Below are 50,515 nucleotides of genomic sequence, written 5' to 3'. Positions count from 1 at the left end.
GATAGATGAAAATCAGCATTCATTTAGATAGTGCTGCCAGATTGTCTTTGATCCAGATATTTCTTGTAACAGCTTTAGCAGGAGTTGACTGAGCAGGGAGAAATGCTTTCAAAAAAAAAAAAAAAAAAAAACTTGTTAAGTAAATGAAGGTTTTTGAGATGTCCATGAGGTTTTAAGCAATAGCAAAATAAAAAGCCCACAAAGAAAAGTAAGTACACAAATGTTGCGCCTTATGATAGTCTTTCGCAGTATACCTTTTTAGAATGATTTAACTTGTGGGCTTAGAGCCAGTATACAAAAAGGAGTTTTATCTGTTGGGCTTAGAGAACCTAGGGGTGGGTGCCAATTAGGGGAAGAACTCTGGGTGACACTTACTTGGCCATCTTATTTCAGGTTGCGGGACAAAGGCAAAGGGAAATCCCTTCCTCCCAAAAAGCCAAAGCCCCAGATAAACCAGTGGAAGCAGGAGAAACAGCAGTTATCTTCCAGGCAGGTGAGTTCTGCAGGTACATGGCTTTGGTATTGCGAGGCTCTGCTGGGCTGGCGGCCACTTTGGTACGTTGGTTAGTGGAGCAAAAAGAAAGGGCTTCTGGATTACAACTCCATGCAGAACTGCAGCTTTTTAGAGGATGTTGAGGTCCACAGTCATAAAAGTAGAGAAAAAAGTAAAATGAGCCCCACATATATCTGCTACTCTCTTCAATAGTTACCATGTTTTACCTATCCCCATGCATGCTTTCCCCTACCAGAGCATATTAAAGCAGACCCCACTCCACATATAAAAATGCACCTGACGTGAAAATGAGGTATATTGCTCAGAGAAACCTCAGAATGCATCTCTGATTGGGCCTTAAATATACACACTCACATTATGCCATTATCATAGCTAATGAAATTAGTAAGAAGCCCTTAATATCATTTACTACATAGCCCTTACTAAAATCTCCCCAATTGCCTCAAAAAAATTTTTTTATAGTCAGTGTGAATCAGGATCCAACATCCACACTTTATATTTCTTAAATCTTTTTTCTATAATTTCCATACTCTCTTACTACCCCTCTTTTTCCCATGCTGTTAATTTATTGGAGAAACCAGGTCATTTGCCTTTTAGAATGTATTACATTTTGAATTTAGGTGCTTGCTTCCTTGTGATATCATTTAACTTATTCCTATGACATCCCATATTGCCTGTCAACCAGTAGTTAGATCTAGAGTCTTGGTCAAGTTCAGTTTTCTTGACAAGAGTATTTCAGAAGTGGTACTGTGTGTCTCCTTGCATCACACGAGGCACATGCTACCTGGTTGCCCATTTTTAGTGATGGTAAGATTGATCAGATGTGGGGTTGTCTGCCTTATCCCTCCATTGATAAAGTTCCCTATCAGCCTTTCACCTAATGGCTTTAGCAACCATTGATGAGTGTTATCTAGATTCATTATTTCATTATGGGTTACAGAATGGTGATTTTCTAATTCTGTCCTTTTGTACTTTTTAGTAGAATTCTAGAAAGAAAAATCTTCCCTTGTCAACCACAAAATATCATTTGTATAGGAAAGACAGGATAAATACTTGATTTTTTTTTCCCTCTGTATCAGTTTCCAGAGTAATGGGCTATTGCCCTATTAACCGCCTATGGTGACTGATAAAATTTTTTTAGTGGTATGAAATCATGAGGTTTTTATATACTTGATGTGCATCAAATGCAGTCATTATTCTTACCCTGTCTTAGGCCAGCAGAAGCCCATTCAGGTTGGCTCCTGAGTCCTGACATGACCTCTTTGGTAGTGTCCTTGCTTTCTAGTACAATAAGATGTCCCAGGCCCATCTCATATATACTTTTCCTCCAGTTCTGGCATTAGCCAGTTTTCCAAGGAGCCCTAACTCCTTTTAGTAGAAAATCGTGGTCCTACATTCTTGAACGTTTGAAGTTCAACCTTTCTTCTCCCCTTCCCTGGTCCCTTTCCTTTAAGGGTAAAAGAAGCATTAGCTTCCCATCTTACTCAAGAAATCTGTCTGTGGGAAGTTCCTGACCTATACTGTACTATAGTACAGAGATATCTGAAATCCCATAAGCAGCATTCTTGGTGAGGGGATGGGCAAGCGAGAATGTCCAAACTCTGGGCTAGCTCATCTGTGTTAATCTGAGATTAAAGTGAGCATTTGGGATGTAGAGTGGGAGAGGCCTCCTCATCACCCACACAGCATGTTAGGCAGGCCCTGCTCCTATGCATTCTTGATCCGATTTCTTACCAATGGATGATTCTTTTTGAGCTCTTCTCTATAAGGGTCTCTCTCTAGAAGCCTACCTCTTCCTGGTGGACATGATCCCTATACCTAATTATTTTCTGTCTTGAGGGTGGCTTAAGGGTAAGGTGATATGTAGTGTTTGAAATTGATTATCTTATGTTTCTTTTCCTTCCATTCGTAGGTACCTAAGAAAAAAGCTAAGGGAAATAAGACAGAAACCCGCTTCAACCAGCTGGTCGAACAATATAAGCAGAAATTATTGGGACCTTCTAAAGGGGCACCTCTTGCAAAGAGGAGCAAATGGTTTGATAGTTGATAATGCCAGCAGACTGGATAAGAAACTGGGTTGTGTACTTTTTGGTGAAGCTTCCAGGTTCCTCCCTAGCCCCCATGTCTTTTCCTGAAGGAAAGAAAACCCCTGAGGGCTCGGTTACTCTCTTGGGAGGCTCCCTGGGCTGTGCACATCTGAACTTTCCCTCCTCCGGCGTGTGGTTGGTTACTCACAAAGAGAGATACCCAGAAAAATCATGATGTTTTCATATTATCCAGATTATTATGTGAAGTTGTATCTATAATTATGACCCATTTTTCTTTGTTTCTCAAATGGAAACAAATGTAAAAAGCATTTTAGAGTGCTGAATTTTTAAGATGTATGTTTTGTTAAGCATCTTCTCTAAATGAAATATTGTGTGGATTTTTAATAACAGACTCTCATTTCTAATGTATGTGAATCCTTTATTATTTATGAACGTTCCTGACATTCCTAACTAATTTGGTTACATAGTCCCACACACTGCAGGAGTTGACTGAGCAGGGAGAAATGCTTTCTAAACCTAATCTGTGTGGGTGGGAGACACTTGGAAAGTAATGGAGGATGGTGAGGCCTGGCAGAGAGTGTTGCCTGGCACCCGATAAGTGTTTGCAGAATGAGGGGGTGATTATTGATAGTTGACCAGAAATCAGTTTGCAGTGCCAAAAGATACTAGCCTGGCAAATGATGACCTGCATTTCTCAGAGAGCTAGTGGGTGTGGCAGGACAAGCAGTAAGCATGTGGCCCAGGCTGTAGCCTAACCTGCCATCACCCAGTGGGTGGCCTTAGGCCACATGCTGTTTCTTCGAGTCTTGGTTTTCTCATCTATAGAATAAGGAGTTTAACTAAATGTTTTCTTTGATTCATCCCAGCTCTAAACTCTTTTTCTAATTCATTCCCATCCATATAAAAATTATTTCCCTTTTCTAAAGTTTAGAGGTGTCACAAAAGGTGGGAGGGGTGGTAAATATTAGAGAGTCATGGTCCATTAGGATCCTGATGGCACGAAGGAAAGGACTGAGTCTGATAAGATGAAATCACTGAGACAAACATAAATCCCCGAGCTTGGGTCTAAAAACCCACCTGCACAACTTCTGATGGGAGAGTTTGAGTTGACTGAATTCATACTGCGAAGCACCAGCCTGGCCACCACGTATGTAATAGGACTGCCAAGCTGTGTTAGTAGACGTGATATCTCAGGTAAGTGAGCTGCTAGTACCCTGAGCTGGCAGCCAACCTGTAAGACAATGTAATGACTGTGTTGGTGAAGGAAATCAAACTGTCAGATGGAAGCAAAATTGGTCATGAGTTGATTGTTGTCAAAGTTGGTCATGGGTTAGTGAAGATTTGTTGTGCTATTCTCTGCTTTTGTGCACATTTGGAATTTTCCATAATGAAAAGTTAGAAAAGTCAGATGAGTAACTAAAGAAATCTGATACTGACCTGCCTGAGAAGGGAATTCTTGGGGTATAATAGCTGATGGTAAAGCCCAGAAGGGCACATGGAGGCAGATGCATAAAAGCCACAAGGAATCAGATTTTGGCTCCAGTAGAAGGAAGAACTTTTTAGTGTCATTGTCGGAGGGATGTGAGTTTGTCGCTGAAACAATCCAAGTGTAGATCTGCTAAGTCCATGATACTGTCTGGGAGACTCCAATACCAGAGGGTTGGGCTGGAGGAGATGGTAAGGATTGATCAGCTCATGAATGTTTGGCCCCAGAGTGACCTGGAGATGAGCCTCATGTCTCACGCTGGTCCCTGAGGCCCCTTTCTGGAGAATATCTGGCCGTCGTTCTCTGTGTAGTAGACTTCATGCGCTTGATCCTCATTAGGGCTGCCCCTAGTTGGTTTAGCCCCTGCCTAAAACCCTCCAGTGGTTTCTCATCTCACCTTGATTGAAATTGCAGCATCTTCCCTGGACATGCAGTGCCCTAGGTTCTGCAGCCCCTGTCACCTCTCTAGCCCTGTCTTCATCACTCTCCTCTTCATCCACTTTTGGCCACTTTGCCTCTTCACTCTTTGCCCCTCAGAGCCTTGGTATCTATTCCCTCTGCCTGGAGAGCTTTTCCCTCACATCTTTTGCTTATCGCTCAGATCTCCCCTGAGCTGTCACCTCCTCCTGGAGCTCTTCCCAGACTATCTAAAGTAGGCCTTTTCTTCTCCTCTTCTCTGTCCTGGCCCCTCACTGAATTCTTTCACCTCCTCTGTTTTCTTTCTAGTACTAATCTCTACCTGAAGTCCTTCATCTCCCCAGTTAGAATGTATGCTCTGTGAAAGGGACTTCACTCTCTTGTTCCCTCCTGTAGACAGCACCTAGTACTGACCCTGGCACATAAGTGTTGAATACATATTTGTTGAATGAAAAAAGTAAAGGAGGAAAGAAAGAGACAGTACTCAGTAGACAAGAGAAAAAGTTGGGAACATAGCCCAAAGTTCTTGACTCCCCAGTCCAGTCCAGTGCTATAAATCTGCTGTCCCCAAGCCCCGGGGCCACGGACTAGTACAGGGCGTTACATCACCGCCTGAGCTCTACACCCGCACCCTACTCCATCTGTGGAAAAATTGTCTTCCGTGAAACTTAGGAACCAGGCACACAGCAGGAGGTAAGCAAAGCTTCATCAGTATTTACAGCCACTCCCCATTGCTCACATCACCGCCTGAGCTCTGCCTGCCCACCCTCCCATCTGTGGAAAAATTGTCTTGGATGCAACCGGTCCCTGGTACCAAAAAGGTTGGGGACTGCTACTATAATTGATGCTTTCACAGAACCACTGCCGAGCTAGGGATATGACTATTTCATCGCAGTATCTTGGGAAACCAGCGAATGCTCCCAAATGCCCTTATTTGGTTTATTGGTACATGAAGAAGAGGCCATGATAATATTTAAACATTTTGGAGAGATCAAAAGGACAAGTGCTTTATCTTCAGGGTCACCCTGAGACAGTGTGACTTGGGGATTTTCACAGGTTCTTAAATCTCCTGGCAACACATCTGTCCTAGCGTGGTCTGTACAGTGTAGAGGAAGTAAGGGACTTTATTAATGGTGATCTGTTTTCCTTTGGCCAACTCAGTGTCTGCTTACCAGATACCTTTTTTTTTTTGAGAATATAAATATCTTTAACATTGAAAAATATATAATGTATCTTAACATTTACGATAGATGAAAATCAGCATTCATTTAGATAGTGCTGCCAGATTGTCTTTGATCCAGATATTTCTTGTAACAGCTTTAGTAACCTAGTGTGTTAAAACCTCATTCAATTGCTTGGAAAGTTATTGCGCAGTTTTTTTAAGAGAGTAATGTGAGGAGAAATCATCTGCTTTCTCAACAAGCACATTCCACCTGTGGTGTCTTCCTTTGGGACACCTCACCAGGGGTTATTTGGTCAGCTCCATTCCCTTGAGAGTGTGAATGCTTCACTACAGAGCCTCGGGTGTCAAGAAATGGAGTTTTCTGAATTAATATGAAGGTTGGGGTACAGACTGCTTGGTTAAACAATAAGGACAAACATTTTTGTTAACTCCCAAGACTGAAGGCCACCAGTCAGAACTATCAAGTTTTGGTAGTGTTTCCCCTCTTACTTACTAGCCTGACTCAGTGACAAGACCTTTAAATAAAGAATCATAAGATGGTGTGTGGCTGTTTCTTTGCCTTTTTACTTATTTATTTATGTTGTTTAGTTTGTAGTTTTGAAGAATCTGCTCTGCTCCAGCTGTACAGTTCCTTCTAGAGTGGCAAGGATTGTGCTTCAGCTGTCACAGAAATAGTATCTATGGTTCCCTCTATTATAAAGTTAGAGCATACGATCCATTCTTCGAAATACTTCCAAATGTTCTTTGGCATGTTTTTATCTTGAAAAGAGGTTTTCCAACTAGAAATTCAGAGCCCAGAACCTCAAGGCTCCAGAGATCCCCTTTGCATCATGCATTGGCCTTCAGTTCTCTGAGGAGGCAGTGGGTCAAATGTGTCACAATGCATGCTCACCCCCCAGAGTCTGCTGTCCTAGCTCTCCAGCTGACCCAAGTAGCCAGTTCTCTGCCTGGTATCCTTGTGACTCACTGTTTGTAAAGTGACTGACAGGCGGCAGCCAATTCTGTCATATGAGAAGCAGCTCTGCCCATGCAACTTTGAAAATTCCTACACTTTTCCAGACTGTTCCTTCGTGAAAATAGCCACATTGTCAATTTTGAGGATGCCAGAGGTAAGTTTGTTTTCATTTTGTCTTGGGCAGCACTTACCTCCTGCCTTCAGCTCAGCTCTAACTGGGGCTTTAAGGGCCAGGATGAGGTTTCTCTCAGGCTGAGTAAAGATTTCCAAATTTCCCTTTGCCCAAGGTTAACTAATTTAGAAGTTATCCACATGCATTGCCTCACTTGGTTCTTTTGTTCTTGCCCTGGTACCTCTTCCTTGCAGAATTATTTGCAGAGTCTGAGACCACTCATTGGTGGGGGTGTCATTCAGTGGCCCAGACATGGGGTGAGTTACCAGTATAATCTGCAATGACTTTGGCTTCTGATTCTGAGCTGGTGACTGGCTACACACAGCTTCCACGTGAAGGAATATACCAGAAAGACTGGAGGACACAGCCTGGGAACTAATTCTGAGAAGAAAACTGCAGAGTCAGTGAAAGAGCTTTTGGACCACCCCCAAATGGAGCATCCTGATAAACAGCAAACCCAGTTTTCCTTAGACCTGTTCTCGCTGCCCAGGCTTCACTGCCAGCATCTTCACCAAACATTTGATAGGACAAAAATCCTTTACGTCCTTGAGGGCAGGAGCTATATGTCATACTTTCCCACATACCCTGCAACACCCAACATTGATTTACTCATAGTAGGAGTTCATGTAATACTGTGGAACTCTCTGAAGGCCATCTGTTCCCATGCTTAGCTGGGCTTGTGACGGACAACAGTCGTTTGCTCAGGTGGTGTGTGTGAAAGGGCCCTGGAGCACAGTGATAGGAAAATGCTAATGAACTGCTGTTTGCAGTGCCTTGACTACCACCTAGTGCTTTCTGCTGTTTCTTGTCCACACCAACCTGGACAATTTCTCTTGTCCTTCTCCACTCAAGTACCATCCAGCATTCAGGTTTGGGCTCAAGGCCCGACTTCTCCCTGGGGACCTCAACCATCCCAGGGCATTGTGATCTCTGCCCCTAGGTCCCTGGCACACTTCCTGGTTAGCATCCTCTCACTCGACAAAGCATGTACTGCTGTGGCTTGCTTGTCATTTCTGTAGGTCTTTCCTGCCCAAGTGTGAGACCCCCGATGACTAGCTCCCTGTAGTCCCAGCTCCGGCCTGGCTCATGGCTGTCCTTAGTGATTGGCTACTGAGGATGATAAAGGTGAAGGTCATACCAGCCCGTCCTTATTTTGTGTATTTTCCCTTTCCTTTTCTTGCTCAGCCTTATTCTTAGTAAGTGCTCAAAAAATGTCAGTTCCTCCCACTGTTCCACTCCTTTTCTTTTCCTCTTCTCCCCTGCGCTGTTGTCTTGGCTTCAGTTCACCAGCAACTCCCCTCAGATGTTGCTTAATCTGCCTTGTGACCAGAGCCAAACCCATTCCTGTCTCCTTGCTTCCCGAGGGACTCCCAGCCCTTGTGCAAAGGGCTGGATGGCCAAGGCTGGAAGTGCAAGAAACCCAGCTTCCAGAAACGGGTTCTCCAGTGTCCCCGCCTCACTCTCAACCTGTCTCCCCAGTTCCTCCTCCTTTTCCTCTCCCCTGGGTCTGACACTCCATTGTCTGCATGGACGTTTCAACTGAAAGTTACTTACATGCTGTACTTCTGAAGTTTTCCCTTTGGATGCTACCACAGAAAAGATGCTTTGTATTTTGGTCCACGTGGGAAAGACCCTATGGTAGCACTTGGTACCACAAGTAGAGGAAGAGGCCCAGGACATTATTCCTGTGCTATTTACAATAAGATGATGGGACTAAGGCATACCTTGTTAATAATGCTCCTAAAAACACACCAACAGACATCCCTCCTACAGTAGCACAGGGGCCATTGGTTGCCAGAGAACGTGAAGTTGTCCAACTCTCAGAACACCACCAGCTCTGCAGCAGGGTTCTGGGCAGCAGAGCAGGCCTGTGCTATTTCAGAGGTGGGTAACGCCACAAATAAAATGAAAAACAATTCTTGGTGGCAGAGCCCTTTGCCTCCTTCCAGGCCAGCAGTGCCCACTTGCAGTCCAAAAGCAGCCTCCTGCGCCAGATCAGCACGAGGTTGGCAAGTGCCCCTGGGAAGTGCATGTTCTACCTCTCAGGAGGGCTGCAGAGAGGTCCAGTGCCAACTCTGCTCACCTGGGTGGTACGCCTGATTCTGACCGTGTCAATGGGATGGAAACATTCTGGCGTTTTTCTCTTAGAAGGATGAATTAGCACCACGTGTCCTCCCACTGACCAACAGTCCATATCCATTCAATGACACGAGTGACTTCTTTGCTGAGTCAGGTAGCAATCGAACATTTATCTGTGGTCTGATTGCATCAAATCATGGTTGAGTTGCAACCACAGATTCCCTACCAATACAGGAGTCTGCAAAAATCAAAAGTATTCTGTAAAAATCAGTTATATAGCATTATAAATGGCATTGTGTATTTTATTATTATTTGTAAATTATGTGCTGCACATCCTTTTTTATCGATGAAATTTATAATAAACATGCAATATACATACATTTTTATATCAGAGAACCAGTTGCTAAGCAGTTACCAGCACACCACTGCCATAAACCCTCTTTGTCTCCTGCTTACCCCGGTTCTAGGTGTGGCCAGCACACTACTTTGAGTGTCCCATTCCCTTTTTCAGTTGTCCAGGTAGTGTTCTGTCCAACCTTCTATACTCTTTTTCTTACCCTCCCCTCAAAACCATTCTGTTCCTTGTGCTTAGATATTAGCCAGTCCTGGGAACTCCACATTAGGCCTTGGCCTTCCGTGAGTAGCTCCTGACGTGTGCATGGGTGTTAATAAGAGGGAGCTGGCCCTGCCTGGTAAAGTAGTGACCTGTGGAGACCCGGCGCTTTCTCTTATAGTCTCCTTTAAGTGACAAGTGTTATGGGAAGTTCAGGTCAGACAGGTCTCCACATAGAAAGATACTGTTGGTAGGAAAGAGTTTTGAACCCCTTTCGAACCACACCTGGGGCAGCTGCCTTTGGGTGGGGCTTTGCACGGTCTTCCCTGGCAAGGGGAGGACCCGCCAAGGACCAGTTTTGCAGAGTTGTCAGCACGAGGCCCTGTGATGTGTGCCGGGCTTGGGCATTGCCCCTTTGCCAGGAAGACAGGCTGGGCAGGGCTGCCTGGCTTCGGCTTTGGCTTCTTCAAAGCCCTTTCATATCCCTTATCTCAGGTGACCTTCACAACAAGCCTGGGCAAGTCAGCAGTTTGCTGCAGCGCAGGAATCACCACCCACCTGGATGAAAGCAGGATGCGGGCAAGTCCAGACCCTCTGCTAAGATCCCTTGGCCGCCTGAGGTAGAACGGACCCCACCCGGTCTGAGATGAGTCTCCAGGGCGTATTGAAGGCACTGTTTTGTATCTGAAAACACTTTGCCAGGTACGCCAAATATTTTTAGGGTAAAAAATGGTCTCCCCTTTTCAAATTAAGTGGTAAGAAAAGGGTATTTTCATGCTCACATTCTTTGGATGGTGAAACCTTTTAAAATTTGCTTTGTATTATCAGCAATGCCAAGTTTTTGTGATATGTTATTAACTTAAAGCCCTTTGCTTGACCAGGTCCTTTCCCCCCAGCCCAGGGCAAAAGAAATGAGTCATTGCATATTTTTGTAGTTGTTTTGTTTTTTCTCTTTTTCTCTCCTGTGCTACCAGAAGCCAAGTGTACTCATAACATACAAATAGGTGTAAAGAGAGTTTGAGCAGTGAACACATTTATTTTGCGATTTCCTTGGCAGTAGCAAGGATTCCTGTCGGGGCTGCTAATGTGGAAAGGGTAGGTTGGCTCTGCCCGCTTTTCTGACTGCCTTTCCCCGAATTCTGCAGACATCTCCATTCCCCTGGAGGTCAGATAATGGCTATTTATTTTCCACAGTCATGGAAATCTCTGGGGAGATCCGTGGCAATTTGACGAGGGCTATTAAAGGGACATTAGGATTGAAGTGGCTGCTCGGGATATCATGTTTCCTGAGCAGCCACTGTCTGCAGGGACAGCTGCCAGCACGAAAGAGCCCAGCCCGGCTGAGCCTGCCCAGTGGCCAGCTGCATGTGGGTGTGGCTGGTGACCAGCCGTGGGAGTGAGTCCCCGGGAAGGGGACAGGTTCTTAGAATAACCGTTTATCTCTGCTCTCTCACTCTCTGCAAGAGGATGGGCGCTCTAAACTCAAACAATAGTTAATAATAGCAGCTAACAATTGCCGTTCCTACTATGTGTCAAACATGTGCTAAGAATGGCCTCACTAAGTAAAATGGCTATCCCATCCCCATCCCGATACCCTGAGGCCCAGATGGAGACGACAGAAGAGAAATCTCTGTGTGGGAAGGCAAGGGGTCGCTCGTCCCAGGACATTCACTGCCCGTCCTAAGCACCTCTTGCGTTTTCCCACATTTTGGAACACACATTCTGGGAACTAGGCTGATTGACAGAGTGAGTTTCCTCTGGGACCCCAGAACACCTCAGGACCCCTCAGCAGAGCCATAGAAAGTCTATTTCTGGGCCCATCCTTCCTGCATGAGTGTCTTTCCTTCTCTCACCTGTCTCCCAGAGCATCCTTGGTGGACAGCAGGCACTCAATAGGGAATGTAGTGAGAGTGGTCTCCAGGGGTGGTCCCACAGGGAGCTGGGGCAGTCATTCAGGAAGCATAAGTGTCCGTGGGCCGAGGGCTGCCTGTCTGGGCCAGGGCAGGAAATGCGTGGGCTCCCAGGGACGTGCTACAGAACCGCTGGGTCTTGACAATGGATTGATGTCCTTTCCTGGGGCAGTGGGGTGCCAAGGGTGGGAGGAACAGTGAGCAGGTCTGAGCTGCTCTGGGAGGGTGAGGGACAAAAGGGGGAAAACCAGAGAAAGGCAGAGAGGCTCCTCCCAAGAGAGTCGAAGTCCTGAGGGCAAGAAGCACAGCGAGAATCCTGGCAGCAAAGGGAGGGGCTATGATGCTGAAGCCCCTATGGGGGTTTTAGGGTTCTCCTTACATTATTAAAAATAGTGGCCATGTGTCATTTTGTGGCAATTATATTTCCCAGTTTACTGTTTACCTTTTAGTTTTGGTAAAGCTATTTTAAAAATCTTTTTTTTATATGTCAAAAGTATTGATTTTCCCTTTGGAGTTTTTCGTTTGCTTTTATGCTTATAATGTTCTTACTGCTTTTGAAAGTACAATATATATATTTTTCACCTATATTTTCTTTGAATTTTTAAAATGCTTCCAGAGTCATATATTTGTATTAGTTTCCCAGGGCTGTTGTAACAAAGTGCCACAAATCTGGTGGCTGAGGACAACAGAAATGTATTGTCTCACAGTTCAGGAGGCCAGAAGTCTGAAATCAAGGTGTGAGCAGAGGCAAACTCCCTCTGAAGCCTGGAGGGGAAGAATTCTTCCCTGCCTCTTCCAGCTTCTGGTAGCCCCAGATTTCCTCGGCTTGCAGCAGTGTAGAACCCCGATCTCTGCCCCTGTCTTCACATGCCGTCTTTTTATACCAGCACCAGTTGTATTGGATTAGGGGCCTACCCTGCTTTAGTTTGACCTCGTCTTAGCTCAATTGATTACATCTTCAATGGACCTATTTCCAAATAAGGTCACATTCTGAGGTGCTGGGGCGAGGACTTCAACATATCTTCTTTGCGGGGGACACAATTCAACCCATAACAACATTTAACTCTTTTATCCACCTGAAATTTATTAACTTGAACATGTGTGTGTGTGAACAAGGTATAACTTTTTCCCCAAAATTTTAACCAATTTTCTCTACACTGTGTATCAAATAACGCCACCTCTCCTCACAGGATTGTGAGTCTGCCTTTATAGGACACTAAACCCTTGCTCACTCACTTCTGCGTGGAGTAAGTCCCATGGATGTGTCTGCCGATTCTTGCATCGTGGTACACCATTTTCATTATTTTAGCTTTATTGTATATTTAATATCTGATAAGGCAAAATTCCTCATCATTCCTCTTGAACTTTTTTCTCAGCTATTCTTGCCTGTGTATTTCTTTTGAGTAAACTTTAGAATAACTGTGGCGTGCTTAACAGCAACAAAACAACAAATCTTCCTAGACTTTTAATTGGACTATGTTCAATCTATAAGTTAACCGTACAGCACATTCAGTCTTCCCATTTGGGAACATGGCATGCTTTTCCATCTAATTAATTATTTAATGGATTTTCAAAAAGTTAAAAAATATTTAAGATATAGGATTTCATTTGCAAAACTTATTGGTACAGTGAATCCTAGGTATTTTTGTTATTGTTGCTGTCTCTGCCCCCCCATCCACCCACACCCGTTATATTTTCTAATTGGTTATTGCTAGTTGACGAGGAAGCTATTGAATTTTGCATCCAGCCACTTTATTAAATTCGCCTGTTAGTTCTAATAGCTTTTCAATTTATTCTTGTGGGCTCTCTGGGGCTTTTTGCACAAACCAATTCAAATGAATAATTAACTCTCCAGCTGAATCAGTGACCTTACCTAAATCAGGCCTCTTGTAAATTTAGGGAAATTTGGCTGAAGGAGAATGCTGTGTAAATGCAGAGTAAAAAGGTGCCTTGGAAAATTCTGGTGGCTTCCAGAATGTTCATATTCTTTAGTGCATCATTTTGCTGCTCAAACTCTGTGATCAGAACTGTGGATAAAAGAGTTTAGGTATCAAGACATGTATGGCATTTATTTTTATTTATGGCAATAAAAATTGGAGACAAGCTAATGATTAACATTAGATCGGTTAAATGAATGTCCACTTGGTTTTCACTTAAACCTTGTGACCCCTTACCCTGCCTACTCCCTCACGGGCCCAGACTTCTCTCCTCAGACCCCAGCCTCCCAAACCTGCTGTTGCAGAAGGCTCCAATTGCATCTCAGAGACCACCTTAACTGCCACGTTCAGAGCTCCGCCTCTCAGGGTCAGACTCCTGCGAAATGCTCTGAGACAGATTTTTTTTTTTTGAGACAGAGTCTCACTGTGTTGCCTGGGCTAGAGTGCCATGGCGTCAGCCTAGCTCACAGCAACCTCAAACTCCTGGGCTCCAGCAATCCTTCTGCCTCAGCCTCCTGAGTAGCTGGGACTACAGGCATGTGCCACCATGCCCAGCTAATTTTTTTTTTCTATATATTTTTAGCTGTCCAATTAATTTCTTTCTATTTTTGGTAGAGACGGGGTCTCGCTCTTGCTCAGGCTGGTTTCGAACTCCTGAGCTCAAACGATCCGCCCGCCTCAGCCTCCCAGAGTGCTAGGATTACAGGCGTGAGCCACCACGCCGGGCCCCATCTCTGAGACAGATTTAAGTGCAGGAGGTGACTGGAGAGGACGCGAGGGAGCAGCTTCTGCAAGGGAGTGAGGAAAGGGGGATCAGGCAGCAGGCGAGCCTGAGCTGTGGTGCAGCTGCAACAGAGCCACCATCCGGTCCCTTGGGCAGCTCTAGAGCTGGGGTGACCCTTCAGAGTTGTCCCAGATAGAAGTCAGGGCACTGGGCAGATGCCATGGTTTCCAGACTGGCCATCTCCAGCTCCACCTTGGCTGGGGTCATCTCCCTAACGTGCTTGTCACCCTCTCCCTTGCTTACGCCCTCGTAACTTCAGGGTAAGGGTTCGGCGTGGCCCTGAGGCACTAAGAGCTCTTCCTGGTTAGGTCCATGCTTGCTCGACCAAACTCTTCCTGCTCTTCTAACGCGATACTTCAGACCTCAGCAACATAGAACTCTCGTAGTTCTTGCCATGCATGTGCTGTTTCTCCCTTCTCTCCAGAATTCCCACTTTCTCCCTCCTCCTCCCAGCTGATTCTCAGCTTAGAAATCACCTCTTTCTGGAAGCCTTTCTCCCTTCAACCCCCAACATCTACCACCCACGCTGGACTGGGCGCCCTTTCTGGACATTCATTGCTATTAGGTTTGTGTGCCAAAGGAGCAACAATGAACAACCCCTGGAGAGAAATTTCATGTCCCCTCTCTGAGCTAGATTAGGGGAGGTCCTGGGGAACTGTGAGCTGGCTGCCAAGCCCAGAGGACTCATGCTCAGAGGAGGCATCACAGAGCCTGCCTTAGGCTCCAGGGGGAGAGGGAGGCTTCTGACCTTGCCTGAAAGTGAATTAATACCTTTCTCCTTCCCCCTCCCTCCAGCCCCAACTGACACTGTGGCCACCAGGTAAATTCAGGGACCCACGGCTGTTATTGTTTTAATAAACATTGATTTTCCTTAGGCCCGAGCTATTGGAGTAATAACACTAGTATTTAACATCTGAGGTATAGGGCTCAGTGGCTACAGTAGTAGTGGCTGTAGTATTTAGAATATGTCATGTCTGTATTTAGTGGCCCTGGTACTTAGTTTCAGTGGTATTTAGCGGCCATAGTACTCGGCAGCTGTCCTATTTGGAATCTATCACACTGTGTAGTGGCTGTAGAATTTAGCAGCCTCCTGGAATTCAGTGATTAAGAGTGTGCTCTGAGCTCCCTTTGCTGCCTCTGAACAAACTGTCGTCCCAGCAGTTCTGTCTGCCCCGTCAGTTCAACTGCTCCCTGAGCCGATGTCCTCTGCTCATAAGCAATTTTTCAGTCCCTTGGCACAACTTCATTTATAAATGCACTTCTCTGCAGTGCCTGGAGATTTTTCTTCTGTTTTTCAAAGTTCAGCTGTTTCTGAATCATTTTCTATACTACTGTCCTCCTTCCACCCCTCCCTTCCCCCCAAATTGAAGGTCTTTTCAAAGTGGGATCTGTGGATTTTTCCACGGCCTGCCTCTACCTGCAGAGCAAGAGAGTGGTTCGCACTAGCTTTGTGACCAGACAGTGCAGGTGTTTGTCCAAAGGGACCGTGGGTGCCAGCTCCGAGCAGGTGAGAGGAAGAGGGTGACTGGCTGTGACTCCAGTCCAGGGTCTGCGGCGGGCAGCTGCGAGGTGGGAGGCACAGGCTCTGAGAGCGGAAAGAGAGTTTGTAGCCCAGGCCCACCCCAGCCAGTGGTGTCACCCTAGCGCCCCTCTGACCCCAAGTGTGCTGATTTGTACTCTGAACACAACACTAGTCTCCTGCTCCGAGGGCTGTGTGAGGTTGAAACGGCACTGGCTACTTGGAAAGTGCTCAGCACAGTGGCCTGCACCCTCGGCAGCTAACGAGCAGTGGCTGCGCCCAGGCCCCTGCTGACCTACACAGCCGGGGGTGGGCGGGGGCCATTTGAGAAGCAAAGGAAGACTCTTCCCACCGATTCTCCACCAAGGGAACAGGAAACGATCCACTGAGAGCTGGGAGTCCACTATTAGAGAGTTAATTAAGCTGATACCTTCTTGCTTCTCCATTTTAAATTGGAGACTATAATTTTCTCATTTCAAGTGTGCTATATAAATGGGATCATACAGTATAAAACCTCTTTTGAATGTATTTTTAAATTAAACTTTTAATTTTAAGATAATTGTAGATTCACATCGAGTTGTAAGAAACGATACAGAAATACCTTATACTCTACCCAGTTCCTCCCCATAGTAACATCATGTATAACTAGAACACAATATTGCAACCAGGATATTGATGTTGGTACCATCAAGATACAGAACACTTCTGTCACCACAGGGATCCCTCCTGTGGCCCTTTCAAAGCCACACCTTCCTTCCATCCCTAATACTTGGCAATTCCTAGTCTGTTCTCTGTTTCTATAATTGAGTCATTTTGAGACTGTCAAGTGAATGAAATCATGCAGTATGTGATCTCTGGGGACTGGCTTTTTCCACTCAGCATAGTGCCCCGGAGAGTCTCCCAGGTCGGTGCATGCATCAGTAGTTCATCTCTTGTTGATGCTCTGTGGTATGGACGTACTGCCCTTGGTTTACTGTTCATCCACTGAGGGACATCTGCGTTGTTTTCAGTGTTTGGCTCTTACAAGTAAAGCTTCTGTGAACATTCATATACAGGCCTTGGTGTGAACATTAAGTTTTCATTCTCTGGGATAAATTTCCGAGAGGGCAATTGCTGGGTCATATGGTTAAGCACTTTTAACTTCGTAAGAAAGTGTCGTATTCTTTTCCAGAGTGGCTGTACCATTTTGCATTCTCAATAGCAGTAGGTGAGTGATCCAATTGTCCATATCCTCAACAATGTTTGGTGGTATCATGATTTTTTATTTTAGTTATTCTGGGAGGTGTGCAGTGATATCTCATGCAGCATTTCCCTGATGTCTAAGGATGCTGAGCATCTGCCGTCTGCACATCCTCTTCCAGTGAAAAGTCTGTTCCTGTCTTTTGCTTGTTTTCTAATTGGATTGTTTGGTTTTTCATGGTTGAGTTTTGAGAGTTCTTTACGTAGTCTAGGTACTAGTCCTTTGTCAGATACGTAGTTTGCATATATTTTCTCCCAGTCTGTAGCTTGGCTTCTCATCCTCTCAACAAAGTCTTTCACTGAGCAAAAGTTACTAATTTCGATGAGTTTCAATTGCTTCACTATTCTCTACTGAATTGTTTTTGTACCTTTGTCAAAAATCAATTAGGCATACTTGTTTAGACCTATTATAATTTTTACTTGTTTATTTTTAAATGTAACCTCAAGATCTTACTGTCTTTTTTTTTTTTTTTTTTTTTTTCTTTCAAAGAGACTGGGTCTTGCTCAATCACCCAGGCTGGAACGCAGTGGCACAATCATAGTTCACTGCAGCCTGGAACTTCTGGCTTAAGTGATCCTTCTGCCTCAGCCTCCCAGGTAGCTGGAACTATGGGAATGTGCCATCATGCTTAGCTAATTTTTTTTTTGAAATTTTTCATAGACACAGAGTCTTACTATGTTGCCCGAACTGGTCTTTTTAATAATAGCTGGTGCACAAAATTCTGGGAAATTTAACAATTGGCTCTCTGAGCAGATTCTGACATTAGCTTGGTCGGCCCCTCCAGTTTTGCGTATAGCCTCAGTATTTGACCTTGTTCCCTGCTTCAGTGAGAAAATAGAAGCCACATGAGAATTCCCTTTCCCCATTTCTGGGTCTACAAACCCCTACCCCCCGATAGCCTCAGCCCTGTCCCTGCCTCCACCCTGCTGCTATAAAGAAAGACCCCCATCCCTGCTGCCACCTGAGGCCAGAGCACCTGCTGCTCTGAATTCTGGCTGATGCACCCACTTCCTTAGAGACACCTCAGCTCAACTTTTGTCCCTCCTCCTCTCCAGGCACTCAGAATTTGAAAAGATGTGCTTCCTGCCCATGCTCAGCCCTGCCTCCCTGAGAGCTCCTAGCATCATGCATCCTTCCATAGACTTGTTCCAAGAACCAGTTTCTGCTGCTTCCTCCTCCACTTGCCCTCCTCAATCTACCCTGGGCTCCCTTCAGTCCAGCCCTAGTGCCAAACCTATCTTCAGGGTCTCCAGCGACTGACCTGTGCCCATATCCTCCTGCGTGATGGCCAGTGGCAGTCTACCTAGCTTGCCCTGCTGTGTTCTCATGACATTCCCTCCCTGGGCCCCCATGTGCCCCTCTCTTCTGGTTGGCTCCTGGTTACTGCGTCCTCTTTCCTCGTCCTTCACCAACTGGGCCTCCCAGTAGGTCCCCAGTGCTCTGCCTGGCCCTCTACACTTTCCCAGGGCGGAGTGACCATACAGCTGCTTCCTCCTGGACCCACCTGCCTACCTAGGCTGTCTGCTGGCACTGTCCCTGGTGCAGACTGTCTCCTCCTCAAGTCCCCCTGGGTCTCTTAAAGGCACCTCAAACTCAACCTGGCCAAGCAGACAGAGCCCAGCCCTCCTTCCCCCTCCTCCCCCAGCCTTCCCCATCCCAACCAATAGTCCCCTGTCAGGTCCCATTTGCCTCAGTCATCTCAACTCCTCCCTCCTCTCACTCCTTCCCCGAACCCAGCACTCCCCTGACGCCATCCACTCTGTCTGCCCTCTCCCTTGAATCCTACTTTTCCCCTTCCCTGCTGCCACTGGTTCTGGTCACCACACTCCGTCATCTGGACCACGGCAGCAGTCTCCTAACTGGTCTGTCTGCTCAGTGCCTCCTCCATGCTGTCGCTGGTCTTCCTGTAGTGCAAGATGATCACGTCCTTCCACTGGTTTCCACAGTCCTCATGGTCAATTCCACTTGAAGGTGGTCCTGCGTGATCCAGCCGGGCCCTACTCTCCCTTTCATCCAAGGGAGCTGAGCTTTGTTGCTCAGTGGGCCTCAGGCCTCTCTTTTTTAAAAAATTGAGATATAATTCACATATCACGTAATTCATCATTTTAAAGTGTAAAATTCCGTGGGTTTAAGTGTATTCACAGGACTGTGCAATCATTACCACTAATTCCACAGATTTTTATCACCCCAGAAAGAAACCCGTACTCACCAGCAGTCATTGCCAATTCTCCCCTCCCAATCCTGGCAACCACTAATCTACCTTCTGTCTCTATGGATTTACTGATCCTGAACATGTCATGTACGTGGAATCCTACATGCTTCCCTTTACGCCTGCCTTCTGTCACTGCACGTTCCAGGGCCTCTCTCTTGCCCTGGGGACTTCAAAAACACTGTTACTCTGCCCTGAGTGACATTCCCCCACCCCAACCCTCCACCTGGAGAGCTCTTGCTCATCCCTCAGGTCTTGGCTTACCCCTTGGGGAGCCCTTTTCTGACCCAGACCCCTGACCCCAGGCTTGGCTGGGACCCCTGCCCCAGGCCATAGCAGCCTCACTTCTCCCAGCGTAACGCTCATCACATCATATTGTTGTTACTGATCTTATTTGTTCTCCTGCTACACCGTAAACTCCATCAGGGCAGGGACCCGATGTCCTGTTTCCTCCTGTATCCTAGGGCCTCGCCCAGGCCTAGCACATAAAAGGCCCTCAATAACCAGGTGCTGCATGAAAAAAGTAATCAAGAGCTACTGGATCTTGGGCAGAGTCCACTGGGGATTCAGCAGAGGTACTGTGAGGCCTCACTGCAGCCTCTCATTCTTTCCCTTTCTCCTCCCTGACATCAGGGTGGAATTGGGGGTATAGAGGGAAGGGCTTTGGGCAAGACCCTGCATCTCAGAGAATGTGGGATAGTGGGGGGGCAGGAAGGGAGAGCTGCCAGCCCAGAGCCTTGCAGAGTTTTTGCAGCGAGGGACCAGGCTCCGAGCTCCTGAAGGCCACGCAGGCCATGTTTGTCCTTGTCACCCCCCGCCCCCCGTCCCCAGTGCTAGAGGGGAAGGAAGTGTCAGATATGTGCCTGGTGAAGGAGTCAGTGCAGACAGTCTGGCCTTGGCTCTGGGACTTTCGGTAAGAGCACCCTGACTCCACCTGTGCTCCTGCAGTGCCAGGGCGAGGTGCCCCCTAGGGCCTGGCATACTACAGCACAGAGTTTCTGTCCTTCCTGTCCTGCTGGCACCTCTAGGGCCTCATGGTGGTGTCCCAGGGAGAGCTGTGCCCCAAGAGAGACATACGCTGGGGCCCAAGGAGGAGAGGATGGAATCCTTGAGTCTGGGCTAAGGGCTTCCCAAGTCTTCTGCCAAAGAGGCAGCTGCCTCCTTGGGGAGGTTTGCAGGGTGTAGTCAACCCTAAAACCTCCCACGGAGGCTGAGGCCTCTGCTCTCTGAGTCAGCAGTGGGTCAGAAAGTAAAACTGGGGGTCTAATTTCCAGAAGGTTCTGTCTGTAGCCCACTTGGACCCTGACTATTGTCATCCAAGGCTCTATCAAATGGTCAGTGGGGGATGTTTCTAACAAAGATGTACCTGCCGCCCAAGCAGACCCTGAATTGGATGGTAGTGGGGAGGGGGCAGGAATGTTGAAGATTTGCATGTTTTGTCCATAATTCGCCCTCAAGGCATTTACATTCTCTCACCTAGCTCTGCTGTGATGGGGTGAGCTGGGCATTATTTTTCCTGTTTTACAGGTGAGGAAAGGGAGGCCCAAATATTTGGCACCGCCTGAGAACCCCAGGAGCAGTATTCAGCCGGGGCAGACCTGAGGTCTCTAGATTCCAAGTCCCTCTCTCTGCCCCCTACCCCACTGCCCATGCCGGCTGTGAGGGGGCTGGACACACACTTCAAGCAGGACTCTCATCTTCCTGGTGGGGCAAGAGAGGGGGCCTTGGAAAGACGCTCAAGCTGCATGAGTCTGAGCTAGAGGGATTGTCCCACTCAGCCCTACACCAAGGGGGCTCCAGACAGCCACTGTGGGGTGAGCTGCTCACCCGGGCAGGGGTGGGGAGCAGGGGTGGGTGCTTGTGAACTTGGGACCAGGCTGGAGCATGGGGAGGAGGACGGAGAAGAGACCCTGGGTGAGGGTGCCCAGAAGAACAAAGCAGAAACAGGGCCACCTGGGGCTCCCGCACAGCTGGGGGTTCTCAGGAGTTCTGGAGAGGGAATTTCCAGGTAGGGGAGGGCCCTCTGCAGTCTGGCCATCCAGCCTCAGGCTGTTGGCCCTGTGAGACTCAGGGCAGGGCCCACAGGAATAGGACAGCCTGCGTTAGCAAACAAAAAGACAGGACACCCAGTTAAATTTGAATTTCAGATAAATGATGGATTTTTTTTTTTTTTGGTATAAGTATGCCCCATATAAACAACAGATAAATTTTTAGTATAAATATATTCCCAATATTGCATGGAACATGCTTATACTCACGTAAAGTCCAGGCAGCTAGACTTGTCTGTCCAAGCCTGACGGAGCACAGCAGTGAATTCAAAGGAAGGAATCGTGACTGGTAGATTTTTAGGCCTGAGCGTAGCGTAGTATTTTTGTGGGCAGGGACCTTCCAAATATTCCCTTTACATCTTAATGCTCAGCTGAAAAATGACTGGTTTGCGCTGCTTTGTTATGTTATTATTATTGCCTGGTTTGGCTGCTGACAATAACAGTGTGGGATAATAATAGCAGCTGCTCACAGAATTGTAGTGAGGATGAAATGAGTTAAATGGGAAGCCCTTGTTAAAGGGGCGGAAGTCATCCTGGTACAATTAGCAGGGGGAAGGGAGCTGCAGGCAGGCAGAGCGCCCGCGGCCACAGGTGACCCTAGGGGCGGGCATTCAGGCAGAAAAGAGGCCCAGAAGCGCGGGTCCGCTGCGGGAGGCTGGCTGGGGGACACCAGGGCGCCCTGGGGACGTCTCTCCCCCTTCGCCCCATCTGCTGCGCTGGGCTTGGCATTGCTTACTCAGGGGAAGGAGGAAAAAGAGAAAGGGCGGAAAAGCCAACAGACAAAACCAACAACAATAAAAGGAGATTTGCTGAGCGGGTGGAATTGTCTCCCCAGCCCCAGGCAGGCAGCCGGCTCGGGGTGGGCTCCGGGATGTGTAGCCGGCGCGGTCGTAAAGGCTTTTGCTGTCACGATAAATGCCCCCCAGGGCAAAAAGAAAGGCACAGGCACATCTCTGCGGTTTCATGATGATCTCCTCAGACTCTGTCCTTGGGAGATTCCTGGTCCCCTTCCTGGGAGGAAGCGGGTGGGGGGGTGCGCCTTGGTCAGAGGAGCCAGGCAGTGTGGAGGGAGCCCCCGCGCGCACCGGGCAGGGCCCTGCACGCTTCACTTCCTTCCGTTCCCACGGCCGAGCGGAGGGCAGGCACCGCCGTCCCCTGGGCCCGGAGATCGAGTGACTCGCCCCAGATCGCACAGCCGAGTTGGCGCTTGAACTCGGGCGGGTCTGCCTCCGAGCCCAGCTTTTAACCCTATGTTATCCAGTCTCCTGCTGGACCCAGACTCCTCAACGCGGCACTCGACGGCCACTGCCAATATGCCTGAGTTGACACATGCAGTACAACTTGTTTTCCAAACTCGTTACATTGGCGTGTTGGTTCAGAGGCAAACGACTGCGGCCGCCGGATGAACTGACTGGGCGTCGTCCCACCCGATGCAGAATCTCCGTCTATGGAACCAGAGAACAGCAGATCCAGGACGGACCCACGCGAGGGAGTCCGCGTCCGTTTTCTGCTGCGGAAACTGAGGGCCAGAAAAGTGAGCGCGTTTGCCCAGGGCCACACAGCGTTCGGAGTAGGATCGGTGTCTGGCATCCCGGAGGGTCCCTGGTTAGCTCCCTGCACGGCTGCGCTCCTCACCCCAGCCCAGCCTGGGAAGCCTTGACCCAGGACGCCGTCCCTGGGCCCCTGACCTTGTTTTTAGCCGCCTCTTCCCTCCGCGCTGGAACGCAGGGCCTGGCGGGGCAGAGGAGCAGCCGACAAGGGGACGCTCCGTCTGAGCGCCACGGGAGGATGAGCCTGGGCCTCTCCGCCGAGCGTCGCCTGGCGGTGGAAGCCGACGGAGGGCACGAGGCGCAGTGACCCGGACGCATGTCGGAGCTGAATTTGGGGAGAGGAGGACGGCCAACGTTTTCTGTGTAGCCACGAGGCGCTGGGCGCAAATCCGGGTTAAATCAGCTTAAAGGACTGGCAACCGCTCATGGGAGACCCACGGCCTGCCCTGTCCAGGTCCTGGGGAGACCTGGTTCCCATCTAGCCTATTTTAGATGTTCCGGAAGCTGCCTTTGCAGATGCCCAGGGCCACGAAATGTGAGAGTCACAAAGAAGCCCCGCCCCCCGTAGAGACACCTTTTCTGTTTAGCCCCATAGCCCCCTGAACTATTGTATTATTTTCTTTTTCCTTTCCTTTCCTTTTCTTTTCTTTTCTTTCTTTTCTTTTTTCTTTTTTTGAGACAGTCCTGTTGCCTGGACTGGAGTGCAGTGGTGTCATCACAGGTCACTACAACCTCAAACTTCTGGGCCCAAGGGATCCTCCTGCCTCAGTCTCCTGTGTAGCTGGGACTACAGGCACGCGCCACCACGCCTAGCTAATTTTTCTATTTTTTGAAGAGATGGGGCCTTACTGTGTTGCTCAGGTTGGTCTTGAACTCAGGTTGGCCTCTAGCAATCCTCCTGCTTTGGCCTCCCAAAGTGCTGGAATTACAGATGTGAGCCACCATGCCTGGCCTATTTTCAACAACTATTTACACACACATGAATATGAACAGTGAGCCATATAAAACTCGCAGCAAGCACACATCAGGTATGCGAGGAGAGGGCCATGTGCCACTGCAGGAGGAAGACAGGAAGGCTCCCACAAGTGCATAGGGCCAGGGTCTGCCTACTCCCCTTTCCTGCCATAAACATCTTCTGCTCTAAGCCGCACAGAATCCTGGGAAGGAGGCTTAAAGAGCTTAGTGACTTACCCCAGCTCACCCAGCTCTAGTGACAGGGCATAGAGCAGACCCCAGATATCCTGACCTCAGGACAGCAAGTGGTTTATTGGATACCATCTTCCAAATCCTCCCCCTCCCCCAGATCTGTCAGGATGCCTAAAACTTTGCTATTATAATCCTCCACCCCCTGTGACTACTGGAGGGTTTGAGGGCTTCAAGAATTTCCTCTTTAAACAAATTATCCTGGAAGTAACTCTTCATTAACCACTAATATCATAAAAGGACTATGCACCTGCAGAGACGAAGAGGGCGGGGAGTGACCCCAGAGATGACCTCCATGTGTTTCCCACAGCCCAGGAAGCCTCTTCTCCCCACTGCACTGTTGTCTGCCCACTAGGCCATGGGCTCCTCTATGTGCTCCTTTTCAGTTTTCTTTCTCCAGAGCCTGGCACAGTACCTGGCACATAGTAGGCACACACATTTGCCCGGCTCCTCACATACCATGATTTAATCTGCCTGACCCAGGACGTGCCAGGATTGGCTGGAGGGCTGCCATTTGCTCTCCTCCCACCAAAACCCCCACCCTCTGGGCAGCCCAAAGATGAGCATGGTGGCGGGGGAGGCCACAGGATTCCTCTAGAATCCTGTTTTTCATAATCTAGGCTCTAGCAAGGGATTTGGGAATTCCTCAAACAGCCAGTGTGCATTTGGCATAAACACTTGGCCTGCCAGCTTCCCAGCATGTCTATGGAAAGCATTCACCAAGCAGCCCTCCTGGCCAGGTTGGGCTGGGCAGCTCCAGACCTCCGGGATGCTATCCGGAACCCCTTGGGGCTGCCCGATCTGTGCCAACACTTCATTCCTCTCCCCAGGCCCCCCTGCCAGGCACAGCTGGCCCCTGAGACAGCAGCTGCTTGTCCTCCCTCCTGGGCTGGGGACTCATCTGTGTTTGGCAGTGCCCAGATTAATCCTGATTACCTTCCCTGCTGACTGCGCAGGGGCTGAGCAGTTTCTCCCGCCCCCACCCCCATCCCCTGGGAAAACAAAGCCGAATGTTCCTGCAGCCAATGTCCTCACTAACCAAGGAGATTGTGGCTGCCTGGGGTTCTAGGAAGAGCAAGGGCAGAGTGTGTTCTTAGGAGGGCAGGGAGGCACCGAGGGATCTTGCAGCTCCCCAAATGGGGCAAGCGAAGCAAGGCTGTGAGACGGAGTGATGCAATATGATTGAACAAGTGGAGGCTGGGGACAAGACAGAGCGAGAAGGCTGCAAGGGAGGAGGAGGAGAGCCTCTTTTGCAGGATATCTTATTTATTTCTATTCTCTTTAAAGTCAGACTTCAAGTGGAATCAGGAGGGAACAGGAGTAAAGAAGCAGGGAAAGGTTGGGGTGTCAGGCAGCTGGCGTGTGCTTTGAGTCCTGCAGCGGGACTTGCTCCATGCCCAGCCCATGCTGAATGGCAGAATGCAGGAACCGCCACACCCTTAGGGCTGCAAACCCATAACCACTGGAGAGGGGCTTCCAGGGCAGCATGTTGCTAGGAGACAATAACATCCTGGATCATTTCTGTCTGTAGCACAGAGCCTGGTAGACAGTAACTGCTCAATACACAACAGCTACATGCTAGGAGCTATTCAAAGTTCTTTCAACAGGTTAATTCTGCTTATTCTTTCACCAGGCTACGAGGTAGATACTATTAATATTATCTTCATGTTGCAGAAGAGAAAATGGAAGCACAGAGAGGTTAAGGTACTTGTTCAAGGTCACACAGTTTGAAAGTTGCAGAGCTGGGATTCGAACCCATACAGGCTGTCTTGAAAGACTGTGCTCTTATTCACCATGCTCTTTAGATTCTTGAAAGAAAGAGAGAGCAAAAAGAAAGAAAAATATATTAGTTGCAGAATTGAAAGAGACCATGGATGTCATTTAAATCCAATTCCTTGTTTTATCAACTAAGGACTAGAGAGGAGAAGGGACTTGTCCAAGACCCTTGGCACTAGCCAGTTACAGGCAGAGCTGAGATCAGAACGCAGATCTCCTGATATCCGGTCCCAGAAGCTTTCTGCTCCACCAGCTTCTCTTGGAAGAGAACAGCAGTCCCCTCCATGGTTTGTAAACTGACATTTTGACAGCATCAGTGTCTGTCAGGCTTGGGAAACCTTGGAACCTGGACCTCCCTTCTCCCTCCCCAGCCCTCCCCAACCTAGTTAGGCTAGCTCCCTAGGGCGGACCCAAGTTCTTTGGCCTGAGGCAACCTGGCCCAGCAGGAAGACGTTGGAGCTGCAGGTCCCCAAAGGGTGGGCAGGGGTTGTCCCTGAGGGAAGCCGCTGAGACTGGCCTCAGGAACCAGGGCTCTGTCTGTGGCACCCACTCCTCTGGGGCCCCGTCAGGAACATGTGGGTGTTCAGTGTGGACTTTCCGTGCTTGGATTTTGGCCTAAATTCCCAGTTCTTTGGCAACCTGAGTACTAATCATGTTCAGGGTAATTTTTCTCCCAAGGCATTTGTTCTGGATCTCTAATGTCTGGTATATAAGATATCATTTTTGATTCAGCATATTTAAAACTCATTTTTCCCCTAGACGAGACAAATAGAATTTGTAGCTTCCCATATGGGGGTTTTCAGAAGATTGGCGCTGGGATGCGGTGCCTTCCCAGAGTCGTGCCATCTGATTAGTTCTGGTGTTTTCCTCCCTGTTTATGAGGGGTGGGGAATTGCAGTTATTCCAGCTGGGAGAAGGTGTGATTGGGTTTTTCTCCTGAGAGGGAAAAGCAGATTCTATCAGATGGATGAGTTTTTGCCATCTCCTATTTTTGTCTGCTGCCTGGCAGGACTTTCCAGAATAGAATCCTTTGGCAGCGCACAGCTAGGCCATGCAGGGAAGCAGTCACCCAGGCCGGGAGGGCCGTGTTTACTAAGGCCAGCGCTGGTCACTTCGGACAGTGCTGGGAAGGCATCTTGACCTGTGAACACTCCAGGGTGGGGGCGGAGTCCAAGGCCGAGTGGGTTTCCCAGAGTGCTCTGGGGCTGGTTGCTTCCCCCTAGCGGATCAGTCCTGCCTAGCGCCCAGGATGCCCGCAGGGGGTTCTAGAGACAGCCCTCGAAGGACAGGAGTCGGGGACGCTTCGGTAGGGGGTGTCATTTGCCTTGTTTGCTCAGGACACAGGCACATGTTCCAATAAGGGAAGATTGCCCAGAGATGTCTAGGGTCAAGGCAAGGAGAGGGAGGGATCCTCAGTGTCCTGTGTTTGCTAGAGGCTCCTCATCCCATGACAGGAGAAATGGCAGAGATACTGTCTCCTCTGGTGACCTTGGCTTTCTGAATTTCTTTGGTAATGAGTAGACTTTATGGATCGTGTGGAAACCAAGGAGGCCTATTGGCTGCCTCTTTAATCAGGCTTTGCAGAGTGGGAGCTGGGGAGTGGGGAGGAAGCAAGGATGCGGTGGGCAGAGTAGAGCCCTTGGAAGGGAAGCGCCCAGTCTCGAGTTTCTGTTCAGGACTTTAGATTTCCCCAGCCCTCCAGGCCCTACACATTTGCCCCCTCCTTGTGACAAAGCCCCATCTGTACCCAAGGGCCCAGCCACCAGCCCCTATGAGGAGAGAAGGAGCAGGGCAGGTGAAGGAGTTCCACCGCAGGGCTGAACAGAGATGCCCTGAGCCACTGTCTGCCCTCCAGGGGGCTGGGCAGAGGCTGCATCTCCTAGATCTGCTTGTGGGTGAGCCCACGTGCTGACATGCTGGGCTGGGCTTTAGTCATGGCTATTGGTGGCCCAGTGTTTGTGTTTTTGTCCTTCTGAGTTCTGTAGTTTGTGCATTGAAATAATAAGAAGTGGAGTTGGAGGGCTCGCCCTGATTAGCTTTGCAGCAATAAAGCCTAATCTTGTTAAGTAAATTAAGCCTTGAATAAATGCTGCTTATTCCTTGCTGATATTCTCCTGCTACCTGAGGCAACATGGCTCTGTGACCTTTAGCCAGTCACTTAACACCTCTGAATCTATCCGCATGTCCATAGAAAGCGAGTATAATACTATTTGCTCTTCTTCTCCCTACTTACTGTGGAGATCAAATACAATAATACATGCGGAAGTCCTTTATAGATGGCAAGGTGCTGTTCCACTGGAAGGAACCATTATGCTCATTATGCTTATTGTAAAGCGACCAGAACAGCTGTCCCTTACAACATGGGGTGCTGGCAACATGAGCTCCATTATAAGAAAGCGAAAAAAGAACCAATTTTCCCAGTGAAAAAGAGTGACCCCAGACAAAGCAGAAAGACCAATAAAACAACCCCAATGAGAGCAATGACAATTTAGATGATTTACTACCAAGACCCAATCCAGTATAACCAATAACAAAAGAGTTCTTCATTCTTATCAGAAGCAGTTGTCAGAGCCAAGGACAATCACTCCACCCTTTTCTAAACCCAGCGTCAAATATTATTTTTTATTTGATGCTATGTGGTTGAAACGAAGAGCCAATTAGAGCCAATTTTGGTTCCCAGTACAAAAGGGTAAAACTGAGTCTCCTCTCTTCCCTCTCTCAGAAAGAAACCCAGACTGGGGCAAGGTTCTGGAGAGCTTTGGGAAATCAGAGAGGCCAGGAAAGAAAAGCTCAGAGCATTCCCGGAGGGAATCTGTTGTTTTTGCTTTCCCAGGGTCTATTCCTCCCTCTTTTGGTAATAGATCCCTCTTTTCCTTTGGGCAACTACCCTATACCCATACTCCTTCCAAGTGTGATTGACCCCTTCCCTGGTTTGACTCAAATCTGACAAATTAGAGTGCTGCATCCCTCCAGCCACAGTGATTGGTTCAGCAATAGGCATGTGACCTAAGCCAGACCAATGAGAGTCGGCTCTCGGACTTTTGCTGCAACAATTAGGAAGGAGAAGTTCTCTTTCCTGGGGAGTTGCTGAGCTGGAAAGAAGGTATATGCCTGGAGTTTTTGGTGGTCACCTTTGCCACTGCCTAAGAATGAAGCTAATGTTGCAGGAAGAAGCAGAGCCGAGAGATAAAGAATGGTTCCTGTTGGCATGGTTTGAGCACTAGTTCAACTGTATGGGAAAGACAAGGCAGTCAGGGTAAGCAGGTTTAGGATGGGCTAGTCTGAATAATTTCAGTGGGCTTTGGGGCATAGGGGTTGTCCTTAATTGTCTGGTACCTGGCCCTGGGGTGATTAGGGCAGGGGGATAGTGGCCTTGATTGTGAGAGCTCTATGAGCTGGTAGTTGGGGTATGGGCTCTGGATTGGATGGTTTGCATTGGAAAGGCATGCTCCTCTTTCTGGGAATTAGTTCACCCTGGGAGGATCAATCCCTCCAGTGGCAACAAGGTCTCAAGATGTCAAAGCATCAGAAAATATAGAAAATACAAAACGTGATTAATATAGTCAGGATGGCTGGGGCCTCTCTCCACACAGTCATTCATCCTCTTGGAGGCTAGTCCGGGTGCGTTCCCACTGTGGCTGAAGGCTTCTCTGCAGTAAGACAGGCAAGCCTCGGTATGCAAGCGCTTTTCCAGCCTCAGCTTGTGTATCATTTGCCATTGTCCCATTGGGCAGGCACATCACATGGCCAAGCTCGAGTCAGTGTGGGAGGAGACTGAAGACAGGACTTGTGCCGGGTCCCGTCGCTGTGGCAGTCCACCCACAGCTCTTCCTCGGGGAGCAGCTCTGATGGTAGAGTTTAAGCCAAAGTTTCCCTTCTGCTAATCCTATCTGTTCATCCCAGTCTCTCTCCAGTCTTGTCCACATGACAAGGCCTTGGCGACCATTTCTGGCTTGGGACTGTTTAGTGGACAGACTGCCAAGAAAACTACCTCCTCTCATGCTTTTCCTTTTGTTCCTAAACTTAACAGCACAAATGCAAAGTGTACACAGGGCTTCTCGAGGTCGGACACACATTCAGCCAACAAATATTTGTTTTGTACCTGCTCCGTGCCAGGATCTGAGCTAGGTGCTGGGGGTATAGCAGGAAACACAACAGACCAAAAGACAATCCCTTTCGCTGGGAGACTACCCTGTATTCTTCTTGGGGAGAAGAAATAGCAATTAGTAAACAAATACACAAGTAAAATGTATGGAAGTGTGGAAGAGCGAATGAGCGAGAGAGAGGAAACATGACTGTGATTTAAAGAGCTTGTCACCCCAGAGAAGGAGTAGGACAGGTGACAATGAAAGGAGCTTCAGGCAATGCTGATGGGAAATGTGTGTGTGTGTGTGTGTGTGTGTGTGTGTGTGTGTGTGTACAGCCAACCCAGGGTGCAAGCTCCTTAACACTTAGACAGTGACATGGCCAGCAAGTGCTTTTCCTGATGGCTGTCCCTCTGATGGAAGGGGTGGGGACGGGCTGGCAAACAGAAGACAGCCGGAAATCTGTATGTGTGTGTATTCAGAGTGGGGATGGGGCAAGTAAGAAATATATACATATATGTGTATGTATCTGTCACCTGGGAATTGTAAGTCAGGCTCAGGTTCTAACCCTCAGATGTGAGTTGTTTTGGGGACAAGTCTTGTGAGACTTCTAAGCCTCAGTTACATCATCCAATTAATAGGATGAATAATAAACGCCCTGCCATGCTCCCTGACGGTGGGAAGGATCATGAATCCCTCCATCCTGGAGTGTGGAGGGTGTTTCTGAGTCATTCCCATGTTCCCCCAATAACTTTGAGCTGTGCAGGCTGCTTCCGGAATTGGGGTCAAAGTCCAAGCCCAAGAGAGGAAGGGAGCCTCCCCCTTCTGTGACTGTCTTGGGCCTGTGCAGGGGGAGCCACTTCTCGTGGCACACGCCGCACCTGCTCGTTCCCCCTCAGAGACATACACATTTTATACACAGAAGAGGTGAAGCTGTAATGGCTGGTGTTTCCTGAAGAATTTTGGCAAAAGAGTAAAAGGGTGGGACAGTCATCGCAACCTCAGGGTTGGTTTTCTGATGTGTGACTGGGGACATTTGCCTGAGATGATGTGTTCGGCAGCCTTCAGTGCCAAAGGGCCTGACTTAGGCTGGCTGAAGGGAGGTCCGGAAGGGGCCGCTTCCCACGTCCTCCGAATAGGTGCCTTGGCCTGTCTGGTTCTGCACTCTCTGAATCTCCTGAATTCGGGAGAATTCTCTGGGGTGGGCTGGGGTTGGGGGTGCAAACTGTGGTCTGCTCCTGGCCCTGGGAGGGGTGTGAAGTGAGCAAGGGGAGAGACAGGAGGGGCCTGCCCCAGGCTCCTGCCCGATCCCCAGGGGCAAGGTTTTGAAGGTAGGGATAAGGTGCGTCATGCTACGGTAACTCAAACGGGAAGCAGATGGCAATGCCGTCTTCCTTTGTGCATGGTCAGAGGGCTTCTCGGCCTGCACAGTGTGTCTGATAGGGAGGGAGGGCCACACAGTGGGGATGCCATGATCGCCTCTTGGGAATGGGAGTTGGCTTCATGGGACACTCTGAGGCCCAGCAGAATGCGGCCAGGCTCAAGGCTCTGACACCCACTCCTTTGGCTTTTTCCTGTGAGCATCAGGACTCACCCCTCCTGCATCTTGAAGCTGGCTCTTGCCACTCTCTCCCTCTTTGATTTGCTCAATCTCTGTTTAGCTCACTGTTTCACACCCGCACTGACAGTCTGCCGTCCCCTCAAGGCCCCGGGACACGTGCCAGGCAGTGAAATCCAATGTACAGTTAAATGCCACTCAGCTCTGCGTCGTACTCTCATTCTCCCTCTTCCTTCCTTCCCAGGAACGCAGGGTGCCCCGGCAGTGGGGGACCAGGCTGAATTGGACCTTTCCCAGAAATGTTTATTCTGAAAATTTCACCCAAAAGTAGAAGGCCAGGTACAATAGACTCCCATGTACCTACCGCCCAGCTTTAACAATTCTCAACATGTTGCCGATCTTGTTTATCTAATCTCATATACAATAATATATAAAAATATTGGTTTTTGCTGAAGCATTTTAAGGTACACCCCAAATATTATTCCATTTCACCCCAAACTACTTCCTTTGTATCTCTAATGCATAAGGAAGCATTTAAAAATAACCAACCACCATGCCATCATCTCATCTAATAAAATTAGCAATAATTCCTTATGGTCATCTGAAACAGAACCCACATTTAAATTTCCCTCAGTGCCCCAGAGTCGTCTTTCACAGTTGCTTTGATCTATATCTTGGAACTCAAAGAGGTTTGCTGAGCAAATTTAAAGTGAGTGGAATTCTAATAAGAAGTTTAACCTTTATATTAAATAGTTAGGGCTGTTTTCAGGCTTTTTGGAGAATCTGCTGACATTAAATAATGGGCTTGTTATACAAGAGCCTCAATTCTTTTGGCCACCAAGTAAGAACAGAGGTCCTACATTGTTCCCAATGCTGCACCCGATGGTGGTCATTAAGGCGATGCTTCACTTTGTATGTTTCTTCTCTCTTCAGTCCCCTCCTCCCTCTTCCTTTGGGAATTTCGTACTTCTCCCATCTCAGAACATGCCTCTTCCTGTCCTTGCTCTCTTTCCGTGTCCAGGACACTTCTCTGGAGTGGATTCCCTTCGTCCCGAGGACCCCTCTCTTTGGCGCAGGGACTTTTCTCTGGGTCTTGGTGTGTGGTTCCTGCGCCTTTCTATGACCTTGCTTCATAGCTCGATCAGCGTCCAAACCTGTCTCCGTTTTCTTTGCAGTTGTGTAACTCTGGGTACCTCCAAGAGCAAAGCCCGAGACGAGGACTGGGTGCAGGAGGCTTCTGTGGAGGGCTCCCTGGGAAGCAGGAGTGAGGCTGGGGACAGTGAGGCGAGGCAGGGGTAGAGCCAGCAAAGAGTGCCTTCCTGATCCGGTTACTGGCGTGGGCCCCAGGCCTCAGTCCCGAGGAGAAGGCACCTCATAGCTGCCCCTGTGGATGGTGGGAGGCTGGGCATTTGCCCACAGACCCCAGTCTGCACTGGTGGGGACTTGCTGCCCAGGGAGTAGAGGGCGGACCAGAGAGCCCGGGGCCAGCAGGACGAGGCCCACGTGGTGGGAAGACGTGGGCAGTAGCAGGGACTGTCCAGGAGTGAGAGGTGGGACTCAAGATCTTCCCCCTCTAAGCCATGAACTTCACGGGACTCCAGAGAGCAGGAGATGTGGTGGTGGGTGTATGTTTTCTATTTTTTTTTTTTACACATTTATTTTGTTTTATTGATCTATTGATTTTCTGAGCATCTCCTGGTGGGACTCTGGCTCCCACAGTCTCAGCCCATGTGGTTTACGTGGGGCTTTCCCATCCTTGGCAACGGGGTGAGCACGTGACACAGGCCTAGCCAGTAAGAGCCCTCGTGGACACGTTTGCTGGCACTGCTGCCGGAGAGACACTGTCTCCCATGCTCCCGGAGGTGCTGGAGGCCGTCTCCACCGCTCGGAGAGGGAGAGGCTGTCTGAGGACGAAACGAGCGCAGAGTTAAGAGGTGTAAGAGATGGACCAGGGCCTAGACTTCTTAGCAACGTGGGCCAATACATCCTCTCTATTTTTATTTAGATAAGTTGCCTTGGGTTTCTGTCACTTGCGGCTAAAGGAGTCCTGACCGTTACAGAGGCCAGCCATGTCCCCAAGCTGCCAAGTAACCCACTGAGGCTGTTCCACCCATACCCAATGGCCTTCCTTCTGCGGTCTCCCCTCATGCAGGAACTTAGGCCCTCCATCCCCAGCTCGTACACAGGTACAGTGGACTCAACGTTTGTGTCTCCCCAAAAGTCACGTTGAAATCCTAACCCCAATGTGATGCTATTAGGAAGGGAGGCCTTGGGAAGGTGTTTAGGTCATGAGGGTGGAGGCCGCAAGAGTGGGATTGGTGACTTAAGAAAGGGGACCCCAGAAAGCTCTCCTGCTCTCTTTCTTCCATGCGAGGATACAACAAGGAGATGGCACTCGCTCTCTGCAATCCCGAAGGGGGCCCTCACTAGAACCTGACCATGCTGGCATCCTGCTCTTGGACTTCCGGCCTCCAGAACTGTGGGAAATAAATGTCTGTTGGGTAAGCTACCCAGTCTATGGTACTTTCGTAGCAGCCTGAACGAAGACAGCAGGAAAGGATCCAGAGCTGTCATCCATGCTTATTGTGAGTTGACATCCATGTGTTCCTTGGTCCAGGGTCACTGACATTTAAGCCTGTTGCTAATTGGGATGGGAAGGGAAGAAAGGTTTGCTCAAATCCAGACACTGTGCTGAGTCATCTCATTTAACCCTCAGAGCAACCAGCAACTTTTCTGAAGAGGGGAGGGTCTTTGAAAGTGCTCATGGAAGTGATTGCCTTTGGCGGGGCAGCCCTCCAAGTCCCCTGATTTGGGTGGACACTGTCAGGTCCTGTGTGCACTGCAGGGTTGGCTGTGCTCTGTGCCTGCAGCAAGAGAATTTCCCTCTTTTCTTCCACTCTACGAACCTGCTTGGGTCTCTGTTACTGGGCTGCATGGGGTTTTTTTTGGTTTGATTGTTTGCATGGATTTTTGTTGTTGTTGTTCTTTTTTTGTTTTTTAAATAATTTGGTGCTTCCCAAGGCTGACTCGCAGCACCGCACTGACTGGTGTAGAATGTGCTCGTTGCCAGCTCTGGCTCCAGGGTAATCCTTTTGCCTGAATAACTGGTGGCTGGCCGTGGCCAAGCCCGGGCGGAGCTGACCCCGGCGGTGGATGGGGGCCAGCCAGGCCTTGCCCTGTCACACACAAACAGCTCTCCCGAAGCCCCTCTATGAAAAGCAACAGAAAACAAAGACTAGGGGGCAAAGTTAATTTATTTAGTTTTTTTTTAAATAAAACAAGAAAAAAAATTGTAAGTAAAAAAAAGACAATCATTTACATTTGGGAAGTTTCACATTCTGAGAATGAACCACAGTATCAAGTTTTGTGAGCAAAAGGCTTGAGACATCGCAGCCTGGTTAGGTGGCCGCGATGATCTGCCGCGTGTTTCCCAGAGCAGGTCCGACCCTGACCACTGCGCAAGCCTCTGCTCCAGGACTTGTGACTTACCTCTTTTAATGTCAAACTCCTTTCCCCTTCAATGTCCCTTTAACATGTCCCTTTCCCTCCCATCCCTTCTGTCTCTGCCTTTCGCTATAATTCGGTGCCGGCACCTTCACCTCCCTGTCTCCATGTACCAAAGCTTCCAACAAAACAGCCTCCTCCCTGCACACCATTCACATACCTCACCTCCTTCAAAATCTGCCTCGAAACACCTCTCTTCTGGAAAGCACTCTGGTCTTCCCTGCTCCAGTCTTTCTCGAGAGGATTACCTGGCTCGAGGGATGCTCTGGGGGTTCAGGGGACCTGGGCTGTAGTCCTGGTCCACCTATCAGCTATTACAGTCTTAAATATTTTCTTAGTTTTAAAGTCTCAGTTATCCTGCTTCACAGCGATGTGGCTACACAGTATAGATGCTAATGTGCCCTGAAAAGTCGAAATGCTATGAAGTGCAAGCGGGGTTACCTGTGGGCTCCCCTCAGCTCATGCCATCTCCCAGCTGCCGGCGATGCGTGGTGCTTTCAGCTCTTCGGCTGCTGGGGTAACCTCAGTACGTGGGTGAGTGAGGTTTGAACATGGGGAATGCAAAGTCCCTGAGGGCAGGACTAGGTTTTAATGTTTACTTGGTGAGCTTCTCGAGCCCACAGCACCAGACAGGGCTGAGCACGAAGTGGAAGCAGGTGCTCAGTCTTAAAGTTTATTGCTTTGATTCAAGTTTCCTTGGACAGATCCACCACCCACAGCGTGGTAGCTACATCACAGCAGCAGAATGGTGGAAAAACCCAAGCCTCCTTGTCCATCCTACAGAATGTGACCTCCAAGGGGAAGGGTGATCCTGGCGGCCTGGTCTTGGGTCCTGGCACTCACCCAGCAGTGCCTGCCTGTCCTGTCTTGGGACCCGTGGGATTTTGCTTTTCCATCGGAATAAATCCCCCCAGATTGGGTGGGAGATGTGGCTTTGCTTTGGATTAGCTGATCACACGAGAACTACAATTTGGAATGAAAACTCCAAACAGGAACACTGTCAAGTAATAAACCCATAGTGGATCAACCCTGGACCATTCAGAGGGTCACGGCAAGGACCCCTGCTCTGAGGATCACCGTCTCAAGTGTGGGACCCTCTGTCCCTGATAGGAAAGGCCACTCTGCAGCAGTGAGAGGCGGCCAGATCTCACCTCCACCCCAACAAATAGGCTTCCCTCCATGGGGGCTCCCTCCACAGGGGCTCCCTCAGACCTCAGCGCCCCCCAAAAGAGTTATCCTTTGCTACTTTCATGGAAAACATCCTAAGTGGTTGCAGATCAGAAAACAACCTTACCCCTTCTAAAGAACCCAATACATAAATGTTATTCAGAAAACACATTCCGGATCCTTCTCCCACCTGTCAACCCCTGGGTGCACATAGCTACATATTACAGTTGACAAAATTAACTTTCTTCTTTTTAAAATAACCTGGCCCTTGGATATCTGCTCAGGGCAATGCTAGGACAAGGACTGTGACTTACAATGCATCACAGTCGAAACAAAACCAGTTATAAGAGAATTAACTCCAGAGCCACCTCTGCCAGCTCTTGCTCAGACAATCCCAGTCCTCAAGTCACTCATAATGGGTTTGTCTTGGCCACATCCATCTATGAGATTGAAAAAGCACCCCAGGAGCACCCCTATCCCTGGATGACCCCAAGGAACCTGGAAAAGCTGATGCTTTGCTTCAAATCCGCCCATAATAAAATACATAATAAATAAATAAGTGCTTCCAACTTGCATTGCTTGGGAGTTTCCAGCTGTGCATGGATGTAGCCTTCACGGTACTCCCCAGAATTCTCAGATGGAACCTTGTTTTGATCGTCCAAAGGCTCTGGGCCCCTTCTTTGAAATTACCCCAGGTCACACTGAAGCGCGCAGTGAGAGGGAGATGGAATGGGGAGGGGCCGAGACAACTCCTCTTGGTGGCTGAAGAATTTGGTGAGAATCACAGACACAGTCCACTCTTTGCTGGATGGACCCCCCCCCTTCCTAGTGGGAATGGGATCAGTGTATGTATCTTTGGTTTTAAGCAACATGGAGGCTTAGAGTCTTATGCCTTTCAAAGGGTGGTTTAGAGGAGTGAGAGAAACGGACAGAGTCCTGGATACGGGGTGCCCACACAAGGCTCTCTTCTCCTGGAGACACCCGGAAGCCAAGGTTTCCTTCCTCAACGTTGTCCTTGGAGGAAGAGCAGCCTTGAAGGCCTCAGCACCCGGGGCTGAGGTCCAGCTGCTGCAGCATGTCCTGCAGAGACCCCTGCAGCCTGCTCAGGGCCACAACCTCTGTGGAGTAGAGTGAGGCTTCCAGGACACTTCCCAGACTCGCCAAGGAGTCCAGGCCATTGGCCCAGGGCAAGGGGCAGCTCTTGGAGGAGGCCAGCAGGTGGAGAAGGTCCCGGAGGTTCTCCAGGTCGTTAGATATTTGGATCATGTTTCTGGAAGGCAGACTGGTGAGGATCTGTTGGTAGATCGCCAATGTCTGGTCCATCTTGGACAAGCTCAGGACAGGGTGGACCCCAGGAATGAAGTCCAAACCGGTGACCCTCTGTTTGGAGGAGACCGACTGCTGTGCAGGAGGAAGCAGGACAGCAAGCACTCAGCATGGCGGGGGGTCATTCTCAAGGCCCTTTGCCTTCCCCACTGCCATGGAAGCTCCTTCTCTGGGCCGCCTCCTCGCCCCCTTCCTCACCATTTTGGTCCAGGCCCTTATTTCCTGTGCCTAGGTGACTGCCAAGCCCTGACCTGGTCTCCTGGGCCCTTGCCCTTCCCAAACCACCTCACCCTCCATTCCAGACCAATGTTCCCAGGCCATTCCTTTCTCCAAATGGCCTCTGCTGAAGACCCAGCCTTGATGCCCTAGTTCTAGTTAGCTGAGCCTCTTCCCCAGGGTTCTGAGGTCCTGCGTAAGCAGACCCTCCCCAGCCATCCCACGCTCTCCACCCTGTAGACTCCTCCCTCCCAGCTGGGTTCTCACGCAGCCCTTCCTCCCTGAGGATCAAGGCTGTGCCCCCAGGGGTCCCACCTCCCTCCTCTGTCCAGCGCCTGCAGCGCTCAGGCAACCGCCTCAGCAGTCACCCTCCTTTGCTGTCCTGATAGTACATATTGTCACCACCCAAGTTGGGACACTCTGGTTCTATCACAGGCAGCCTTGTCGAATGACTATTTTGAAAGGAGATTTAAGACTTTTTCTCTATGAGATGCTTTAGACTCTATCTAATTCTGAGCTGTCCCTGCTTCTAGACACTTCACTTCTCTCTGGCTGCCCAAGGCCACTGTCAGACACCCACAGTGGCCAGGAGATATGGAAATCTCCGGGTGGCTCCATGTGGGGTGGGGGAAGAGGGGAGTCACTTGCTTTATCTAATTTGGATCTCATAACAGCCTTGTGAAGACTATGCTATTCCCATTATCTAGATGATGAAACCAAGGCTTAAAGACATTACGGAACTTGCTTAAGATGTCACAGAGAACAGAAGTGTGAAGATTCACACTTAGTCTTCCTAATTCCAAATACAGACCTCAGCTGGGAAATGGCTGTAGGTCCAGGCCTGCTGGAGCAGGGTGGGCACTGACTGCTGTTTGAAAATATGCAGAAGGCTGAATGCAAGAGAGGGTAGACTGGCTCTTCTGGCTGGCCTTGAGAGGCAGGGCTAGAGGAGTACGGGACACTTCACAGGGCCAGGGGCAGCTGGCGCTATGAGAACCTTAACGACAAGCACACCTAGAGATGGGGCAGAGGCCCAGAGGGGCTGCCACTGGGGGTCTGGGCACTGCCGATGGCACACAAGGGGTGAAGTCAGGGAGGAAGGCAAGTGCGGGAGGCAGAGTCAGAGGGGCAAGGAAAGAAGAGGCAGTGGGCCTGCCCGCACGCGCGTCGGCTGACCTCTGAGGCCCGGTTTCCCCACGGTAGAGTGAAAACAAGCACATGTGGCCTCCTGATACCAGAGAAGCCTACGGTTTTTAAATGGAAACATGTGTCAAGGTTAAATGCTCTTACGGTGGTTTAGAATTGGAGCCACTCACCCCTGACTCCCAGCAGGAAGAGGGGCCAAAGGAAACAACCAAGGAGCCCTGGGCTTTCAAATCCTCCTCAGCTTCCAGCAGGGGCCTGGCATTCAGAAGGCACTCAGTAAATGTTTCTTGGACTATCTGGTTCCAGTCCCACTAGGAGCCAGTGCTGGGCTGGCCACAGTTCTACTTTGTCCCCCCAGGCCCTCCCTACCGTGTGTGAAATGTCATTGATCCTGGTGACAATTGTCTTGATGAGGGTTTTGGTGTCATCCTGAACTTTTCCGATGGGCACCGCTTGAACGTAGGACAGATAGGGCCAGAGCCACAGGAACTGGCACAGGGGTGCACAACGCATTTTCCTTCCCAGGATGTGCTTCTTGGGCCTGGAAACAGAAGGAACCACACGTTGCAAGGGGCTGGCATCTCAGAATACACCCATCGGCCCACTCCCGGGCACATCACAGAACGTGGATGGAAATGAGCTTTGCTTCCTGCCTCGCTTCCACCGCCTCAAAGCCAAAGACATGTCATGATCTAGACATGCAGTGATGAGAATCCTCTTCCTCCTTGGGAAGAGGATTATGGCCTGGCCAATAAAACCTCCATGAGGTGTCCTGCAGAGCAGAGCAGTGAGCTGGACTGTGACCAAAGGGACGTGGTGGGGACGATGAGGGCTTCACTGTGTACTTCAAGGGAAAGAGGACAGGTCTGGTGTGAGTCCAGCCATTCGCTCACTGCGTAACTTTAGGCATATCACATACCTGCAAAAACCCTGCTCCACCTTCATCCCTGTAATGTCCCTATCTCCAGGCTCTATGAGGACCAAAGTGGATGACGCCTGTAAAAGAGCTGTAAAGGTGTGGAATGTCCTCTCCTCCGCCCTGTTACTAGAGATTATGTTCTTACTCGTCCTCTCCATCACTGTCTCCCAGCAGCCCGCTGACACTGTGGTGGCCTTTACCGCTGGCTTTGCTGCTCCTTGCTCTCCCTTGGGGAGCCTGAATCCCACCAGCACTCACCGGCCACCTAACACGTTGGACACAGCACTAGGAGCCAAGGATACCGTGGTGAACACGGACGCTCTCTACCCTGGCGTGGCTGACAGACGCACTAACGCAGGAAGAAGGGGCTTTGCAAGGAACGCAAGATACCACCGGAGCACAAAGCGGGCTCCCTGGAAGAAGTGTCGCCTGAGCTGGGTTAAATACTGAGAAGGGGTTAGAACAAGTAGAAAGTGGTTGTCATAAGTGGCCGGGAAATCAGTGAGTGCAAAGGTGTGGAGGCAGACGACAGCATGACACGGTCACCCAGAATGTGTGAAACTTTAAGTCTTGGAACCATGAATTCTAAAATGAAGACTATGCAGATCCTTGATTAAACAGCAAAGTTTTAATGAGATACATGAGGCAAAAGGTAATAAAGATAAGTATAGGCGAGTCTGTGGCCAATGATCCGTGCTAAGTATGCGTGTGTGAGCCTGAGACGATAATGAAATGCAAGTAAATATTAGGATGAAGGTTCTGGAGATGGTAGCAAAATTAATCTCTGATTTTTGTGTTCTTCCTCTTCTGGGTCTTGATGAAAACAGGTAATACATTTTTTGTCCATAGGTGGCAATATTAGAATTCATTTTCTGGCAATATAATAAAAATGAGCAGTCTTTTTACAGATTATTTATAATGTTTGAACAAAGGCATTTTTTAAATCTGAATTACAGAAGAGAAAAAAATGAGAGGTGGGAGCCTTTGCAACCCACTCCACCAGCCTTTCCAGGTTTTACGGAAAAGCCCAAATTATAAACCACCTTAATTCCCAACCAAGGACAGCTCCTATGAACATGGCCCTTGGAAACAAACACCCTGCTCTAGGGGGAAGCTGTAAAATTGTACCCCCATATCAACTTCAAATATGAAAATCTCTTAAGTAATTTGGGAAAAGGCAGTTCAGATGTTTTTGTGCATGTTTTCTCTCTTAAAAAAGTAAAACTTCCTCTATTAACCACTTGTTAGCTGAGCAATACACCAAATGTTTGTGGAACAGAGTTAAACAGTGCTACTCCGCAGTATGACCCCATGAGACCCTGGCGAAGGTGGGAGGGTGTAGTGGTTAGACCCCGGGGCTTCAGCAGCAGGCTCTGCCCTTGTTTGCCCTGTGTCTCTGGGCGAGGTACTTGACTTCCCTAAAGCACTGGCTCCTATCAGTAAAGTGGAGCTAACACCACTGTCTGACTCAAGGGTAAATGAGATGAACCCCTGGCGCCCCTGCCCATGGTGTGTGTGTCCAGCACAGGGCGGGGGGAGTAGATGCTGGCTTCTTTAAAATTATTATAACTTCCTGCCAACACTACCTGTAGCCAACTCTGAATCTAGCGTCTGGCCCACTGCCTTCCACAGGCATCTCAACAGGGTACTTCTGAGTCTTCCCCCACAACCCTCCCACCAAGGCACAAGATGGAGCTGTATCCTTTTCTAAGATTCATGTGTTGTTGACACCTTCCTTCCCAAGAGAATTTATTACCAGATTAACTCTGGTCATAGTCACTCTCATGTAATGGCCACCCTCTGAAACCTAAATGGAAAAACAGTTTTACAAGCCACCTCCATCACCACTGACAATATACTTCAATGGGTCCTGAAAATAAATTGCAGTTCCTTGAAAACATGGATATGGGAAGCTGGCCTGCGTGAGTCTGCCTGAGAGGCCAGGTTTACGGGAGGCTTCTGGGTGCTGCAGAGAGAACTGGTAACAGGCCGTCTGAGATTAGAGCGCTGGCAAGAACCTGCCCCACCAGCACACACAAATGTGCTCATGCACACACAGAGAGAACACAGTAGAAACTACCAGTTGTCCCCAGTATCTAGTCTGCCCTTCTTCCCCAGCCGTAGAAAATCCAAGTCTTAGGTAGGGCTGTGGCCACTCAAAATAAGTACTACACTTGCCAGCTTCTCCCAACCACATATGGCCATGCAACCAAACTCTGGCCAATTAAACACAAGTAGACGTGTCATGTGGCAGTTCTCAGGACCCTGTTGTGTGCCTTTGCCTCTTCCTTTTTCATTCCTTCCTGTATTGATGCCTGAAATGTGGATGTGGTAGCCGGCAATCCAGCGCCAGCTTGGACCAGGAGGACAAAGGCCTTACCTCGTGGACGACAGAGCAGGAAGCCACAGGGTTCCTGGGTTCCCAAGGACCTCGGGCAGCCGAGACGCCATGCTGGCCTTGGACTACCTGTCTCTGGGCGTGTGCTGGGTGTATGTGAGAGACATGATCTCTGCCTTGTTCAAGCCACTGCTCTTTTGGGTCTCTGCTAAATGCAGCTGAACTTAATTCGAACTGACTTAATAACACACCCCAACATAGGCATCAGAAAAGAGTGGACACCAAGTCTTTCTTCGTTCACCTGAGTCTCAGTCCCTAGGTAGGGCCTGGCCGTGGCCAAGAAGGGGAGACAGAAAGGCCGGGAAGAGCAGGGTGTGGGGACGAGGAGAGGAGGGATAGTTCAAGGCAGCAAATGCAGCGTCATTGACACAGAGCCCGAGACACCATGATTGCTCAATGTAGGTTCGACAGCTGGCCGCTGATGTTCATTCATTGCCCGTGGTGGGCCAGGCACAAAGAAGAAAGAGACGTGGAGCACAGGAAAGCAGGCAGCAGGAATGGAGAGGGACAGCGTAGAGCTGGGGTTTTCCCAGGAAGCCTAGGCAGGGTACTACTATATTCGATTTTGTCAACTACTTACATATAGTATTTGTTAAAAATCAAAGTAAAGAACAAAATTGTGCCCTTAAGCAACTGGTTTAAGAGTTTACATAATTAACTGCAATGCAAGGGAAGACATTTAAACAGATAAAATGCCTTGGGTAACTCAGGGAAGGAAGTCATCTGCTTAAAGTTATGAATGTTAAGGTTCAGGAAACTGTGTTTGAGTCAGGGAATAGGACCTTGGGAAAGTTAGCTAACCTCTCTGTGCCTCAGTTTTCTTAGCTGTAAAACAGGGGTGACAGAGTCACAATGCCCACTTGGGGCTGCTATGAGATAAAGCAAGTAAAGAGCTAATCTGTGCCTGGCACACAGCCAACCCCAATGTCGGCTGTCATCATCACCATTTCTAGTGAAGGAATCAGGGAGGTGTCCTGGAGGAGGTGGCATTTGATAAAGGCCCTGAGAGTGGGTAGGAATTGAGTTTGTGAAGGTGGAGGAGAGGGGCAGCCCTGGCAGAGGCGGGAGAACACAGGTGGGTTTAGGAGACGTGGCTCCTAGCGGGCAGGAGGGCGTGATGCGAGGGTGTGATGGGCCACGAGGCAGGGAAGGGGTTGGGCTGGGATTGTGGGGCCGTGAGGCTGCCTTCTGCTCTGAGGGGCAGATGTTTCCAGCCGGTTGACTAGAGGGATGGAGACGGACATTGGAGAGACAGGGGGAGAGGTTTGGGAAAGAGGAGACGGGGACCTGCTGATCTGCGAGTCCTGGCGGGACGTGCAGGTGGCCTGTCCAGCTGCCAGTCGGAACTGGGGTCTGAGTTCCTGGGATGTAGACCGGGAGCAGCGGCTGGGGCAGCCACAGGAGAGCACGGGGGCAGCTGGGGGTGGGGTGGGGTGGGTGGGGCACCGTGGGCAGGGAGAAAGGCTGTGGTCAGCCGGTCAGTGGTCAGCCGGTCGGCCATCTGCGTGGGCCGCAAAGCCTTTTCTCCCCCAAAGTTTCCAAAGCGGTTTTGAACATTTCACAGCTGTCGTTTTATAAAACTTAAAAGATGAACCCCTGAAATGTTGATACAGCATCTTTTCTGTCCTCTGAGCACGGCTGAAGCAGAGTCTGGAGAGGGGAGGGGACTCCAGGGCGGTGCGAGCCCCTACCCTGCCATCTCCATCACGCCTTGTGCCTCCGGCTCCCCAGGGCCACCTCGCTCTAGCTCTTCCCGGGCTGTCTTCCTTCTCCTTTAATTAAGGGACTGCTTCTCCCATCATCTCTACCATCATCCCCTGCCACGGTGCGCTGGAGAAGAAAAGAGAAAAACTAGGAAGAGAGGCCCCTGGGGCAGCCCCAGATAATGAAATGTAATCACAGAAAACAGGCTGGGGCCAGTGGGGAGGCTCATACAGCTGCACCATCCACCGCCAGGATTCCGCCCCTGACTTCACCCGGCCCCACCTTTACTCGCAGTCCTGGGGTGACTCCCCCTGCAGCCTCCACTTTGGCACTTGTGGGCAGGGCCCCCGCTCCACCCTCATTTCCCCAAGAAGCTGGTGGCCTCCAGACCCGAGCTGCCTGGCCTTCCCTCCACCCCAGGGGATGAGGCAGCCCAAGTGGGGCCTCAATGTCAAGGTGGGAGTGGGGGTGGGCAGAGATGTCCACTATTTCCTAGACCCAGGCCTGCCCACAGTCTTTGGATGACAGCAGTGGGGGGAACAGAGGGAGGTGGGGGCAGGGGAGGGTTCTGGGTCACAGAGGCATTTGCTGCTGGAGACTGCTAGCCTTAGTCAAAAGTACTAGAGGTTAGCAAGGCACCCAGGACACTCTTCTCTCTCTTCCTTCTTCTCCAGCCTTCCAGTTTTTTACACCTCTCTCCCTGGTAGTCTTTTGCATGCTAGTGTGAATTAAATTAGGGTAATGTGGTATTTGCTGCTAATTATGATGAAAAAGCTTTGGCTAGGGTAAGTCCTCTTCCCACACAAATTCCGCCCCCACCCCACAGCCATGGGCTCCCTGACTGTCCTTCCCTCCCACCCTGGTGGGTTTGGGAGAATTCAGTATGGTTGAGGGCTGGAGTGTGGAAGGCTGGAGAGCTAGACTTTTGGAGGCTTGATTCCACGTGTAGTGGGGGGCCACTGGGAGATCTGACCTACTCGGGACACACACACACACACACACACACACACACACACACACACACACAATCCCTGGTGGCCGTGTTTGCAGTTACACTCCAGCTCCCTTGGCCACAACTGCCTGACCAGTGGTAAGCAAGAGACCAAGAGGCTCTTCTCTCCTGTGCGCGGAGTAGCTGAGAGACCACGGTCCACACGGCTACTGAGAAGTGGTCACTGCCTGGGCTCCTTCCTGACCATCTCTGTGGTTTTTGGTTCTGGGCCCTCATGAGACTTGGTGGCCCTCCCTGTCCTTAGTCTCCAGTATAAGATACCCTTTTCCACTTATACTCACTAGAATAACTTTCAACTTTCTAAATACATTTTTTGCTGGAGACATATACACACACGTAAGAGAAATAAATGTCAAGAAATAAAATTCACCCTTACTATGGGTGATGCACTCATGACAGTCTTAGTTCTTTTTTTCAAATATTGGTCACAATATACAGTTTGGAAAACACTGTGCTAACATAAGTGATTTTTATCTTGTTTGCAACCAAAGCCTCGTTTGAGAAATCATGTTAACATCCTTCACCGGTAGCCATCGGAAACTACCCTCAGATCTGCTCCCATCAGGGATAACAAATGCGTTTCAACTCCTATGTGAACTCTGGTCAATTGTTAGAGGCATCTTGGAGGCTGCGCGAGGGGCATCTGACGTGCCAGCTAGACTCAGAGGGACACGGGGCCATGATCTATTAGTGACACCTATACTTGTCCCAGCACCTACCACAGGTCTGGCATGGAGCAGGTGTTCGTTAAATATTTATTGAACGAATAAATGAGATATTTCTCATTCTTGATCTTTATCGACTAACCAGGTTAACCTACCTCTATGACGGTTTACTTGTTCCATCTTAAAGTCACATCCTAGAATTTACTTTTGCCCAGCAAGACTTCTTAATAAGCTGTCTTAATTAAGACAGAAAAAGCTTCAGTGGGTCCAGGTCTCCCTTTCTCGGGGACCTTTGTCTGTTTCTGGCCCCAACACCCTTCAGCTTCCTGGCTCTGCTCCATCTAGACTGTCATCCCTGGGTGCTCCCTGCCACGGACCCATGCATGAGCTTGGCTCCTGCCCCTGCTCCTGACCCGTGCACCCCCTGTCCTTCCCGGAGACCTCTGCTCTGCTCTCCTGTCTTCTCCGTGGCTTCTCTCCTCTTCCTTGGCATCCCCCCAGCCTGGAGCACCCCAGAGCACAGATGGGCACTAAATCTTCTCTAGTATCAGTGAAATGTCGGCATGGACGCTGACTACAGCTCCCATTCCGGAGAGCCACCAAATTGAGAAGGAACGGTGTTAACATGCCGTTCGCTGAGGAAAGCGACGTATCTGTTGTCACAGGTGGAATAAATGCAAAGGACTCCATGGGCCCGGGCACCAGGTGTGCTGTTTTTAAGCAGAAACAACCTCTCTTCCTGTTTTTTTCTGAGACAACTGTGTGGACAACGAAGAATTTCAAAGGTCTCTGCTGAGAGGCCAGAGGGAGTTGCAGCTGCTGAAGTCCCCAGGTGGGGATGGGGCCTACTGATTCATTGACTGACTGCTGGAGATTGTGGCTCAATTTTCCTTTAAATCGCACCAATGCTGTTCAGGGATGCCTGCACCACAAGGATGCTACCTCCCTGGAGCTTCTCTTCTCTCCATGACTCCAGTGCTCCCCTGGGTGGTAGGCCAGGTGGAGGCGGGACATTGACTTGGGAGGACAGCTCTCCCAGGCGGCCACCTTCGCGCCCTGCACGGGCCACTCAGATATGCGAGGAATCCGCCTGGGGCTCATGGGCAGGAATTCACTGCAACCTCCCTGGCTCTGTCCTTGGCGCTTGGAGCCATTTCCTGGAACAGAGGGGGAGGGAAATATTTCCCTCAAATACCAAGAAGAGTTATTTTGAGCATAAGATGTAGCAAATATGAGAAGGACGCTCCTTTAGCCAGCATGGAAATGTTCCCCTCAGCCCAACGTTCTCAACTGCTTGAGAAAGGAAAGAACCTGAAAGCACCCCCTGTCCTTCCTGTCCTTCCTCCCCCTGCCCAAACGAGACGCATGCTGAGCGAGGCCTTTCTGGGCGTTAGGATGGGAGTGCCTGGGTCGGTAGAAGCCCTCCTCTCCCCGTTTGGTTCCGACGACCATCCTGGTGGGAAAGAGATTGGGAACTCTCTCCGCAGTCCCAGCTGCCCTCTGCCCGCCTCAGAATTCAACAGAACAAACACGACGAGCTGACAGAGGTCAATTCCTATGCTGCGAAGGGTAGTTGGAGAGCTCCGGCTCCCAGAGTGGTGTGGCCAAGCCCCTGCCCTCCGCCCACCTCCCCTGAAGATCATCCTTCCTGCAGAAATTAATCATCTCATCCTCTTCAAAGCTGCTATTCTCAAATGACAACCAGGCCACGCGTCTCACTTGGATCTAACTGTATTAAAGTCACTTTTCCAAAGTGCCACCATCGTTAAGCCATACAAACAGAAGTATAAGGGCGACCACACCCACAGTGAAATCTAGAGCAAGCCTGGAGAGAAGGAAGGTGATAGGTGGCCCTGAGGGTCTCCCCTGGGGCCCCTGTGCCAACAGTGTGTATTCAATAGTCCTGGCTAGAAATTCCATAACGGTGAGAAACATGAGAATAACAGGCCTTTCCCATGAAACCCCATTTTATGGATCGTGAGGAAGGCAATTTGCATGGCTTTAAGGTCTGCTGTGGTGAGCCCAGCACAAGTTCTCTGGGAGCTTTGGGTTCTTCCTGACAGTTTTTCTCCCCACCTCTGCTCCATCATCGCCCTCTTCCTGGGACTTGGCCTTATACAGCCCCTCCCATTCAGGGGATGGGCCCCCCTTGCTGGAAAACGATGCCTGGATTCTTATCCGCAGCCCAAGGCGATGTCCAGTCCTCAGAAACTGACCCCTCGCACCTGGGTCCCCTGCACCCCCCAAATTTATCCCCTCAAGATGGGGGTGGGGCACCCTGATCTTTGGGGATAAGCTCAAGGCAATTTCTAAAGCATCTCGATTCTGCGGAGTCATCAAGGCAGGCGGGTCGGACGGTCTCCTGGGGCCTTTGCTGGCCCTACAAGGACAGAGTCCTAACTTTTGGGCACTTGGCACAGCCCCAACCCCGAATCCAACGCTCCCCAGCTCCCAGCACATTCCCTCTGGCTAGAACTCGGTGCAAAGCTATCACAGTCCAGAACCAAGCCATCCACCCTGCCTCCTGCCTGCCTCAGTTTCCCCGGGCTCCAGAGTAGGGTGGGGCGCTGTAGCCTGCCAAGAAAGTCCAGTGGAGAAAGAGAAAGGAGCGCCCCGGACCTTACCTCGCAGCTGTTGGCCGCCGCGACTCCTCCGGGGCTCCATGCCTGCCCGCCCCTCTTATAGACGCCCAGCGCAACTTGCGCAAGTGCCGGGCAGGCCGGGCGCACCCCAAGCGCCAGCTCCCGCCCCGCCCCACCCGGCAGCGTCTGGTCCAGCGGCTGCGGGCCGGGCCGCGGTGCACGCCTCAGGGCGCCTCGAGGGAGAGCCTGGGCTGCGCCGGGAGCCACGCGCTCACCCTCGGGTACGTCGCGAAAGTGTGGGGGCAGCTGACAGGAGCCAGAAATCCTCGAGGTCCCGCCCGAGGCGACTGTGGCACGGGATCGGCAGTGCCGGACAGTGCTTCCAGCAGCGCGGGGCGCGGCCAGAGCTGGGTGGCGGCGAGGGGCTCTGCTGAGCCGGCTGGGGGACCCGGCGGCGTCCCCGCGGGCCGGTGGCGCACAGATGGTGAGCCCCGCGCAGCCGGCACTGTCTCGGCACCGACGGTTCTTGGCGCCCGGGAAGCCCGGGTTAGAGGGAGTGCCCGCCGCATGCCCAGCGCCCACACCCAGAATAAGTGTGTTTGGGGGGGCGGGGTTCTGCTGTCCCCCCCCTGCTCGGGCGGGCGGAGAACCCGGTTCCAAGGCTCAGGCGGATTGTCTCTGGCTGGCACCCCTGGAAGACACGCGTCCCCTGGTTATGAGGAGTCTGTCTCCAAGGCTACGTGGAGTGCGCTCGCTCCGGACTGCTACGGGCGCGGCCGCTCTGGACACGCCAGGAGTCTCCATCCTCATCCCAGTATTTACTGTGTACAAAGCGGGGTGTCCCAGACATAGCGACATTTCCTTCACCACAGCCTAGGGTGGTGTTAATCCTCGGGCTTCAGGGATTGGGAAACTGAGGTCCAGGGAGGTTCAGTGACTGTCCTTAGACCCCTCAGCTGGTAAGGAGTAGAGATCGTCCAGAAACCCTGGTGCGACAACTGGGTCAGGCCCGTTCGAAGAGAAGCTCCCAAACCAAACCATTCGGTTTAGAACCATCATGTAAGGCAGGGGTCTGGAAACTACGCTGGTGACCCAAATCCTGCCACCCCGTCGTTTGGTACTGCCCACAAACTAAGAATGGTTTTTACATTTTAAAAAAGTTGAAATAGAAAAAAGAATAATAGTTCTGATATGTGAAAATTATAGGAAATTTACATTTTTAGTGTCTCTAAAGTTTTGAATTTTGTCAACAAAAAAATTGTGGAAATGTTTTCACTCTTATCGTATAAGTATCTACATAATATCCTTGATTTAGCCTCTTGGCCTGCAAAGCCTGAAATGTTTATCTGGCCCTTTAGAGAAAAAATTTGCTGATCCCTGAACTAGGGAACCCATGTGCACCATGGATTGGCTCCTTGGGCCTTTATTCCAGTCCCTTTGTGGGGAGGCGGGACTGCTCATCTGTCCCTTCTCCATGGAGCCTCTCCATTCCACTGGGGTCTCTGTCGCCACCACTGAAGAAGCTTGTCCCGGTTACCCTCCAGCCAACTCCCCTCCTGGCGGCTGCTTTGGGTGGCTCTATTGTGAGTGGAGGACAGGGGCGGGGCCAGCCACTTTTCAAGTGCTGGGACCTTCATAGTGCCAAGCACATGTGGGTGCCCAGGAAAAGTTTGCCCGAACTGAACCCAGGGGGTGCCACAGACCACAGAGCTGATTTTTGATGTGTGTTACATGAGTGCACCACTGTTTGGAGATTCCTAGTCTAAACTCAAGGCCATCGGATTTTTAAAAAACTTGGGAAAATACATCCACAGTGATGACGGTGTGAAGGCAACAAGGAAAGCCAGGCTCACACAGGTCTTGGAGCCACCAGTCATATTGCGTTTGAGACTTCCTAACGGAAACATGATCCCCAAGCCTCCATGTTCCATGAGACAGTAGGGGTCTGTTTCGCTCACTGCTATACCCCCAGTTCATAGCCCAGTGCCTAGCTCAAAGTATTTCATTTTTAAAACATATTTTAAATGAAAATTTCAAACATACTAAAAAGTAGGCAATAGTATAATGAACTGCACTATACCCATCACCTAGATTTAACCATTGTTATTTTCCATATTTGGTTCATTTATTTTTTGGTAAAAATATTTTGAAGCAAATTGCATACATCATGACATTTTATCCTTAAATACTTCAGTGCTTGATAACAAATAAGAATTTCTATATAATGAGCAAGACTATTATCCCATGTTAATAACTCCTTAACACCATGAAAGAATTATTCTACATCAGATTTCTCCAAAATGTCTCTGAAATGACTTTTATAGTTGCTTTGTTTCAACTTGGTTGTTTTGCTCTTAATAATTATTTGTTGAAGACAGGAAGGAAAGAAGGAAGGAAGAAAATTGACTTATGTATTTGTGGAAGTCAGAAATTGTTATGATTTATAACTATATTGCCACCAAAAAGGGAGGAAACCACCTAAATGTCCAACATAGGCGGCTGGTATGACTATTAAAAAAGCCATATTAGAGCAATATATAGACATTAAAATTTATTTTGTGAAATAATATTTAACTATGTGGGAAAAAATAGTATTTTATAAACTGGAAAGAATCAGATTACAAGGTGGTATGTGTTTTCTGAAGATATT

General features: G+C 49.6%; 2 protein-coding genes across 3 annotated transcripts in view; one reads left to right on the top strand and one right to left on the bottom strand.

Annotated features, from left to right (window-relative positions):
• The window catches only part of RBM28 (RNA binding motif protein 28), a 28,859-nt gene extending 26,059 nt beyond the window's left edge, over window positions 1–2,800 (top strand). The window contains exons 18-19 of the mRNA XM_012664802.1: window positions 394–493; window positions 2,427–2,800. Of these exons, the coding sequence (XP_012520256.1) occupies window positions 394–493; window positions 2,427–2,561 (235 nt within the window). The 3' untranslated portion in view covers window positions 2,562–2,800. The remainder of the gene's footprint in view (window positions 1–393; window positions 494–2,426) is intronic.
• A 33,929-nt stretch (window positions 2,801–36,729) lies between these two features.
• LEP (leptin) lies at window positions 36,730–47,933 on the bottom strand. 2 transcript variants are annotated; one of them, XM_012664761.1, is made up of 3 exons: window positions 47,908–47,933; window positions 38,955–39,126; window positions 36,730–37,298 (listed from the first exon to the last, which is right to left on the bottom strand). In XM_012664761.1, exons 2-3 carry the CDS (start codon window positions 39,096–39,098, stop codon window positions 36,939–36,941), a joined length of 504 nt encoding a protein of 167 aa, XP_012520215.1. In that variant the 5' UTR covers window positions 39,099–39,126; window positions 47,908–47,933; the 3' UTR covers window positions 36,730–36,938. The 2 variants fall into 2 exon arrangements, with proteins under 2 accessions (XP_012520215.1, XP_012520216.1); XM_012664762.1 differs by lacking the exon at window positions 47,908–47,933 and having other exon boundaries at window positions 36,811–37,295; window positions 38,955–39,106.
• Window positions 47,934–50,515: the final 2,582 nt, after the last annotated feature.

Source organism: Propithecus coquereli, unplaced genomic scaffold, assembly GCF_000956105.1.
Source record: "Propithecus coquereli isolate 6110/MARCELLA unplaced genomic scaffold, Pcoq_1.0 Scaffold91, whole genome shotgun sequence".
NCBI classification, from domain to species: Eukaryota; Metazoa; Chordata; class Mammalia; order Primates; family Indriidae; genus Propithecus; species Propithecus coquereli.
Note: the sequence above shows the minus strand (reverse complement) of the source record. Positions and strands in the feature narration are given on the sequence as shown.

Excerpts from the sequence above, each read along its gene's own strand:
- LEP (XM_012664761.1), bottom strand. The coding sequence starts at position 39,098 with ATGCGTTGTGCACCCCTGTGCCAGTTCCTGTGGCTCTGGCCCTATCTG. Across the intron at positions 37,299-38,954 it reads TCAATGACATTTCACACACG|CAGTCGGTCTCCTCCAAACA; the intron begins GTAGGGAGGGCC and ends CCTCCTGCACAG.